Raw genomic sequence first — 71459 nt, forward strand, 5'->3', positions numbered from 1 at the left:
TCTCTTGAAAGCTTTCCAGGAAGACAAGTGTTTTTTTATGATATCTCAAGTTTAAATGTAGCTTTCTCATGTGAAGAATCAAGATAGAACATCAAGAAGTTTGGGCCGAAGTATCATACTTCTCAAAAACTTTTGTAGAAGAACAATTCTTTTCTGATACCTCGAGTTTTCATGAAGCCTTCTCATGAGAAGAAACAGCATCTAAATTTGAAGAAAAAACGTACCTTTGGAAAGCTTTTATAGAGGACGACTGCTTTTCCAGCCTCTCCCATGGAACCTCTTCAGCAAGCTCAGCAGCTATGGAGACGTGTGAAACATCAGATAAAACACGTTCTTGAGTGAAATCTCTAGTTTCTTCATCATAGTCGTCCACAACAACATCACCACAAGCTCTCAGAGCCGTCGAAGAAATCTTGTTCCATAGAATCTCTTCGTTAGGATCTAAGGCAGTGGCTATGGCGACATGAGAAGCATCAGAACAACCATTTACTGCAGCGAAATCCCTGTATGTTCCTTCAACATCATCATCATCATCATCATCATCAATGACGTCGTCCTCGTCATCATCGAAGGCTAAATCAATGGATATGTCTGGATCCCTCGGGCGTTTCTGCAAATTCCGAGGAGAGTTGTGGGAAGTGAGGATCAGGGGCCGTCCAGCTCGGAAAAGGGGTCGACGGTCGAGCTCTGAGCAGATAGAGAAAGAATTGCAGGGCCTTATCCTCGAAGAAGAAGAAGAAGAAGAAGAAGAAGAAGAAGAAGGAAGAGGAGAAGGAGGAGGAAGCGAAGGTTGCCATGAAAGCCGAGAAAGCATGGCCACGGAAGAAAGAAAGAAAGAAAGAAAAGCGCTGCCTGACTGCCTTTGTCTTCCTTGCATTAGTGTTAGTTGTTATTCCATACATACATACTCATTAGCAATGGGCCCGTTTTTAGCCCGAACCGAACCGTTATATCATGGCTTAACGGTTTATAGGTTCGAAGATAAATAAACAGTTTGGTTTGGTTTCAAATGTTACTAATCGGTTCGGTTTTGAATTTCATGCTTTATCGATATCAGTTTATGTGGTGCGGTTTAACAATTTATAGGTTAAAAAATACTCCTAAATTTTACTCATACATACCATGCCATACATAGAATGTTATGGTGAGATTTGGGGTTTTGGGTTTAGATAAGGAGATAAATACATACGTACCATACATATAGAGTGCAAGTGAGAGGGTATTCGATGTGTCTAACTACTACCAAATATTAAAGAGCACAAGTGAGGGAATTGTGGGCGTAGACGGCACATGCGATCTGCATCGTCCAATGTGGATAATAATAATAAAAGTGTGCACTCAAATTTTCACTTTAGGGGGAGGCCAAGGAGCCCGACCATTGAAATTGCAGGAGCTTGACAAGCCCAGCTCACATGACGTAGGAGCCCGAGGAGCCCGACTCTAACTCGTATATATAATTTGTGGTCCAAGAACTAGACATTTTCTTGAGTTGTTTCAATGGCTATTTGGATGAAGAAGTATTGGCAACTAGACGTCCCCAAAATCTAATTTATAGGCGGAAGCTTCAAACTTCTTGTCAATTTTGATGTGGAGCCAAATTTCTCTTGATTAAGCTCTTTTTCATTAGTTATTTCAGGAGGAAATTTTTGATCTTTCAAGATGCTTAGGTTGGATGTGTGATTATTAACATTGAGGTGTTGAGCACATTGGTCAATTGTAAAGATGTAAATTCTTTTATTCACAATATTGAGTGTCCCTCTGGTTGAGGATGGGCTTGTATATTAATAACTCTTACAATTTGTTATTTAACATAATACCATGTAGCAATTTGTTTTACAAATCAATCATATTTTGTTGTCAATGTTTTCATTTTAATATGACGGCGAATCAATATTATCCAGATGACATGTCGATTTGTTCAACATCATCATTCGTAGGTGAAGAGATACATGATCTAATGCCATTCTTATTTACCTTCTCTCATAGGATCATATTAGAAACTTTCTTGAACGTTTCCACCTATTTAGGGCAGCTTGTCTTGCTACAACATTTTAAAGATTGTCAATTCCAAGCACAATATCATAGTCTTCAAGTTTGTATTGGTGTTTTTATCATGTGGAATATGTATAACTTATAACACTTAGGAACTAGTGGTAAGTTATAACTATATTTGCTTCCTCGGAATTGCAAATCTTTGGCTATAGTAACATGTCATCAGGAGACCATTCTTTGACCTGTATTTCCACAAATCAATTAGTGTTTACTTCCAATATTGTTTTCAGCTACAAAATCGCTTTCCACGCAAAGTCATGGATATGTGTATTCAAGCTATTTTGAACTATACAAGCATTAAATAAATAACTCTTTTGAATTTCTATAAATACATGTTTGGTTGTATCATGTTGCCAAAATAGTTCAAGAGCATTCCACCTAAAATTCTCGCATGCATTCTTGGTTAAGAAATCAATGATAGAAAATTTGATTGCACTATCGTAGCAATCCATGTATAGGGCACTTTACAAATTTCCAATACATCAACTTTTCATCTTTTCAAGTTCTCAACTTGCTTTATATTTGGCGGGAATATTGCACATTAGAGGATGCCTAAGTTGGAGAACAATCTTATTTGGAATGTCATGACTCATAAGTAAATTATGAAAAGAAGCATTTTAGGAGTTAATGAAAAACAAATGTTCAATCTGGAAACTAAAGCAAAAAGTTTGTGTGTGTGTATGTTCCATCACTTGTCTGCCACTCAGAATGTACTAGCAAGGCGAGGGAAGCGCTTGTCTCACACATTTCCCATGGACTCTTTTTCAACAACAACCTCTATACTCTGTTTGGCTTCCTTCGATTTTTGTTTGCATGTGCATTACACTCTCCCTTGTTTGTGCTTACATCGCCTTAGGTTTGTTTGCCACTTTGGACAAGAGAACGAAGTTCGCGTCTCTCCCTCACAAATCCATCTTTCCTAGGGTTGTATTGTCGTTGTTCCCCTAGTTTTTTGTGTAACTCATACTCATGCCATTCACCCACAAATCCATCTTTTTCACTTGATGCATCATTGAATGAGATGACTTACTATAAACAATGATATTGTTTATAATAAGCACCCACTCTTAATGGATATACTCTTAAACATGAATCAATTAAATGTATTAGAGTCGTGCTCCATGTAGTTTTTTTTCATACTAAATCGATGGTACATTTATTTGAACACATGTAACTTATATCTAGCATATGGATTCTTTTCCATTGGCTCATGGTTAGAAGTTATACTCTGTTTTGAGACTTCATTTTTAAGAGGACATGATTCAACTTTGCAAGATCATTGCCAGTGCCTTGGTACAAACAATAACAACTTGAAGTAGTTGGGCAATGGTAACAATTAGCAATGGTTTGATTCAAGTTCAAGTTTTTTCAAACGGTTTGGTTTGGTTTCAACAAATAGAAATCACGGTTAATGGTTTAATGGTATTTTTTTAAATTAATTAATTTTGTATTACTTAAAAAAAAAAAAACAATATTTTCATTTAAAAGCCTTGTTCTCACACTTTATGAAAATCTTTAAAATTTTGAAAAATTAAAGTTTAAAATAATGAAATTTTCAAATTTTTAAATTTGAATTTTGATCTAAGTTGAAAACCGAAACCAAACCACGAAACCGCGGTTTTTACGATTTTGATTTTTTTAAACGGTTCAATTTTTTGTGGTTAAGTTCGGTTTAGTTCAAGTTTCAAAATTTTTAAACGGTTTGGATTTGACACTCTCAAACCGAACCAAATTGTTGTCGATTGTTAGGCCATGGATATATTTCTATTTACAATATAAATATTTCAAAAGTAACTAGATATATTGTTAGGATGGTGTATCGAGTGGGAAATGTTGTTAAATTATGACATTCCAAGTGAGAGTTACTAGCATGTGGTTCGCAAAAATTTGTATGAAACAAACTCAATCTAGATTAATGGGTTAGAAGAAGAAGATGGACATATGGCCAACTCAACAAATCATTGCTAGCAATACGATATTGGTTGGTTTGAATTGTGTTGACTATGTGCATTTGGGCCTTGAAGAATGGATGGTTGTGAATATATAGATCATAGATTGACACATGCGTGATATTCGTGATATTCTCCATGCGCAACATTCTTAATATTCGAGAATACAAAATGGCCCCAAGAATATTAAAAAACCATTCGTTTTGTAAAATAAATATAAAAATTTATTTATTTATTTAAATAAATGTATTTCAACAAAAAAAACAATTATTCATTAATAGATTATAGTGTCAAGAGAGTTTATGAAACTTATTTTAATTAACTAAATTTTTTTAAACGAATATTTTTATATTTATTATACAAATATGATTAGTATGAACTTTGAAGATATGATTAGTTTGAAGTACCATTTTTAATGTCAAGATAAAAATATCCATAAATTTTGAGGAAATAAAAAGTGAGAAATTAATGAGCCTTTATTTTATTTTATTTATTTATTAAAAATAAAACGACTACACGTTTATTATAAAAATTTAGTAGTGTCAAGTCCCCAAAGTCCCTCTTTTATTATCCCTATTTATTGTTAAGTTCCTTTTTTCTATCTTAGGGATTTTTTTTTAAAAAAGTTTTTTTTTTGGGGGGGGAGGTAAAACGAATACTTGACTACCCATTCGTATTCGTATTCGTTTTCATTCGAATGGGAAACCCCACGAATGCGAATATGTCAATCTATGATATAGATTATAATGCATAAGAAATACAACTCTTCCATATAGCTAGCATGTAGGTGAATCGCACAATTTGGATGATTATATTATTTGATCGATGGATTGTTATTGTTAGCAATTTGATATCATGAATAAATGATCAAAAGCGTGTGTTGTCTAACATGAGATGATATTACTTGTAAGGTAATTGTGATGAAAGATGGAATTAAAGATGAGTTGATGTGATTTCCCATTTGATTAATAATAAGCCATGTAAAAATACTTTGTAAAATATCGTCCTTCAAGAATGATGTACCCTACTCACCTCTTGCCTTGCATTAATCAATTTCCATGGTTGTTTTTCTCCTTTCCTAGAAAATTGTAATGATGTTTTTAAAGGAATGTGCTGACTCACATAAGCAAGCAAGCTTGAATTAACCCCATGCAAATGTTATTAATAATTCAATGCAATTAAGTGCATCATTCAAAATAGTATACCAATTAGGTGTGGAGATATTTCAGGGATCAAAAACATGTTTTGGGTATGGTTGTTCCTATATTAGTCATTCCATGATAATTAGTGTAAAATTAAACATTCATACATACATATGTCAAGAGTTGTTATTAATGATAGAGTCGACGTTGTTGGACAATGAAGATCTAGTTAAATTAGTTTATTGCTCCTCTTCTACTTTTAAACAAAACAAAATAAAATTCTCCTTTAACTAAACCTAGGGAAAATACAATCATGCCTTACTCGTTAATTACTAATGTATAAACTTTATGCTTGCATTCAAATAATCATTTGAAAAGTACCCCAAACATCCGTGAAGTAATGCCCCTTAAGTATATGGCATAGCCCCTTCACTCTTACAATTCAATATGTTATTGTGCTAGAAGTGAAATGAATAAAACTTCACACACACCTCCTAGTCCCAAACAATCAAAACAAATATATTTATGATTGCACAATGTGAACAAGTTGCATTTGGTATTGTGTGTGAAATACGTTCCACATCAACATTGATTATATTTGAAACTTTATTAGTTATAAATTCATAAAGTACCTTGCCAATTGTCTTAAATGTAGGTGTATCAACATGTTGGCCTAGTGTGCCAAAAGCACGTGCTTTGCAACCTCAAGGTCATGCGAAGTAATGAATCTGATATTTAGTTCATAATAAAAAGGTCTTCATGTTTGTTGCATCATATAATATTCATGCTTGTCGCATTGAGAGCAAGACCTCTACAATAATGTAATGTCAAATGTCTTTATGTATGTGATGCCGAATACTTCCCATTTCTTTGGTCACTGTACATTGATCATGGTATACCCTCACAAATAATCATTGAATGGTTGTTATTTCATGATGCATGACACATGTCTATGTTTTCCTTTGACAACGAACCGAGGTAACTATTTTGTTATTTCAGTATCAATTACAGAATCAAAACATTATCAAGAACCTTACTCATGTCTAAGAATATTCCAACTCTTGCAGCTCAAAAGCACTGGAATAAGTGGGGTGTATCAAGCAGTCATTTGAAGGCTTATTGGAAATGGATTTGGTCTTTTAGGGGACCAACAAAATACACTCTATTCATATCATATGGCTTTTGCTACATGCAACACTACCGATAGGTCAATCTTTGAAAGGAAATGTGGCACCCGTTCTTAGACAGTGTAGTTATTGTGGTGACTTGCAGGAAACTACCAAGCATGCTCTCTGGTCCTATTCACTAGCTCAACAGGTTTGGAATAAAGTTCTTTCCTTATTCCTGACAATTAGTGTAGGTTGCCTATTCTCATGGGGATTAGCGGTATGGGGGGTTCTCCATTCCAGTCTATTATTGTATGAGGCAGGTGATGCTCTAGAGGCTAAGACTGTCATCAACAGGCATCTAATATCTGTCTCGCCTTTTCAGCAGCCTCGAAAGCAAATGCGTGCAGCCCAAGTATGGAAAACAATATCCACAATTACATTATGGACCTTATGGAAGTATCGATGTAAAAGATGATTCCATAGTACCCCTTCTCTCAATTATATTGCTATAATTATGGGACAACTTATTGGTAGTAGTGCGTGGGCAGTATGACAATATGTCGGGCCCTTCGGAGGTTGTTCTTAAGAAAAGGAAAAGATTACTACAATTATGGAGGAAGTTGCCTCTATTCACGATCTCCTCTCAAGGACCAATCTGGAAGTATCATCATCCCTGGCCCTTCCCCTGATTATCCTTTTTGTATATAATACTCTCTAAATTGTACAGTTTGTAGCCTTATGGCGTTTTTTCTTAATACTAATGAAGGAAATCTTTTTGGAAAAAAAAAAAAAAAAAACTAAAAACCAAAACATTATCATCATTAAAGTATGGGCTATAGTTCTAACTTTTGATGATTAAAAGTCAAATGTTTCAAGAAGACATACATTGGAAATTTTACCATAATTAGTGGCATCGAGTCTCCTAATGCTACGACCCACATCCTTAGTCGTATGATACATATTTACGTAACCTCGACACAAAACGTTAAAATATTCCATGTATTTCCTTGTGGGCCAATCACTCCATGTAACCATTTCCCGGTGAATGGTAGAACAAAGGGTTGTTTTATTTGAAAATCCGATAAATTTTTTATATGTAGTTCATGAGGTACTATGAGATCTATCGAGTTATCCTCCTCCACCTTATTGCTTTCACATGCTTGCTTATAGGAAAGATTAAATCAGCTCCCACTTTGTCTAACCATTTTAGCACTTAAGAAACTTAACCAGACTGACATATTGTCTTAAAAGTATCATGAAATCAAATATTCCATTTCGGGTGCATCTTTCTTTTGAGGATTCATTATGCTCTATATATAAAGACATATACTTTTTCTCAATTTACATGGACCCTTGTTCTTATTTGATAAAGTTTTAACTTCACTTCAAACTTTTTTGAGTTGGCACGGGCAACTCATGGCATATCAAAATTCTCTTTACAAAAATCATTGACAGCTTGCAATTATTCCTTATGTAATGGTACTGCAATGGACACTAAACCTTGTAGCATTATGCTTCAGATTATTATTTGGGTTTATCTTTAAACTCGTTTCACAAGCCACAATGTGCACTCCTACTTTTGCACCAAGAACCATGTTGTATTTGCCTTGCTAGTAAAGTAGGTGAGAAACAAACTCTTGAAGATACTAACATTTCATTATTGTCAAATCGTGTTAATGGTTTAACTAGTTAATATTATCACGTTGAAGGGTGTATTGAACAATTAATATTGCCAATTTCAAATCACACTAACAATATTAACTACGTACTTGCTTAGATTGACATTTGTATATATTCAAAAGAAAAAGGGAAACATAAGTTCCCACTTTACATTGAGAATTTTCTTTACACCTCAGAATTGCCAAAAACTACACAACATAATGCCATTGCATTGTCAACATTTGAAAATTGACAAAAACACTCAAATACAACACTTTTATGCACAAGATAATCAACATGAGACTAAATTGGACTACATGCCATTGTAGTGCCAACGAAATGCTTTCAATGATATATTTTTTATATGAGACCATTACATGTAAAATATGAACATCAAGAGGAATATTGAATATCATATGAATCAGCTATAGGAGTGGCCCAAGGATGCCCATTAGTGTACACCCTATTTGGAAATTATGTAGATGAGCTCTTACACACATGGGTGGAAAAGTGGATGGATCTATTCTAATGAGAGAGATGACCGATTTCTATAATGCCTATTGTCAGTGATGTTGTGACTCATTTTTCACCTTTTAGAAAAGCTCCAAAAGCACTTAAGAGTTCTTGGTGTTTATTGCAAAAATAGAGTTCTTGTGATGAATAATGGGAAAAACTAAAGTCATTGTGCAGAAGACCTCAATAGCCTTGGACAGAAAAGCACGATGAGACGTGTTTGACATTATGTCTCTTTTGAAATTATGCTCAAACGACCAAAGTTCTGTAGTCAAGTGATGTTAAAATCTTGGTTGACACAAGCATATCCGGTTTTGGGGGTACTCAAGCATACTATGCACAAATTTGTGGGTTGCAAACTAGATTGTGGCTTTTTACACCATTGTCATGCCCACACTTGTATATAGGTAAAAAACGTGGAAGCGACGACTCTACCATACTTATATATAACCAATCTTAGAAGGAAAGGATTTGTTTCATATTGTTCTATTTAGTTCAATTAGAGCATGTGAGGCGCATATGGGTTCAACTAAGGATGCTACTTTAGATAGGATTGTCGAACTCGAGGCTCACAAATGCCCAACCCTCTCCTTGAATGGTAAGCTTCATCATTGGGAAGCATCAAAAGCTTGTATCCAACTCACGCACGAAAGTACAATTGGCGCGAGGTAGGTCGCAATGTTTACATAACCAACATTACGTTTTTATTGTATTATTGCAAACCCATTTTTAGGATCAAATTGTTAACGTGATATCTACGAACTAAGCAAATCTCAATGTATGCAAATGCTAAAGAATGCGAACCATACAGTTACCCCAAAATCGGGGTGGCCTTTTCACACGAGAGCTCTTACTCCTTAACACAAGTTTGAAAAGCACATTGCCACCTATTAATGGGTAGTTCTTTTTACATGAAAAGCACATTGCCACCTATTAATGGGTAGTTTCCCACGAATGACAATATGACTATGTTCCTTGTATAATTTTGGTCAACGACTAATATTGTAGATTGGAAACATGAAGCCTCTTGGTGTTGTTAAAACGAAGGAATATGATATTATTTCCCTTAATAGTGGACATTAATAATCTACCTATCTATCTTGTTATTGCCAATAAAACTTCCAACCAGTGCATGGTTGAATTATAGAATAGAAAGGCATACTTTTAAAGACTAAACATTGGAAATCATTATATGATCTGACTATAAAATAAAAGCATAATTTATTCTAAAACTGAAACTGTCCATATGTCTTGACTCCTAAGTCCTAACTTATGTTGAAGTTCATTGAATAAAATATGTTCACATGGGGTGTAGTAATGGTTAGGACATGACAATATGGAATATTTCGGGGGAAGATTACTAAAATATGCTCATATGTATATATATATATATGTATATATATGTATATAAGAAAGCAATAAAGAGTGCTTGCTTTATTCCAAACGGATCAACAAAACTTTGGTGTAGAAATACCTACATTCATTGCCTTAACAAAGTAATGGTTGGTGAATTGGTGCAATCTTGGATGATACGATAGGAACTACGAGTTGTGACTCCTAAATATAAATTTTTAAGATGATGTCTCCTGGTATTTAGAGAATTCACTTAAACAACCTAATAATCAATATCAAGGATGGCTTGTTATCCAGGTTTTCCTAAAAATCTTGATGGACATAGCTCTTAGTGAAAACAATTAATTGTCAAATTGTGCGTATAATGAAAAGGCTGATTAGAAAATTTAGTGTCGAAATCTCTCAAATATGACACACTAAAATTATAATTAATAGCAAACTAAGCCTATGATTTCAATTTGAGGACTCCAAAATGTGATCAGTAATCAAATATTGCAATTAAAAATTTTCAAATTGCAAATCAAAGTCAAAATTCACAACCTCATATATATAAACATGTGTACACAATAAACATATGTACATACATATATGCATTATAGAACATGCATATATATATATATATATACAGGAACCATTCGGTTAAGTGCATGCCCACCTAAGTGCACCATTCTATTAAGTGCGTTTTTTTTTATATAGGTCAAAATCTAGATAAAAAAATTTACATTGTTCATGATGAAATTACATCAAACGAAATTAAAACTATGCTCCGAACATTCAAAAAACAATAAAAGAAAGGAGTTTTTAACAAAAAATAATAATTTAAAGAATTTGTTACTTGATGGTGGGTGGGGTCTCCTGGAAATGCACAAAGAGAAATGCAAGGAAAAAAGAACCAAATTTCAGAATCGGTCTCTCTAGTCGTAGCGTCTATGTGTGTGTGTGTGTTTATGCGAGTCGGTAATTTTGATTCTCGTTAAAGAAAATAAACTTTCCTATTTAACCCAATTATCCACTTCCATTTCCGTATTCATTCATTCTTAATTTTATTTATTTCTTTCTCTCCCTCCCTCACTTTCTTTCTTTCTCTCCATCTCTCCTCCCGCCGCCGCCGCCTTCGTTCATTCTTAATTTTCTCCTTCTTTCTTTCTCTCCCTCCCTCCCTCCTCCCTCTCTTTCTCTTTCTGTGCATCTCATTTATTTTCTTTCTGTTCCAGCTTATGCTTTCTCCGTTGCTCCTCCTCTCTCTTTTCCGGTCTCCTCCATCTCCATCTATACTACGATTCCTCAAACCTCCCGCCACAGGGAAGAGAATGCAAGGGAAAATCTCATCATATCCAAGGAAGTTCATTCAGGAAAAGGCAAAAACTCAAGGTAATATGGAATCGGGAAAAAGTGATATCCAACAAGAGTATGCTGAAACCATAAGCATTTCAGGTCAATTATATCACATTAATCGATCACTTTTCTAATGAAGGAAACATATGGTACGAACACAGAAGGGAATTTTTTCAAGAAACCCCCAAAAAAATTCAACTCCTAAATGCGCAACTCGGTTAAGTGCGAACTTAACCGAATGGTTACTGTATATATACATACATACATACATACATACATATATATATATATATATATATATATGCATATTAGAGATATTGAGTTGCAAATCCTGCAAATTTACAATTTGGTGTAAAGAGCAAAAACGTGGGAAGACGAAGGGAAAAAAGTGAGGGGCATTGAATTGTCGTCGTTACATGGAAGGTTTACACGCAACACGTCAAAAGAAGCATGGTTTTAGGACATCACAAGTGTTCTCCCATTCCATCCCATTGGTGCAAGGTAGGCTAGCAAACAAACCTTGACATATATATTCATTTCACAACGGAAGCCCATGGGGCAGTTGTAATAAAGGGTCAACGAGATACTTAATGGAAGCCTGAGTCCAAGGAAGGGTAGGTAGAATGACGGAAACATGACCGAGACAAGTGTCCGCAGCCGATAGGTCAGGATGATGGAAACTCATTGGGTCGCCATCCCCAGTTTACTAAGAAGTCTTTAGAGAGAGAGAGAGAGAGAGAGAGAGAGAGAGAGAGAGAGAGTTTTCAAGTAGCACCAACTTCAGCTTCAGCTTCCTTTGCTTTTTTTTGTATGTAAAAGCACCAACTTCCTTTGCTTTTTAGACAGACATATTCACATACATACATATATGTATACGTATACATATACGTATACGTATACATACGAATAAACGTATACCTTCTCATCAGGAAAGAGAGCAGACGAATATATGGAGGTGCAGAAGAACAGAGCTCTCTCTTTCTCTGTCTTTCTTTCTTTCTTTCTGGAGAAGAATGTGAAAACAAGAAAGACAGAGAAGGAAGAAGAAGAAACAGACAGACGCCTGTGAAGGACGAAGGAAGATCTACGAAGCAGAAGAAGCAGAAGCAGAAGCAGAAGAAGCAGAAGAAGCAGAAGGAAGCAGTAAGGAGAAGGAAAGATGACAGTTGCTAACGACGTCTCCAAGCTCGTTACCTCCACCGGTGGCCATCTCTCCAAGAGAGATGTCTCCTCTGCTGTCCAATCGTACGCCTCCTCCCTCTGTCTGTCTTCGCCACAGTGCTGTTCTTCTTCTGTTTCTTTCTCCTCCTTCCCAGAGAGAATCTCTGTCTTCTAAGAGTTTTTCATTCGTCTCCTTCTCTTTCTCTTCCATGTCTCCTCAAAAATGTTCATACATCATACATCTCTCCTCTCAAAGACGTTTTTCTCCTCCATCACCATCACCATCACCATCACCATCACCATCACCATCACCATGTCCATGTCCATGGCTTCTGATTCTTTTCAGCCTACCACATTTCCTCACACTCGCCGTTTTCTTCTTGTACAGAATTTTTCATGTTCATTCAAACCCCGTTCTTTCTTCCTTTTTTTATCCTTATAGAGTTTGATATGAACTCTCACGCTTCACTTTGTATGCAAATTCCTTCATAAAAAGATCTTGCCATGACATTCATTCCATATTATTTCTTTACAAAATCTGGCACGGTTCCTGTGCACGATTCCATGCAGTCAATCTGTACAACATTCCTTTCTTTCATTCGCTCTAGAAGAATTGGCACGATCTTTTGTGCTCTTTTTTATGTCAGTTAGCCCTTGTCACTCTTGTTTATTCCTTCTCGCATGATCTCTGTATTGGTTATATGTACTTTTCCACAGTCTTTTTAGAACAGATTCCATAATATCTTCTGTCTAGTTTCAGAGGTTTTGAATGATTTCGAACTTCTCCAATGACATTTTAATATAGTGCTTTCATTAGGTAGGACATATTTTTATTGATTGTGAATGTGATGCACCTTCTCTCAGATCTAATCTGCTTCTGTTATTTTACTAGATAGAGATTATCTTCGCATGGCAAAATGCTGATGCATTCCTTCAGATCTAATGTACCATTCTTCTTCTTTTGAGCGAGCATCTCATGGTCTTTCGGTTTTGCAGTTATGAGAATTATCATTCATACTATGGTGGCGACGAAGATAAACGCAAGTCAAATTATGCAGACATGGTCAAAATTCATTTAAATAATCGCATTATCCATGAATGAAATTCCGTTTGTTGTGAGAGATCAATGCTATAATCTCTACTCTATATACAGGTGAATAAGTACTATGATCTTGCAACTAGTTTCTATGAGTATGGATGGGGTCAGTCCTTCCATTTTGCTCACAGGTAATTTGAAAGTACATATCAAGTATTTTTAAGAAATTCAAGACTCTTTGATTTATCGCAGCTTTTGAAATTCTTTAGTTTAACATAATGTTGCAACTCTTCTGTCAACAGGCTGAAGTATGAGTCCTTGCAAGAGAGCATAAAAAGGCATGAGCATTACCTTGCACTTCGTCTCCAATTAAAACCAGGAATGAAGGTCTCATATTCTCTAAGACACTTTTGCATACCTTTGTCATGATGGGAAGTCAGTATATTGTATGTCTCTTGCATGACAAACAAATATACATTTTGTGTGTGTATATGAAGATTTCCTTTCTATTTTTGCAGAATAACCCTACATTGTGGTGGTATGAGTAGATTTCACACCGTGGACATTTGTAGGATAACATACTCTTGTAGGACTAATGTACACTATCAAGGTTCAATCTATAAGGAGGCATTGTATTACCAAGTGGCATTGTGATACATGTTCCTCCTTTATTCAATTTGATCGTGCCTGTCTATTCTTTTCCAATTTGGTCACATCCAAGAATATCAGAATGGGGGTGGTACATTTATACTTATGGCATGTGATTGGGAACCATTCTAGCATTTCAGCATACCTACAATGAGTATCCCCTCTATTGCCAACCATTTAGGTAGCCTAAGTGTCAATCTGGAGTATCTTTGCTTTGGAGTATGTGTCACTGTTGGGGTAGCCAAATGATTATTTCATATGGCACTGGTGATTTTCCTATCATGGCAATCATCTAGACTAAAATGCATCCCCAAATCTCCCCAGTTCTATGCCCTGAGAAAGCATGTTCTCCTTGTTTCTTCTCCATTGAGAAGATTCAGTATTAAAAGTGAATTAGACAACCACTATTCTGTTTGTTGTTCATGGAATCGTTGTGTATATGAACATTTTCATTTGAAGGCATGAAGGTCTACATATCCACAAGAAATTGGAGCACAGGCTGCCCTTTACAGGGAGTACTGACGCCTTGTGTATGCCTAGGTATTAGTAGTATCGTGTGTGCCACATTTTTCACGCTGAATGAGAACTTTGCAACTGATCTTGCTGCCCCTATGCTTGAATGATGTCATAACACCATCAGCTTAGTAATAATTACATGTTCAAATTGACGTTAAAGGATCAAAACGTCTTTGTAGTCCCTTGCAAGAGTTGTAAACGACCCGATCTCTTAAGTAGATGCCTCATTTATGTAAAGACTGAAGAGAGTAGGTGGAAATGTGCATCCTTGTTTTATATCAATCATGCTATCCATTATCTTTGAGAACCCATTAGGATTCCTTGTCATATTGGTAACAGAATATAAGATCTACTGATCTGAAGTATTTGCTTTGTATCCACAAGAAATTGGAGCACAGGCTGCCCTTTACAGGGAGTACTGACACCTTGTGTATGCCTGGGTATTAGTAGTATCATGTGTGCCACATTTTCCGCGCTCAATGAGAACTTTGCGTCTGATCTTGCTGCCCCTATGCTGGAATGATGTCATAACACCATCAGCTTAGTAATAATTACATGTTCAAATTGACGTTAAAGCATCGAAACGTCTTTGTAATTCCTTGCAAGAGTTGTAAACGACCCGATCTTCTAAGTAGATGCCTCATTTATGTAAAGACTGAAGAGAGTAGGTGGAAATGTGCATCCTTGTTTTATATCAATCATGCTATCCATTATCTTTGAGAACCCATTAGGATTCCTTGTCATTTTCATAACAGAATATAAGATCTACTGATCTGAAGTGTTTGCTTTGTATTCAGGTTTTAGATGTTGGTTGTGGTATTGGTGGGCCTTTGCGAGAGATTGCTGCCTTCAGGTTTAATAAACACATCCCGTGTTTCAAATAAAAGAAGCATAAATTTCATTGCTTATGCTTAATTGTGCGAATGTGTAATATCTAATAGCTGATGTGTTCATAGTGGATAATAATGTTTGTATGACCATGCACTAGGTTTTTCGTAGATTAATTTGCTCAATAATATACTTGAGAGAGCAAAAGAGAAAAATTGAAGTAACATCCTAACTTGATCTGAAATCCTATTTGTTCATATGTAGTGGTGCTTCTATAACTGGGCTGAACAACAATGCCTACCAGATATCCCGAGGAATTGTATGCTGCCAATACCATTTCTAAATTAAATGATTATATTATGTTTATCTGTTGTATTTAGTAAGATCTTTCTAAATACCTTCATGTAACTCTTATAGGAGTTGAATAAAGCATGGGGTCTGGACAAGACTTGCAATTTCATCAAAGTAAGCATTTTAATGAGTATGCAGTTTCTTCTCTGTTAGGATCATTGAAATATCACAGTGATGGACTGCAAGTCTTGAGGAGGACTCTAATTTTTTTGTTTTGTTCTTCAGGCTGATTTTATGCAGATGCCAGTGGCTGATGAGAGCTATGATGCAGTATATACTATTGAAGCTTCGTGCCATGCTCCAGATCCTGTAAGTGTCATTACTTTTCACTGTTCAGTTAACTTATATGACCTCATTAGTTTTATATTTTTGTAATAAACAGTTTGAAAAATGCATGAAGTCATACTCCTTTGTTTCAGGTTGCCTGCTACAAAGAGATTAAGAGGGTCCTCAAGCCTGGCCAACTTTTTGCTGGGTATGAGTGGTGTATGACTGCTGCTTATGATCCTAAGAACCCAGAACACAATGGCATTAAGGTGTGTGGGATGAATCAAGATGTTTTTATAGTGGAAAAACTTTGAAATGCCCCTCAGTTTTTCTATATTTTTTCTGTTAAGAAAATTGATGGCAGTATGCGTGTAACTTAACTATATCACGGTGTTAAATAATGCGAATCAATTCGCTAATGATGTTTGAATGGTTGTAGGCAGAGATCGAACTTGGCAATGGATTGCCAGATGTTCGCACAACAAGTGAGTGTCTTGAGGCTCTGAAGGCTGCAGGATTTGAGGTATATGCTCAAACAATTTTTAGTTATAGCTAACCTATAGTTCATTTATCTGTACTCATGCAATCGCACTTGCATGTGCACGCGCACACACTCACAGTGTTCTTTTCCATGACCTAATGGTTAGAAGTCATTCTTACTCTAAATTTGAGTCTTCATTTTTAAGCGGACACGACCTCAATTTTTTCTCTATAAAATTCTTTAGGTTATCATGGAAAAAGACTTGGCAAGTTCTTCGCCGCTGCCTTGGTACCTCCCTTTGGATACAAGTCGAGTGTCCATTAGCAACTTCCGTCTAACAAAAATGGGGAGGTTTCTCACACATAATCTGGTAAAACAAAAATACCATAGAAGTATGTCCAAAACACCAAGAGTACGCCTAACACTTTGGATGTTTCCAGGATACCCCTAAGTTTGCAAAATGTACCAGAACACCCTATCCTCTGTAGTAGACAGATGTCCTACAGAAGGGTGTATTGGTAAAAGTGTGAAACTGGGGGGGTATTTTCAAGTTAGGCGTATTTTGATGTTGTTATGTTAGAAGCAGTGGTAACCGAAGTCTGAAACCCAGTTTATAAATTCAGGTAAAATTATTGGAAACTGTGCGCATTGCTCCTGAAGGTAGTGTGCGTGTCAGCAACTTTCTGGAAAAGGCTGCTGATGGGCTTGTTGCTGGTGGCAGGTAAATAATTTTTATATTCTTTCTTTCTGAATGTTTTACATCTGAAACATCTGGCTTTTGCTTAAGGGTGACATACTCTAAAATGCCCCTGATTTTCCCTTTACTTCCTAAATGCTCTGAGTTGTTATTTCCCAAACGTCCATGGTCACACCCCTGAAAGAGAAAAAGGGAAAGAACTCATCCACTGCATAATTGCTCAATTCATCATGTAATTTTGCTCAGATAGCACGTAATTTATCCACATCATAATTTTGCTTTATTTGTCACATAATTTTTTGCTGTTTCATGGTTGACGAACCTTAAATAATAAAAAACTTAAGAGCATTTTGGGATGAAAACAAAACTCAGTGGTGTTTCAGAAAATTTCATGTTAATTACTCATAAAAGTGGTAGGTATGTACTGTGGCAACATAAAAATACTCTCAGACCAGTCCATATTTACTGTAATGCCCCTAAGTTTTGTAAGAGTATATGAAGATATCTCTGTTGTAGTAACTGTTTATATGGGTGATTTGGGTAATGTCAATAACACCTGAGAATTCTGGTAAATGATGTTTCAAGCTGTATAATTTATATGTAGCACACTTCTACTTCTAGGATCTGGAGGTAGATTTGACCTTGCAACAAAACGACCAAGTGATTTTATCTATTTTTTCATAAACAAAATAATATATTATTCTATTTGTTTTTTCTCCAAGAGGTAATTTAAAACTACTAAATTGTTTTTTCAGGATGGATATTTTTACACCCATGTATTTCTTCCTTGTGCGGAAGCCTGCTGAAGCTTGTTAAGGGTCTGGAGATCAATAAACTTTTATTCCGATTCTTATCTCCATATGAATCGAGTGATAAACCAGATTATCTTATTTTGTAGTGTTATGCTAGAAAAAAGATGCTTTATAACACTATCACTACCATCATCACCAATATTTATTATTAATATAGTTGTAGCGTTTTTCTCTTAAAATTGAATTTACAGTCCCTCTTTTCTTGTTATTGACTTTAGAGAGCTACTCATTTCTTTGTTTTGATTGCTAACTGAACCTTTGAGTTATTTTTCCTTTTGTTGCACGTCCTTTCAAAATTTGTGTTTCTGCACATTCGTCTTTGCGGTTCTGTTCTGTCAACCTTATCCAAAGTGATCAAGTTGATAAAAATTCAATTGACAAAGATCCACATGATTAGTGCAAGCATAACACAATGGGCAAGGACCCACATATAAAGTGCAAGCATAATACAACTGGCAAAACATGAGCTCATCATGCCAGAACATGAAATGCCACCTTTAAAGAGCATTTTGCAGGAAATAACCATAAATGTCTTCATACTGATAACAAAAAAGAAACTATCTTTGATCTTTTGATGTATAACCAAGCTACACAACTGATAGGACAAAAGTGTGATAGTTGCCAGTTTCACATTCTCAATCTGGTATTTGTGGTGTTTGAACTTTCCCTATTATAGCTGTCCCTATTGATTGTAGACAATGCAAAGTGTACAATAATAGAAAGAAAGAAAGAAAGATATATTAACGTCTTCTAAGGCCAAATTTGACCCATGAGACAATTGGTTTACAACAAAATGAGTATTTATCCAGTCATCATAACTAAAATAAAATAAAGTAAACATAGAACTTAAGCTAAAAGAGTTCTAGTAGTGTACAATACGTGGTATACTTGATAAAGGAAGTGACTTTACACTAATCCTAATTTTATTTCCACCCAAGCCTCTCGAAAAGAAGTGGGGGGTCAAAGGGTTTTGATGTGGGTGTGACCTGTGGTTCCAATGTAGAGAGTGCCCTAGCCATGGCTTCTAGGCGGTGTAGCTCACGTTCCCTTATTTTCATTATTGCTTCCACACCACGTCGAGTTGCTTTGAAACCCGGCACCCGAGGATGTCTGGTTCTTCTTTGGTTTTCTGCCTCATCAAGGAAAAGGCCGAGTGGTGCAAGTGTGTCGACATTTGTTGGCTCCCCCTGTTCCTGAAAAACTTCATTTGTTACATGTTGGTGAACATTAGCAACATTTTGTAACTTATTCTCTCTGTGTTATTTTAGCTCTAGAATGTATTTGCCTAATTTCTTTATATCTAGAGTATCTAATAGCTATCGATTTAAACCCTAAACCCTACTATCGATTTGCTTCGGAGTTGGCGTGATAACATCATCACCAATGGTCTCTCTAATTTAGAAAACAAAAGAAAAGGGAGCCCACGACATGTAAAGAAACTATTCCTCAAATCATAAAAAAAACATGACGCCCTCGTAAAGCGAAATAAATGATCTCACCTCCAACTGATGATGCAAGAAAACTTAAAACGGATAATATATGAGAAATCAACAAGACAGCGACGACTGGCCCATGCAGGTCTCGAACCTGCGACCTTCGCGTTATTAGCACGACGCTCTAACCAACTGAGCTAATGGGCCTTTTGATGTATTTGTATCTACAATCGGATATATGATGTCATAAATATTTGATCGACCAACATGACAAGAACATCTTTGCAGGAGAAACCTTAAATATCCCAATGTCCATTCACACTATAAATTCAGTAGAAATCAATGTTAAATTCTGCTGAAGTAAATATTAAATATACTAATGGGATTTCATTCCTACATAACTTCAAGATAAACAATGCAAGCTTGACAATAAACATTTAACATTGCACACTGAATCATTTGGCCAAGTGGAAAAATAAAAATGGAAGTTCCATATAGTTCTTCAATTAACTTCTTAAAAGTCACTCATCCTAATGCAAGAGGTCTTGGTACAAACATAATTAAAATAGTATGGTTTTTTTAATTGAAGATGTTGTAAATACATGGTTCAAGAAATTCAATGAGCCGCATCCTTTGTTGTTAACAACCTCACAGATGCTTTGGACATTTAGTTAAACATCTATGCCTATTCCAGATTATGAAGATTAGTGTTTGATACACTTGCAACTGCAGATGGCAGTCAGGTAAAAGAAGATTGCATTTTATTTCACATCCTATCATATCTCAATTGCTTGTTTACATGGAAGCTCAAATCATTCTCTCTTCGTCTGGAGAGGTACTAATGAACAATCAAAACAGAAGAGCGCCATTTTTAACTACGCTCTTCAGAGTGAGAGATAATATTCTTCACTTCATGCTCCCTTTGATTATGATTATTATCGCGTTGCCGGACAATTGTTAACCTCTTATTTAGCTCGATATTCGACCTTTTCTCTGCTTCCAGTGCCAATTCAAGCTAAGCACAGAAAATTTACATGGTAATTTGGTCACAATTACTAAAATAATTTGAGACTTACCCAACAATACAAGGTTTTTTAGGCTTAAATGTTCAAACTGAAGCACAGAAAATACTAGGGATTAGAATTTGTTACTTTGGCTGTTCGAGCACTCCACTCGCCTAGCATGGACCGTAACCGCTCATTCTCCTCAACATACTATAAGAAATTATGCGTATATATTAGCACTAGCTATTATTTTTCGTTCACTTCAAAATACTAAGAGATACGTTTGTAATATTTTCAGCATAACGTTAGGTCTGAATTGGATCCACAAAATCACAATTCAGACCTAACGGATCCAATTTGGCCTTTCTTCTCATGAAATCAATAATTATCATTTCACATTCTATTCATCATACTAAGACATGTGTATTTATTATGAGTGTAAGGTCTGCAATCACATCAGAATGTATATATTCATGCTAAATGCACTCACTCTATCATTAGTTGTCCGTATTTGTATCATGTTGGAGTCTCTCTCTGCAATCAAACCTCTTGCGAGTCGTAGTTCAGATTGAAGCTGATCCCTCTGTGCATAACGTAATACATCCAATCAGTTTGTTATTCCTTGGATTTATAAACATTAAGCATTCTGTTGGATGCTGTTAACAAATGAGGAAAAACCTCTGCCGTCATTGCTCGCAATTCTTGCTCACGGGCTGCGAGAATGTGAACTACGTCTACCTGTTATGCAAACGTAATACAATCATTTATCTTGACGAAAAAATTTATTTAATGCAAGGTTAATGCTTTGAAAATAAGCATTGAATATGTAAATTTATGACCTGTGAGGCACCATCTCCTGATCTTTCATATTTGCTCAAACTTTCTTGTAAACGAAAAATCTGTTTCAAAATACATAATTGTCATTTAGGAAGTTCCTGTTAGCTGCTATATTTAAGATTTTTTATTCAGTACCTCACCTCCTCATGTAGGTATCTCAGATTATCTTGCTGATACCGTAGAAGAAGTGCTTGTTGTTCGGCCAATTTTCCTCCATCTAGATGTCTGATGAGAATGAATGCTTAAAACTCTCCTTAAACGTGTTCAATTTTTTATGCTCATCTATTGATTGTTTCATACCCTTCACATGAAATTACACTCATCTTTTGATGGTTCATATCTTCCACATCAAATTACATTCATCAATTGGTTGATTCATACCCCTCTCAATAGCAAGGTACATTCATCAATTGGTTGATTCATACCCCTCTCAATAGTAAGGTACATTCATCAATTGGTTGATTTATAGCCCTCAATAACAAGGTATATTCATCAATTGGTTGTTTCATACCCCTCAATAACAAGGTAAGTTCATCAATTGGTTGTTTAATCCCCTCAATAACAAAGTACATTCATCTTACCCTAACATCAATTCATTAATTGATCATTTCATACCCCTCCACATCAAGATACATCCATATATTTGATTGTTTCATTCCCTGAACATCAATTCATCTATTGATTGTTTTATACATCAATTCCGTATTGATTGTTCCAGAACCTCAATATCAAGGTACATAACAGAAGTATTCACATATCAAGTAGATACTAGGAGACCATAAAAACAAATGTTCAGTGGACAGGGAAACATATTTGTTTGGATTCAAATTCCTCAAATTCAATACAGCTTCCCTCTCCCATTACATCAGCTTTAGCATAGTTTTGATTGAAATGAAAAACCATAGATTCGCTAGAAAAAATCTTCAAAAGATGGTATGTTATCAACTCACCTCAACTCATCTAGAAAGGTGGGTGGTTGTATAGCCGAGTGAAGAGAGTAGATAACATCAGGCTGCAGATGTGATAAATTATGATATCGGATCCTCCCTATAGACAAACTTAAACATTTCAGCTACAAGGTGCAAAAATAGATAGCTTTGCACCCAGAATTACTTATGTTCATGATTGAGGAACATTGTCTTCAAAACAATAAGAAATCTCCTTTTTACTAAATAAATCTGTGGAAAAGAAAACATTGATTCCTTGCTTTCCTGCGCAAGCTGGAGTTCTACCTTGGTCTCATATCATTCCATGGAGAGATCCCAAAATACTACTATATGGACCATTCCGTATGATGTAGAGACCCAGAGTTTCAGGCTGCAGATGTGATAAATTATGATATCAGCTCCTCGCTATAGACAGGTATGAACATTTCAGTTACTCAGTGCATAAACAGACAGTTTCGTACCTAGTATCTACTCTTGTCAATGAGAGGAACATTCTCTTACAAAGCATTCAGATATTGAGTTTTTACTAGAAAATCTGAGTGATACAGAATGGAATAATTCCTTGGTTTCCAACAAGCTACCAGGAGTTCTACTTTCTCTCACATCCTCCAATTCAGAGATCCCAAAATACGACAATGACACAGTTAGATTTGTTCCAAGCAGAGATCTCCCAAAATGCTACCGTATGACTATGCAGTATTATGCAAGTCTCAGAAGCAAACAATCCATCATCACACGAAATGGCTTATTAAGGGTTAGACCCTTAATAAGCCATTCATGTTAGCTCATTCATCTAGCTGTGACACTTTTCCACTATCAAGAAGGAGATTGTATCCATAACAGAGAAATGAGGATAAAACCAGTTCCCTGTTCCATTACTCTTAAGAACAAGAAAAATACAGTATTGATTTAACATACATAAATACAGGGCAATAATTGCTGCCGTCCATAGAATCTCGAATAATATAACCAACCTGTAAATATGCCGCTAAATTAGTTACAAAACAAATCACAAAGAAAAAAAGGCTTGAGCCTAAAGCTAATAAAGATGCTTTGGAAGAACTTTCAGCTTTAACATGCTTTATGATGCCCGTATTTTATATGACGGTATTAATATCTATCCTATTTATACCCATATAAGACATTATTTATCTGTAAGTATCTAGTATAGAAATGTTGGTAGAATACCATTAAGACATGGAGAGGCAGGTAGGATGAAGACCTATTTGGAAGTGAAAAAGAGAAAAGACGATTAAAATAACCACCATGGGAGGTTGAAATCAGCTATTGAATGATGGAACCAAATTCCATAATATCTAGGAGCTCAATTTGCAGAATATGATTGCACTGGTAAATTAGATGTTTTGACATTGCCCACACATGCAATCTTAAACTATTGACACCTTTATTTGTTTATCCATTGAATTATTATCATTTTGAAGGGGAAAATTACCGCAAAATAAGCCACACAGGAACTCGAATATATCTTAGCTGAGTAGACCATATGATGATTAGCAGTATTACTGAAGTTCCTGCAGGGAAAGAAACCAAAATAAATATATTTTATGATTATAATACAGTTAATAGAACATGAAAAAAACAACAAAAAGTGTACCAACAATGGAAAACGATGGAGTTTACGTAAGAAATAAAAATAAACATTGAGAAATATATTCATGGCAGCTCCATTTCTGACCAGACAGATTATGCAAAACAAATCAATTTTTCTGGTCCAGTAGCATGGACAAGAACAGTATTGAGAGCTTGATTGAAAATTAACTGCACTTTATCAATGTTTTATTGCTACAATATGCTACATATTCGTTGAGTAATGTAATTATTATTTGAAGCAAGCATCTTACGCTTGAGAAACACATGCATATAATATGACTGTCACATGATCTTTACACAAGTAAAACTAGCATTCTTTAATTTACTAAATCATCCTGATTGGACCATCATTAAGATGCTGAAGAGATTAACTTACCATATGACAGAACAACAAAGGGAATACGAGTGAGTGGCCGTATTTTATCTGAGAATTTAAGAAAGCCCTGAATTCACATGAACATTGTTACAATAGTAAGCGTCCACACAAATAAAACATAAGCTAAAATACAAAGGCACACTGTTCAAACCAATATTAAGCATTACTAATATGAGTCGATGAAATAGATAAGTGCCCTGAGAGAAGTTTGAATCATACGGAAATCTTGTGAAAGGTGTAACAAGAGGAACAGATAGTGAGCCATCATTGTAACAAATAACACCTAAGGGATCTCATAGTTGCATGAAATCACAGTTCATACTGAGCAACTGGAAAACAGTTTCAAGAAGAGTGTAAAGCAGAAACAAATTATATTTGATTTTTTCAAGAAAGGAAAACTCAATGTTCTGGGGGGTTTACATTGCACTACTTTCACAGAAATGCATGCAACCTTCTCTGTTCTTTGCAGACCTTCATCAGGTTGACCTTTTGGTCATCTAACTTTTCTCATCGCTGAACCATATCGTCCAAACAGATTTCTTGATCTTCTCCAGGATACTCTTGGTGTTCTTCAAGCTTTTGATATGGCTTTGCTACGTCGTATTGTTGCTTGGTAAAACAGGGTGATGCAGGATTTAGTTTTCAGGAGTATGAATGAATTCAAAAAAGAAGAAGAGAAAAAGAAGAAGTCAGGTACTTAGAAAAAAGGGCATCGCTCCTTTGTGCAAAATGGGTGCACCAGCATCTACGGAAAACTAAAGCATGAACTCTACATAAAGAGTAAAATGGAGCACATTGGTGGGGACTTAGGTTAATCTGCATACGAAGTAGTTGGATCAAGCTTGTTTATATCTTTATCTCTTGGAAATCCCTACAGTGATTGTTTACTATAGTGATCTGTGGTTTTAGAATCTGACTCCCATACAATCTCTTCCTAGTAATTTGAGAGTATTCCCCTTTTCCTATTCATCACTGCAATTTCCCTGCCATTAATATATATAATCGCGCAGCTAGCATTCTATACCTCTTGTGGCTCATGTTCATTTTTCTGAAGTGGTTACCTCTATATCTTGAGTCCAGACAAATTATAGGCTTTATTTTCAGGCCTTATTCAGCCTTGACTACCCCTTAGATATACACACATGCTCTAGAAAATCAGGCTTGTCAAACAATTTTGCCACAAAGTGGAATTAGAAGACACTCATCTAGGTAATTACATTACATTAGGGGAAGAAGTGGTTCTCTTCAAAGGTAAACAGATATCATTACCTCCTACATTGTGGTTAAAGGCATCTCCCCCTGAATAATGCAACATAAACAAGAATTATTTTTAGGCAATTCCCAATAGAGGTAATGCAAAATGATACATTACCTCCTGCATTGTGGTTTAAGGTCATCTCCCACTGAAGCAGTACAGAGGCTTCTCGAAGAGCATTGTGTCAAGCACATAGACCACAGCCCTACAAATATTTCATCATAAAAATCAAGGCCATCATTGTTTGACTCAAAGCCACTTTCCTGGTGTTGGAGACATCAATCTTGGACAATCCTACATAGATATTTTCAGAAGACAAACAATTTCCAGTTCCACTGCACCTATGTTGCTCTTCTAGTTATTTTATAAACAACTGAGTACTCGAGTACAGGTTTTAGTTTACTTGTTTTATTCCATTTCTTTCATATTTCCATGGACAAGCTGATAAGTTCAGTTATAAACTTTTGTCACATCTCTTTGGCCTTCGTCTTTGTCCCTTCAGTGTAATCCATATTTCTGTTGCATGCATATTATTAACAGCATGTACTTGGAACCAATCTTCCAGTTCTGCTGCATGCATATTATTAATTATGTGTCAACTTGTTCTGTTACCTAATGAATAATGCAAGGGCCAATCTTAGTCAATGATGTCTAGGTATTCAACCTTAGTCAACTTGTTCTATACAAATGACTATTGAGGTTGCTCATGTGGTTATCAATAAAGAATTTGTGAAGGTCAATTTGTGGGATCGATTCATAACATTTAAACTTGCACTAATATGTGGCAATCCTAGAGTTATTCAAAGTTTTTGGTTTGACACTAACATTATCTAAAACTATTCTTATTGTTATGGTAGAGAGGAAAATGCCATACCAAGAGCCACTCGTCAAGAAAGACCCAAAAAGTCCAGAAAACAAGTCATTAGAGAGGGGTGTCCATAAAAACACTAATGCATGTCTGGCAAACAATCACTCTAGCAGTCTACACGACCACAAAATACAAAAGTCAGAGATCAACCCAACCCTCTCTTTCTCCCCCCCCCCCCCACTGAGTATGAATATAGCAGCGTTCTCTAATGGAACAATTTAATCAACTGTTTTCTCCATGTCTATAGCATCTCACTATTCATGAAACATACAAGCTGTCCAAAAGCGAAAAAGTACTGATCATAATATTTCAGAGCGGGAATTCTGAGACCATGTAAAATGGATAACAAGACCCCTGCAGACAGTTCAATTGGAAAGGATGGAAGCATGCAAAGGCCAGGAAATATTTTTTAACAAATATCAAGTTGTGTTGATCTGCGCAAGTTCACAATTGACACAAAAATTAACTTCAGCTCACTAAAATATAACTGTTCTCAAATACAATTACATTCAAAGCCAGAAAAGTATTATTGATTTCATCTGTTTCATCTATACCTGTCTTCTTTCTTTCTTTACTTGCTTTGACAAGTGCTTTTGAAGCAACCCTACATATCACAGAGTTAAGAAGTCCTTTAGCTATAAAAACAGAAAAAGAGCAGGAAATAGCAAAGAAATAAATAAAAAAGAACAAAGAATTTTCCATAACAGCCACATACATCTTGCACTCATCCCATTCTCATCCTTGGTTTTGCTCTCAAAGAAATCATTGTGGATATCTAAAAGTACAAAATAATCTCCCAACATCAAGGTACATAATGATGTCCTCGAATAATAGACTTAAAATAAAGTTGAGCACATTCATGAATCTTCTAAAATAGATCCCAAGGTTGAGACTCTAAAGGGTCGAGCTCCTTAACAAGAGGGGTGGGTATTTCTGGTCCAAATTATGTTTCTTCTGCAACTTATCATTCATAGCCCAGCCTTCCATTGCCTTCTTAAGGTTCATCAAAACTGTCATATTCGCTGATAGAATAGATGTTTTATCATCCATGAGATGGCCAATTTTTATTTATGGCACCAAATCAGCATATGATCTTGTTTGTGACTCCTTCCTAAGTAGGGGGAGTGACTAAATTTCAGTAAAAGTTTCTACATGAAAACAATGTACCCATATGTGCTCACCCATTTGAATATGACACTTACATTATCACGCTCATCTAACAAGTCATCATATTTCTCACGCATAACCTTGTACGTTGGACCTGCGATAAGTCATATTCATCCTCCACTAGGTTTTCATTGCATACCTTGCATATCTTCATATTTGGGTGATGATGACATGATGCTATGTGGAGGATTATCTTATGCACGCATAACATAGGTAGAGGGTAGGTCAGGAAGAGTTACAAAACATAAGTGAAAGCGATGATCACTAATGTTAGAAAAGGACTAATGTGATTCGATAGAAGGAATGATAGGTGCATCCACTATCATGATCCTGACAACCAATGAATGGAGAGGCTTTCAAAAGAAGTATAAATATGGGACCTAGCTACCCTCGTAAAAGACATTATGTCGAAAGGCTGAAGTCTTGAGACACCAGTGGTGCGGGCTAGGCTTTCATCGCAACAATCGTGTTACCTCTTCCAAGGTACTAGTCATCCTAATACCCGTCGGCATGGGATGTCAGTGGTAGATTGGCTATGTCTTAATCGTAGCTCATGGGTTGTCAGGAGAATCAGGTTCTTCCATTTAATCCATTCACATTTGTTTTACTTTTAACCTTAGCACCTAACTTGTGTGGGCGAGTTTGAAGAAGTGTCAAGGCCGAGAACCAAGGCTAATCGGGATACTGAGATGCAATGTGATACATTCACGCATTTTACCTAGTAGTGGAGCAAACCTTGGGGGTTAATATTTGCTGTGTAAGATTCCAATTTTGACATTTTAGCATCTTGCAACTTCATCCTTTGTGCCTCTAGTAATCTACCATCAGTGACCACATACTTCATAGAACCAACAGAGAACTCCAATAGATCATTTACTCTCCATCTTTTAAACCATTTCATATTGTGAAGCTACCATGCCGATGAGAGGATTTAGTTTGTATTAGTTTTTAGTACTATGCATCCTATGTTCCAAGCTTGTTTGGCAATCTATGATCTGCCATATTCTTGACTTTTGTGATATACTTGTACACTCTTTGCATGGCTAGTACCTCTTTGGACTGAGCAACTATTTCTCATAGCATGACATGATATGGTGTTGAGGATTTTACTCTCAATTTTCTAAATAAGAACACTCTAGTTCATTCCATGCACTAAATGAGATAGTGCAACCCCACACTTCCACCCCATAATTTTCTTTAGTTCATTCCATTCATTAAATGAGATAGTGCCACCCCACACTTCCACTCCATAAAGTATCACTATGGTTACATTCATTCTCAAAAACATAATAGCTATTCCAATCCATGAAGTATAGACTTATCGCATACATTCCACCTATTCGTCGATGAGACATTAATACCAAGTTATTTTAAGCTTTGCATCATTTGTATTGGTTCTCCCCTTGTACGTAAAAATGGTTCAATGTCTCGACTGTATTGCCTTTATTGCCATCACGTAAAAGTGGTTCAATGCCTCGACTGTATTGCCTTTATTGCCATCAATTTTGTTTTGTCCCCATTAATAGTTAACCCACTGATTTAACAGAATGTGTCCAATACACCAAGTAATTGTTGCATATCATCTAAATATATGAGGTTAAAACAATTGACTTACGTCCATAATAACTCTTCGTGTAACAAATGATTGATAATTGAAATTTTGGTCTAATACATGCTTGACCAAGTGCTTGTTTGTGATGATGTTTGGCCATGACCTAATCTTTTGTTCCACAATAAAAAGTGAATAATGAATCTTGTTATCGGTACATGTAAGATTCTCAAGTCAGATATACATAATTTTTGTCATAGAAAGATCCCTGCCATAGATCGATCCAGAATGGGGAGGCCTCTGAAGTGAGGGAAGCACCTATGATGGCAAGAATAATGGCCTTTATATGTCAATGGCGAGGATGGTGAAATCGTGAACCATGAGGCTAAGACCTACGTGTACAACAAATTGCTATTGCCTGATCTATTGTAACCCCTTTGCATGTCCTAGTCAAGAGACCATTTCTGTAGCCCTTGATTGACATCAACAATGAGTAGGAGTGATAGGGCTAGAAAGAAAGAAAGATATATTAACGTCTTTTAAGAGGCCAAAATGGCCTATAAGACCGAATAAGAGATTACATCTTAATGTTTTCTCGTCTTTGAGAACAAATCAAAATAAAGTAAATATTACACAGTAACTATAAAAGTAAATAAGATGAAAAGAAAAGAGACGAGAGAATCTGGTTTTTGGCACATGCAAGATTCTCAAGTTAGGTATATTGTAGCTTTTGTCTCCGAAAGATCTCTATCATAGGTCGATCCAGAATGGAAATGTCTCCGAAGCGAGGGAAGCACCTATGATGGCGGGAGATAATGGATTTTATTTGTCGATGACAAGGGTGTCGAGGTCGTGGTCCATGGGGCCAGGGCCTATGTGCACGGCAAATTGCCATTGCCCGATCAATCGTAACCCCTTTGTTATATCCTGGTCTGGATCCCATTTCTGTATCCTGGGGTTAACTTCTAGCATTAGGAGTGATGGAGCTAAAGAAAGTTGTGATTATTCTTTGTGGATGAGCTTGTGTGGCTGTATTCTTCAACAACTTTTCCTGATGTCTCTTGAGCTCAAGCAAGAAAAGTCCTAGGCATCCTTGGTCCTCATATTCCACTACCTTGCGTAGTGGGCCAAAGCCTTGTTTAAAGAGGCAATGGTATCTCCCTCTGATTTCATAAAAGACACTACAATGACAAACATAGTGTTCTTCAGATTCCACTCCTTGATGACACAATTGGCAAATTCTCTCTTCTAGAGGTAGTCATGTATATCTGCCCACCTCAATTTGTAGCTGATGTGATGAGGTTCGCAGCTGCCCTATCACACTACGCAGCGCATAGGATAGATGTATGTCCATATAAGGTGGCCTTATGACAAATCCATCCTCCGATGTATGTAAGAAGTGTGTCTTATAGTGGGCCATCTTTGTACCAAGTGGTATTTTGGGGCTGATCCATGTTATCTTGTTTTCTAAGTTAATAATATCCGTTCGGATCACTATATTCTTTTCCACTTTGGTCATATTGAGATGGGGATAGTCCAAGCTATATTGGAACGGGGGTAGTGCATTTATACTCACGCCATGTGACTCGAACCATTGCTGCATTTCAGCATACCAACAATGAGTGTCTCCATTTTGTGCTAGTTGTCTTGATGACATAAATGCCAACCTTGGGTACCTTCGTTTAGGGAGCTCCCAAAGACGTTGGATAAATGTCATTGATCGGAACAATGCCTCGGTTATTATAGGTGCTGCTCCCATCTCTGCCCGGATTATATCGTGGGGCACCGATGCTTTGCTCCTTATCATGCGAGCAATCATTGACACTAAAGGTCTCTCTAAATCTTTCCAATGATTTGCCTTGTTAAGACTCGGTCCCCATGTCTCTACTCCATAGAGAAGAGTTGGTGTGACAAGTGTATCAAATAACCATTGCTTAGTCCGTGGAACTGCAAATGTGCACATTGTCTTTCGAGAGCACCAAGGGTTGCATATCCACGAGAAAGTCGGGCACAAGCAGCCTCCTGTAAGGAGAACCTAGGTCCTGTAAATGTTACTCCTAGGTATGTGTAGGAGCGTGTGTATTCCACCTTTTCCTCTCCCAAGAAGAATTCTGGTTCTGATCTTGTTACCCATGCTTGGGTGGTGTTAAACACCATCACTTTAGTTTTATTCATGTTGATTGACAAACCTTTGTCCGTACAAAATAGCTTTAAGGCATTTAGATGTCTTTGTAGTCCCTCCGGAGAGTCAGAAATCAGCACATTATCATCAGCATATAGTAATATCTGTATAGCTATACCTGCTAGGTGTGCTCCGGAACCACCAAATCTCTCTATGTACTGTGATACCTCATCTATATAGAGACCAAAGAGTGTGGGGGATAGTGGGCATCCTTGCTTCACGCCAATTGTGCTAGCCACCGCCTCTGACAAGCCCTTAGGAGACCGAACTTTTCCTGAAACAGATTCATAGAGTGCATAGATTCCCCATTGCATATCTATAGGAACACCAATGGCCTCTAGCCGTTGCATAAGCCGAGCACGTGGCACAATGTCAAAGGCTTTTCGAAAATCCACAAAGCAGCAATAAATCCTCTTATTGTGGGCTCTGCCCTCCTCAATAAGGGCCCAGAGGGTGAATATGTGATCCAAAGTTGCGAAACCCTTCCGAAAGCCTACTTGTCCAATTGAACGACAGCCATTTTGCTCAGCCCATATACTCAATTCTGATTCCAGAATCGAGCCATATAGTTTAGCCAAGTAATGGCCAATCATGATTGTCCTATAGTTGCTTGGCATCATGGGGTCTCCACTCTTGAGGATTGGCACAATGGTATGCTGAGTCCATCTAGTAGGAAAACCTTCACACATGGCTCTATTAAAGATGTGTGCTAGCAATGGGAGCAAGGTGTCACGGGCATAGATAAAGTGTTCACCCACCAATCCATCATGATCTTGGGCCTTCCCGAATTGTAGCCTATCAATGGCATTTCTTACATTTTGTGGTGTAAAGAAGGTTGATTCATGTGGGCGTGAGGCATTCGGGTGGGGAAGAGGAGGTTGCCCCAAGGTATCATATAGGACCTTTGCATATTCGTGCCACACCCGAGGTGAGGTTAGTTGTGTGGTGGGTTGCCTCTCATTAAACATTTTCCATGCTCTTTTACTCTCTCGTCCTAGAAACAAGCGATACAAATTATCTTCAAATTTAGCCAAATACAATCTCTTCTTCCTCCTTACGAGGCGTTGGAAGGTTGCTCTCGCTTGGTTGTGTGTATAAATGCCCCGAGTTACATCACATTGCAAGCATCTCCTTGTATCATGACATTCATCATCATACCAACTATTTTGTATTACTCTACAGAGTTTGGGGGGGTTAGCCGTTGTGTGAGGGAAGGCTTTTGTGGCTGCTTTATGCAATGATTTGGATAAACCTTGGGTAAGTTCTTCAAGGGGTGCGAAAGGATCCAAATCTAGCATGCCATTGTATACACCACGACTATAGACATCAATTGTCTCGCGAGTGAATAGATACCTAGCCAGCCCACTCTCCTTAGTATATACATCCTTTGTGCATCCATCCTTTACCTCAAAGTGTAGATATGCATGATCAGCTGCCAAGCCAATAGGTCTTCCCGATATAGTGAACACTTTTATTTCAGGTATAAGAGATGGAGATCCCATTAGATAATCGACTGTGCTTGCACCCCTTTTTGGGTTCCAACATGTCAAAGCATCTGATCCAGGCCATTGTGACAAGCCATTATATATCACAAGTCCATGCGCGCTTCCCAAGGCTAGAAAGTGTTTTCCATATTCAATTATAGCACTCATATCTTGAGCTTTTCTCTTTAGACCAACCTCTTCTGCCATAACTTCTCCATAGACAGCCTCGTCGGTGTTAAATATAGTTGTTTGTTCATCCTTGGTTCGTGCATTAAAATCTCCTAATAGTATTATATCCCCCATAGTAGCAAATCTTATGATATCATCATATAGTGGTAGATATGGTGATTCACCTAGAGGTGCAAACCTTGAATAGGCAGGTGGAAAGTAGCAAATTGCAATATATAGCTCCCTAAGATCCCCTCTTTTTATGCATATCCACATGAAGCGTGCATCCACATCCTTATGTACAACATGCACTCTACCATGGAGCTCCTCTTTGTATAGCATAGCCACTCCTCCCGAACCTCTAGTGCTTCCTCGTGTCCGAGGTTGGGGGCGACATATTGACTCCCATTTGTATCCTTGTACCTCGGGGAGTTTGCTAGCCATACATTGGTGAGTCTCTGTATACATAGCAATATCTGTGTTTTTCAATGTATCTTCAAAATATCCGACATCTGTCCGTAGAGAGCCATTGCAATTCCATATGGTCATGCGTAGGGTCTCATAGGCCATATATCGTCATGCGGTTCTCTTCTCTGTAATAATGACCTTGCCGTCTCTATATACGGCCCATTTACCTTCCTTTCTTGCATCAAGCACTCGTGGCATGTTTTCTTTGCGGTGTGCCACTTGGGTTGGAGTGAGATCGTCATCTAAGTATATCTTTCCACCCTTGAGTGCCTTTCTTTTAGAGAGGAAAGCTTTTTTCTTGTCAATATCCATGAAGCGGATGATAAGGGCTTTAGCTCTAGACTCATCTCTTCCCACTCTCCACGCCGAAGCAAATGGAATATCTGATGCTCCAATCTTTGTTGCGAGATTCTTGGCATCTTCTTGTGGACTTCCCTTTTCGGCCCAACCAACCACTCATACATGCAACACACAAGCTTTCCTCTTGGCTTCTTCTTCTAAAGTAGCATTCATCATTGCCATCCTATCCATGGATGTTCCTTTTTGCTTTTTTACTACCTCTATCCAAGGAGCATTTGCTTTAATTTTGTTTTGAGCGTGCTCGGCTTGAGCTTTGGCATCTTTGGCGATGTCTGCCCATGTTTGCATTTCCTTCGTGACATTGGCTTTCACTGTAGAGATGCATCTTTCCACTGCTTCTTGTCCTTTTTCGAAATCCACTTTTATAGCTCCTAACTCAACCTTACTTGAGGATATTTCATCCTTAAGGTATTGTGTCATGTCATCCTTGAGCTCTAAGTGTGATTTCTCCACATGGCTTATTATATCTTTCCGCATCTCTTCTAATAACTCAGCCTTGATAGAGGCGTACAATTCTGATTTCTGTTTCTCTATCTCCTTTTTCATTTATTCCTTTAGTGCTATTTCGATATCTTCTCTAATAAGGTTGATCTCTTGCGCAATTAAATGGCGTAAAAGATCATGTTTCCCATTTTCGACATCGAATGGAATGTCGGATGGGGCCTACGTTCTAGGTTCCTTATGCGCCCTTCTGACGCTATTCAGGTCTCGTCCTTTTCGTCTATGATATCTTCTTGTGGTCTTCAATAGATCTGGACCCTCGTCATGCGTGTTAAGATCCATCTTTTCAATGCCTGTCCCTTCGGACTCCATGGTGTCAGATGTTGAGGGCAGAAAGAATAGAAATTACTACAGGGCAGAAAGAATACAGGAACAGAGTTGGCAGAAGATACAGGAAATCAGATTTGGAAGAGAACGCACAGGATCAGGCATTGTAGAAAACACAGAGGACAGACATTTCAGAAAAGACAGACAGAGCCAAAACCCTAAACGCAGAGATTACTCGAAAACTATATTAATCAACTAAAGAGAGAGAGAGATACCATTTCGAAGGTTCTCTTGTTTCAAAATCGGTATTGTCAAAAGCATGTAAAGGAATATTGCCTTTATTCAACTGTATGCTTTGCCAAGTCAACCCCTCCTTTTCCAGAAGTTCTACTAGATTTTGTGAAGCATAGCACCTCTTCCTCCTGGTTCACAGAATCCGTAAAGGAATATTGCCTTTATTCAACTGTATGCTTTGCCAAGTCAACCCCTCCTATTCCAGAAGTTCTACTAGATTTTGTGAAGCATAGCACTCTTCCTCCTGGTTCACAGAATCCAATGATTATTCTTTGTTGATGAGCTTGTTTGGTTGTACAATTGTCCTTCATCAACGTTTCCCAATGCCTCTTCAGTTCTAGCAAAAAAAGCCAAACACACCATTGGTCCTCATATTCCATTACCTTGCACAGTGAGCCAAAGCTCCGCATCGAGAGACAATGTGAGTTGTGACATACCACCAGAATATATCAACGATTGATCAACATATTGAATATTTTCGTATGTCAACTTAGAGACCTCCCAAATCCAAGACGAGAAAGAAAGATATATTAAGGTCTACTAGAGACCAGAATCCTTTTGTGGCAAATCATGATAACAAAAAATTTAATCTCTAGGTTTCATGAAGATCCGTGATAATGACATTAATACATGTGGTGGAATGATTCTAGAGATGGTTTCCAACCATGACGTCTATTATAAATATGGATGGGGTTGAATTGTGGCTAAGGGACATGGTACTCAAGGTTGCTTAATGCGGTGGAGTGAGGCTAAGATAAAGTTTTTGACCACATCCATCTGGGTGTCCCCAGAGATGGAGAGCAACAAGCTCCATGATCTAGTGATGGTATGGCAAATGTGTCTAAAATCTCTATGCTAGAGGTCTTTGTTGTTATCAGCATTCTTTGACGCACTCTATCGTAACTCTTCAGCATGTTGTCAAGGAGGAAAATACAGTTTCTAAAGTTCTTTAGCTATTTCTGACCTTAGATCCAGCAAAAGGGCAATTCCAACAACTATACATGAGCTAAAGGTTTTGACAATATCCAACAATGCGCAATCTGAGGAGAACTTCAAACACTATCTTGCTTTCATGTGAGTGAACTCTGTAGTGACTCATCACTCTATTGTCAGATGAACCTAAATGCATATCAATGTCTCTTTCTGGATTTAGAGCATTAACAGTCAGCAAAACCAACCTGTCAGAGAGAGCAGTAACACATTGCAGCTGCACAAAATTGCAGGATAATATTGAGAGATTGATGCAAGTAACCATGGAGCCAGAATAACACCAACGCCATAGAGTACCTACACATTGATCGCATATGGAGACATGAGATAGAAGGAAACGCAATATTTCAGCCAAAAATTATTATTCTGAATTAAGTAGAACTTACCAAAAGAAAAAAATATAAAGCTGCCCCAACTGAAGTAGTTTTCTGCCTTTGTCCTAACAGTGGTAGCTCCAATGCACTATCAGTGAACCTGGATACAGAATTATATCAAGAGTACAAAGAAAATGTATAGAGAGATCGGAAGTATCTGTATGAAAAGCGAGATATTTAAAGTTCATGAAGAAACAGAAAAAGGAAAACAAATATGCACAAAGAAAACAGGACTCTTATGCATAAAAACACAAATGTCACAAACACGACATTATATGCAATGCATAGCGTTATACATTGGCTTACATCAACGAATTAACATTAGAGAGAAAAAAAACTGAAAACGAACTACAGATGTACATGAGGACTACAAGTAAGATAGACCAACCAAATTGGTAGGCTTTCAAAAATAAATGTTGCTTCTTAGAGAATGTGCATTAACCCCCTGTGCAGTTAGCCTACTTACACTCTAGCATTCTACAATAAAGCTTTGGTTAACATACTTACACTCTATAGAGCATACTACATTAAGACTTTTCTAACGTTTTAAACCTTTGGAACCTTAGAAGTTTGGCTACATAAAATTAGAAGCATATGACATACGTTTACTAGTTTGTTAAAACTTCTAGGTGTCTTTATATTTGTTTGTTAGCTCACTTATGAAAAGTGGAACTATATATATAGGTCAATATTGAGGAATTCTAAGTCAATTCATCCCCTGTTAACTATTTTCAAGGGCCCTTTTGGGGAAGAAATGGGGCATTCTGGAGTTTTCCTCACTGTAGTACTAATTATCACTTAGCAATCTAGTTATCTCTTGGTATTCTCCCCTGATTAATATCAGAAAGGAAAATAAGAGGCAATGCTAATAAAAAAGCATATGACATGCATAGAAGAAAGAAAAATAGATTGAAAAAACAATGCACTTACTGATCATTTTCAACAGATGTTTCATCGATAGCATGATCAGAGTCTTGATGTGTCTCTGTTCCCGACAACCATCTGATCATGGACATGGCTCTTGCTATCTATAACTATGGAATTTTGGACATCGCTTCTCCTGAACCCTGAATCTTGTACAATAAATTTAGGGTTTGTTAAGGAAAACACACACAAAGACAGAGGATACCTCCTGCAGAATCACAACATGTAGATAAATTACAATAATTCCTTGAAACAGATTTTATTGGGGTTTCCCTCTGGTAAATGCATTTTCAGGAAATGCCATTCAGCCACTTAAACATAGATCCTCTCTTGTAAAATCAGTTCTTAAAATTTCCTTCGGAATAGATAAATTACAATTACGTCTCAGGACCATTAACACTACTAGAAACCCACAAAAGAACGAGATTTTCTGTTGCTGAAATGTTGTTAAGACAAAAGAAATAACTTTTCTAACATTTGTTTGCTTGCACAAAATTCTAGTTCAATCAGAATGTATTAAGACTATTCGAACGCACAGAGAAAAGAAACAGATTTTTCTCTTGCCAAATCAGTTCACAAATTTTTATTTTAGACTGTTTGAAGCACATGAAGAAAAAGAATAAAAGAAATTCCTTGTTGCGAAAGAAATTCACCCCAGAAAACGAAAGGGAAAGAAGCTTATCTGTTTTTAAGTATTTCTGTGATGATTAACAAAAAGGATTATGAATTGTCTACATGAAAACATGTCGAAAAAATGCAGAATTTGAGTTTTCTTTTACTCTTCTTACGCAAATCAGATGGTGTTTTAGACTGCAAGAAACTCGCAGAAAAACCAATATATGCATATTAACACACGGAAAAGAAAACAGGCTTCAATTTTCTATCACCAAAACCTATTCTCGAATTAAATACATAATGTACGCATGTATGCATCGGTAAATATCAATACACAGAAAAGGAAGCAGATTATTCTCTTGTGAGCACAGCAGGAAACGGATGAAAGAAGCAAAAATAATTAAAAGGAAAGGGAGTTTAGCTGAGGACACCTGAAGAAGACGAAGGGAAGTCGATCTGTTTCTGAGGTTCGTCAATGATTGAGGTTTCCGCGATGGAGAGTATGGCCAGGAAGCAGTAAGGCGGAGTAGACGAGAGGAGACGCAGATGAGAGGCAGAGGGAAACGAACGCAGAAGTTTAAATACAGAAGTACGTATGGAAAAATCTCGATTAATAAGTAATGAAGGAAAGACAGAAAAGTACCAAAAGAATTAATGGCTAATGATCTCTAACCCTAACCCTAACCCCCATTTCTAAATGCTTTACTTCTTTACAAATGAGTGTTACCGAAGTTGCTCGCTAAAAATTACGATCGATTATTACTACACTGAGAAGTTGAATCCTATGGATATGCCTTTCAAAGCTTAATCGCTTATCGAAATTACTTGGTATTAAAACTAAGCCAGCACATACATACATATATCCTTCCTCTTTCGTATGTATGTCTACTAGAAGTTCATTGATAATCCAAAAACATACACACTAATACCCCTCTTGTGTGTCTAAGTTCTCATGCTGCCTTGAGGGGGAGGGGGTGAACTTCTCGCATGTGTTACATGTCCAGCGTGTAAAGAACTAGAGAATATTGCTCTATATGGATCATTAGAATGGATTTGACAATATGTGTGCTCTATGTTCTGTGGTGTGTGTTATGTGCTATGTGCTATGTGCTATGTGCTATGTGCTATGTGTTATGTGTTATGTGTTATGTGTTATGTATCTGTTAAACACCAAAGAGAACGAACTATATTCAACAAGATGGGGGAAGGTTATAATTAAGATAGAACAATACTAAAAGTTAATTAACTATAATTAATCATGTAAATTAACACATTATACAAATCGAGGGTTCAGGGGTGTCACTTTGTGGTTGCAAAGACCACATAAAACTACTTCCTTCTCCACCCCCACCCCCCCATGCAACAAGCCCCAATGTCTTCTTAACACAAAACTAATCAAATGGATAATTTGTGGATAACAAAAACATGCAGTGTCTCAATTAAATACACATTTGCTAAGTTCAAAATGTATATGTATCAATTAATTAGTGCACAAAAGCTACATGGAGGAAAGTAATTCTTAATGGATGCAAAGGGAGAGGATGAGGAAAAAAATGTAACTGACACTTTCGGGCACCTAAAAGTGAAAGTGTATCTCAGGACCACCAATTTCTTGGCATGATGGGACTCATGTCAAACCCAAGAGGTCAAGTGACTAGTGTCACCTATAGATTGTGATGCCTAGCATTGTCATTTGCGCACCCCACCCGTCCCCGATGACAGTGTCTTGCCCTTTTTACAAGTTGGACATCCTAAAGGTTCATATTAACATCACAAGCCTATTGTTAACCTTTGCCACCTAACAAAGGTTACCTCCCTAGATTTTACAATATAAGCATGCTCTTTGTATATATTGGCCTATGACCAATATTTTAGATTGAAAATAGTTCACATCATCAAGATATTAAAACTAAGGAATATGACATTATTTCCCTTACTGCTAAATGATAATCATGTCTACTTAAGCTACACGAAATGTTTTGTTGTTACGAGAATCGAGTAAGGGTAATACCTTATTGTTGGTGACAATGACAAGAAAAGGTGTCAGCCACTCTTGAGTAAATGGACGTAGTGAACTAGCTCGCGTGACAAATCATCATCTCATAACAATTGTAACATTGTGCTTAACTAATTGATTGTGTTTAGAAAAAGACTTGATAGATGCTCTAGACAAATTATTTACTTAATTAATGATGACGCAACAAATAATTATCATAGCACAATCATCCATTAATCTAAACCAATGAAGCTTGATACAAAAGGGAGCTTGTGAATACCTAAGATAGAAACTTAAGGTTTCAACTCTTCCTTGGGACAAGGGTCAAACCTTGATAAAGAGAGAGATAGAAAAGGGGAGGGTAGAGACAGACAAACATAGATTGTCCTTAATTCTGAAAAGGATATCAAATGTGCAGAGCCTTTAATAGTTAATCATTTGTTGCCATCTAAGCAAAGTATGTTGGATTTTGTGCAATGGCATCCTCCACAAGAAAGGGGATGTGCCAATTCATTACAAATCAAGGTTTTGGCAACATCAAGGTTGTTGAGGTGAGAAGGTAAACAACTTCTTAACCTCTTAATTTAATCAAATTGCTAGGTTGGGTTTGGTAACAATCAAGGGTGCTATGTTGGTGTCATAAAGAAGATTAATGGAATTTTGAACAACAAGATCAACATTTTGTATTCGAAGATGTTATACCTTTATTTGGGATAAGTTGCAAGAATTACTATCCTCGTACGAGCCAATTCTTGATTTAGATGGGGATCTCAAGAGCTTGATTGGACATTTGTTGCAAATAGGAGATTGAATATGATCTCAACAAACAATGTTTATCACAAGTTGATTGACAACCATAAGTGGATGGAAAAAGGCTTATAAAGTTATGACATTTTCATAAGCCCATTACTTGGTGGTTTCATGTGATCAAGGTAGGTTGGTGTTCTTGATTTATGCTACGAGCTAAGGTATTCATTTAGAGAGTTATGGTTGGAGCTTTATCATTTGGGGATGCATTAAAAAAAAAGAAACATTGCTAGAGAAATGTGTTTCTTTTGTTTGGTGGAATTAGAACATAGTAGGCATCAATTTCTTTCATGCCCGATTGCTAGGATGGTTTGGAGGTGTATTAATTAAGTATGGATGTCACTCACCGGAGGAAGCCTACCTTGCTTTAGTTGGAATTTTGCATATATAGAGAACAATGAATTGGTGTCTCATTTCAAAATTATTTTTGAGTTCTTGAGGTATTGGGGGCTATGGCTCAATTGGATTATGCAGAATGCCTTCACTTTTGATTCGCAAGTTGGGGTGAGAAAATATTTTGTAAAGTTAAAAGAACGTCTTTTCTGGCAATTGATAGGGCTAGAGAAGTCACAAAATCTCAACCATGAAGAGAGAGAACTTTGCAAGGTCACATATCATCATATTTGCTATTTGAATTGGTGTGTAGTGTGGCATTGAGTTTGTTGTCGTAGTAGTATTTAGATCCCTAGAAGGATTCTATACTTTGTACTGAGTTAGTCATGGTGGTGTTATTTTTGTTTCGTAATGAAAGCCATTATTTACGAAAAAGAAGAAGAGAGAGAATGTGTGTGATAATTAATGGAAGGAGAAGTGCATATGAAGGTTGGTGACGAATGTTAAAATAGTTCAATTGAGAATGTAAGGGCATAAATGGTCATGGGTATGGCATGGATGGATGCATAATATCTCTTGAGAAAATTGTATGATTAGGATAAGTCAATGTTGCACATGGGATGGAAGAGTATGGCATGGATGGATCATGCATGAATTAGGCCCTAGGGAGAGAAAACGAAAGTTGAGGACAATGAGAGTCATCATACAAAGGGTGATGGGTTTTGATTGAGATGTTTTTAATGTGGAACAAGATGCATGTAGTTACATCCATGAGTTGCCATGACACATGCTAACATTGACCTATATTAGACAGTCACAACAATTGTTAATCACCATGATTGCAATGACCTTTAATCCAACCTCTTTCATCTCAAATTTAAGAAGGTGGTGTTACAAGGTATAACTTTAGAGTAATGAAGGTTGGTGACAACGTGGAGATCACGCTAGCCATGAGGACAATGTTTGAAACTCATATTGCAACCTCTAATCTAGTCACACACTATGCTTTTATTGCTTTTGTCATAATCTTTTTTTTCCTAATCCGTTATTTTGTAAGTTCTTTTAAAACCTTACATTTTATTTATTTGCATGGTAGTATTTAATCATGAAACAATATTACAATGTTTGGTTAACAATCAATCTTATTTCATGTGAAACTCATGGGAAGGAAATAATGTGATTTTTGGTGATACACTATTGCTTGATTGTTGTAACAAAAAAATGTGATCAAAGAGGATTGTGATTGCTACTCTCCACTCCATCTTCTATTAGATGTTATGTTTGATGCTAGGAAAACTTCTAGGACTTTAGTGAGAATGGTAAACCATCGAATATTGACACTTTAAAAATCCATCTCCTTGGTTGAGTGCAACCAACAATATGGTGCAAGTTTAGTATTTAGGCCAAGGAATTTGTTATTTTTCAAGCTAATCATAAACAATATGCCTTATAAAGACATGTGTTACCAATTCAATAGAAACGAAAACAATCATAATTGACTAATTCTATAAGTTGAACAATATTTGAGGACTATTTTGTTTTTATACTCTCATCAATCGATATCTTGTTAGGATGTAACAAAGTTATAATGTTTGGGCGATGGTCTTCTTGGTTGTTGCTCACTGTGGATAAAGCTCTTACAAAAGAAGAGTCTAAACACGATAGAGATTTTCTTACATAAGGAGTGTCATTGCATTCTTTTTCAAGAACCAAATATATCACAATTCAAAATGTTGATATACGGGGCCATTGAAAATGTGAACAACGATGAATATATTGTTGACGACTCTGAAAATAGCTAGGACGCGTGCTTGGAGCATGACATTGATTGGTAAAATATTTTTCGTCCTTTATAAACTCTTTTAAGTTATTGTAAAACATTTGTTTCAATGGTCCTCTTGGGCTCTTCCTGAAACAACCATACGTCTCCAATCGTCTATAGATAGGAGGCCTGTTTGTGCCAGCTTTCCCCATGCTAGGCCCTTAAGTTGCCCTAGCATCGTGTCGTCACTTGTTCGCACGTGAGGATTCCAGAATAGTGGTTGTCTAGTCCATTTGGTCAATGTCTCCGGGGTGTGTTTGACCAAATGCTGTCGTAGATGGCACCATGCCCGCAAGATGAGTTCGCGACCTTGTCCTCCGGATGGCAAGCTAGATTGGGTGGGACTCCGCTCGTGCAGCACCAATTCAAGGAGTCGGGCCAAGGCCTACCATACTTGGGAGTTCCTGCTTGCAGCCTGTTGCGAAGAAGTACCTTCCAGCACCCCTTACCTGGCAGGAGGCAGCGAACCACCATTTTAGCCATCAATGAACGACTTTGCATTAAGGGGTCTATGAGGCCAAGCCCCCCTTTGGCCCGTAGTTGCGTTAACCAACACCATGACACTCTGGAAGCAGCCCTTGGGTTGTCCTTACTTGACCATATAAACCCCCTGATGGCAGCCTTAATCGTGTGCAGACCTGCAGGGTCCATAATCCAGCAGGAGACTGAGTGCCACATGGTAGCGAGCAACACTTGGTTCGCAACAAGGACCCTACCAGCGAAGGATAGTTTAGATCTACTCCATTGGGTCAACTTCCTGTTTATTTTGGCTTGTACGTGGGCCAATTGCGCTCCCTTGGGGATTGACCTCACCATCATAAATCCAAGGTACTTGAATGTCGTCCCATTAGGGACCCACATAAAATCGGCATGGGGTTGCCATCTTGGTTTCTCTTGTTCGTTGAACCATAGGCCCGGGTTTTATTCCAATTGATCTTGGCACCAGCCGCCTGGCAAAAGTCCTCGACAAGATGTTTAGCCCGTTGCAGATTCTCCTCATCACCTTGCAAGAAAAGAACCGTATCGTTGGCATATTCAGATAACAACAAATCTTCAGTCGCATTGGGGATGGGTAATCCCCGCAGCCCGCTGGTTGGTGCTTGTAAGTAGGCGGAGAAAGCCTCGGTTACAAAGAGATAGAGATATGGGGCTAGGGGACAACCTTGCCTCACTGAGCGTTGTAGTTGGAAGGCGGGTCCCCTAGAACCAGCCAACAACACGCTACTCGTAGTTGTCCGGTAGAGTGCAGAAGTGCAATTCCTCCATTTTTGAGGTAGGCCCAAAGCTTGCATCACATTTTCCAAAAAGGGCCATAACACCCGGTCGTAGGCCTTCTCGAAGTCTAACATCAAAATAGCCGAGCTCGATACGGAGCAGCCGGCCAATGCCATAACTTCCCAAAGAAGCACCACATTATCAAAGATACACCTGTTCTTGACAAATCCAGTTTGATTGTCATGTATGATGTCCGGTAAGAAGCTTGCTACCTGCTAAGCTAGGACTTTAGCGAGTATCTTGTATGCCGTGTTGAGGATCGTGATTGGACGCCCCTCAAGGGAGCTACGAAAATGCGGAGACTGATAGCTGAGGCAGTTGATAGGGTTCCGATGGGGGAGGCGAGAGAACCTGCATGGTTCGGTCTCTTTGATGAGGTTGGAATGGTCAAGTCGCTAAAGGGTGTGAGTGGATCGGGGAGAGATACAGTTTTTGGGGATAGTCAGAGCAGGGGCTCTTGGCACCCAATCCGAGTGGTGGCATAAGTTTACAACATCTGGAAGACAGACCCGGATGTTGCTAAGGTGGAGCCCCATTGGAGGTTAAGGGTATATGGTTGTCGCCCCCTTGTCGATCTGGATTGGGACCCAGGGGATTTCAGATGGAAACATGATGATAGACTCCATCACTTCTTCGATTACACCACTAAATTGGGTCGGACTTTGCAACTGCAGCTGGGCAGCCCCCTTCGCAATGGCTAGCGAACATTGGGCATCCCTGATGAGGCGCTCATTACCTTTTGGAAAGGTCTCTGGCGCCTCCACATGCCTGAAAAGATCAAGCTCTTTTGGTGGCAGATCGATCATAATGTGGTGCCCGTTGGTGAATGGCTAGGTAAACGCTAGGCTGCCCACTGTGCTCTCGACCTATCGAGACTCTGAGACATTGTCTGTGGGATTGCCCTCAAGCTCAAAAGATCTGGGATAGAGTGACTCGCCTCCTTGCGGCATGTGAAGTTGAAGGAACAGCCTCGTGGAGCGCTGCGGCATGGATTGGTCACTCGGTCGAAGGGTGGACAGACATCGTCAATGCGGATAGTTGGTGCTATGTATGCACGAGAGGCAAAATCGTCAAGATCCGTTTCGAAAGAGGCTTGCAGCCCGCATCCCCTAGGTTTCCAGAAATCTGGATGCTGATTGCAGGTTTCACCTTGTGGTACATATGGAAAGCACGTTGCCTCAAGGTTTTCCAAGGTACGGTACGACCCCCGGAGGAAGTGATCATGGACATATGGTTCGCGATTATCAGCTGCCTACGAGGGCAAATGGAAGAGATTTGCAGCCACTCCAATGACGTGATCTCTGCCCAGTTGCGCTTTTGGCAGAAATGGAGGAACACACCTATGGTGATGCAAGGCGAGAGTGGCCCGAGGTGGAATTACCAGCCCCCACGCTAGTTGTTTCCTAGTCACCTGCCACCCTCTCTTCGTTGTAGGCCCCAAGAGCTGACTCGTACTAGGCAACATTGAAGGCCATCGCCTTAGATATAAGTAGCTTCTTACATTAAGTTAGGCCGCAAGGCATTGTAAGTAGGCTGATCTTCTTTTACTTGATCGGAGGTAGACTCCCCGATGTGTGTATAAGTCTCCTTGTAGACTCTCTATGTAATAATCATTCCTAACTAATGGGAAAGTAGCTTCATTTTGGGGGGAAAAAAAAAAAAACATTTGTTTCAATGGATATTCCATTTTTTCCATTATGGTTCAAATTGAATATAGGCCGATTTTTAATGCAAGAATGTTGAAACCTATTGGAACTTTTTTTTGTGTGGTCAAAACTGCCCAACTCTTTGACACTACCAAATGTGCTAATATAGTGTCAGAATTTCCAACACTACTCACGCATTTGGAAATGTTGAAAGTTCCAACAATTCTCACATATTTACAAATGTTCTAGAAACTAGAAGTGCAAATTTCTAGAATTTCAGAGAAGTGTTAAAAATCAAGAAAAAAGGCTCTATTCATTGTCACACTTTTTGGGCTTGAACATCTTTTCTAAGTTTCAACCGGATACCAAATGGAACAATACCAACTCATCTTGTAGTAATTAATATATACTTGGAGTTGAAGGTGCAATTGTGAGTACTCTCCGACTATGTGTTCCACATGTATATGTAGTGTGCACACTTTCAAAAGTTCCACTATTCATCATTTGGTAAGAGTGCTTGACTAGTTTTTGTAGTACTCTACTCCTCTATGTGAATTGGTGACATCAATACATGTAAAGGTTGGAAGGAAACTACTTGTTTCTTTCAATGGTGAACAATAATAGGTTTTTGTGAATGTGCCTCTTCAAAGATTTTTTCTGTCTCGTGGATGCATTGTAAATCATGGATAATGGATATTTTTAAAAAAAGGTGATAATGCAAATCATGGATAATGGATATTTTAAAAAAAAGGTGACTTATCAGTTGCCTTTTGGTTTCCATCTTAAACTCCAAGAGAAATGATCTATTATCTTATGTTGAAAAGCTTGCATCTAAGGCTTCATATCCATAAAACCTTTAAATTTTTGTTTTGTAGAACAATTTGTTTCTTTATTGCATTCATAAATTAAATGACATCATTTTCGCTATTTCTGTTTTTACTTCCACATTGCTAGAGGACAACAATCCACACAAAGCCAACATCCTCAATTGGGTTTGGACTGGCACATGTAAACATCTCAGTGGATTGAGAAATAATGTTTGGGCCAAAGAATCTTGCATGTGGGGGCTTTCAATCATGACCCCGAACAATGCATATTGATGTAAACTAGTTGATCGTTTATGTGTTGCTATGAAAATTATTTAAGCTGGGATAATTACAAGAGTGCCCTACGCATCAATAACTTTGTTGACGAATCTTGAAGTTGACACGCAATAGAATGATTGAATGGATCAATGAGAACTTTTGATGTTTAACAAATCACTTGTCAAACATGTGCAACTAACGTCAATTGGGCAGTAATGTCACCTATGCAAACGAACTATATGTATTGTTCCAAATCATTTCCAAACGAGGACTACATTTCCAAATTGTTCTCATTTGTCAAACATGAGCAATTGCCGTCAATTAGGTAGTAATGTCACTTAAGCAAAAGAAATGCATATATTTCTTGTTGATGTCAATGTTTCTAAATTGTTCTCATAATTCCCTTCGTCACAAGGGGAACTACATGCGTGATTGTTTTTCCCTCTAAAATGTAAACTGACATGTGTTTACATATCCACATGCATGTCATGGTTATGACGTGATTGTTTTTCCATTAAAATGTAAACATACCTGTGTTTACATATCAACATGCATGTCATGGTTATGGCCCATACTAACAAATTTCAATATATGCATGGATTAGTAAAAAAGCACCTGCATTATGTCAAATAGTACAATTATAAAATGTATTTATAGACATATATGTACATGTGTTTACGTTGTCTCACAATTTGTAGAGAAAGCAAAACTCTTCAACGTATGTAGCTTAAAGGTATTCCTTATTTCAACACTTAACATCTACACCAAACATATGTTTATTAAGAATATGAGAGGGTCCTTTACATACATTTCATAAATTAACTATTGAAGCAAGTGGATTATTCTTGCATGTAAATGTGGCCATCATTAGATCAATCAAATACAAAGAATGATTATCTTATGGAAGACAACTTATTTTTAGATTTCAGTTAATGTGGCTCTTCAGGTTATTTCTGAATTGTTTGTTGCCACGTCTTCAACTCTACCAAGGAATAACAGTTTTTCTCGGGCTTCTATATCGAGTTCAATAAGTTTCATGCAATTGACACTCATGCATGTATGATGTGCACATTATTCAAGATTTATAAACATCCATATCATGTATGCCCCATGCCTATTTAAAAATACAATGTAGAAATGCATCCATTATGTAACCATGAAATATATGGACAAAAAAACGTTTCTTTTATTTTGAGATGCTCCCTTGAGCCATCCCTTTAAACATCGTGGTAGCCATCGTCAGAACTCATTGTCAATTTATTATCCTCTTTCATGGAACAAAGAATAGCACTCCTTTTCTTTTTTGTTGTCCATGGATTTTTCTTCATGCACGATTCGTTGTAAGTTTTGCATACAACATAGTCTAGCTCATGCTTTTATGTAAGGAGATGTGGGCCCAACATCCAATATGTGGAATTGTAAAAAATGCTTGTAATCTAATCCAACCTTGAGCTTGAGCTTGAGGTGAAGAATCTTAACTATGTTTGTCGTCAATGACATTAGTCAAAATCATAGGCCTCACTTTTTGCAAAAGAATTTGCAATGAGGGAAATGCAAAAAGTATCCTTAAGGTGTTGCTTGTTGTAATCTTGTGATATTATTGACAATTAATGATTTTTTCCTGTCTTACTTCTTTGAACTTTACATGATTCGTTGTTTTCGCTATTTCGATGAAGATGATAGATAACATTCCTTATTCTATCTCTTCCTATCATTATGGGTGCACTTACACATTAGGTTTATTTTCATGTCACACATTGAATCCATTGAGAAATTTAACAAATTGGCCTTCAATATAAATGTTAGATGGAAGAATCTTTCAAAACAACGTGTACGCCAAATTATTTGCAAAGTAATGCAATTCAAATAATTATGTAGCACACTTGGAATCATACGATACATACAATGCGTCTAGAGTTGTGTGGCACAAAACAAACTACAAGGTTAACTAAAGTTTGACTATTTTTGTAGATCCTAATTTCAACTTTGGCTAGGCATATTTGTTGACAAACTCACAACATTGACAACTCAAAATAAGAGTCCTAGTTTTGTAATATATCACAAGGTGCATTAAATTCTTGTTGACTTGTGATATATTAACTGTTTACTAATACATGCTCAACTTTTAATCACTTCCCGAGACTCTTAACAATTTTGTTTGTTTAAGTCATTTAAAAATTTGCGAAGTGTTTAGAGTGCATCATCATTAGTAGTAAAAAACTATGTGAAGCTCAATTGAAATGTGCCAAGTTTTCAAAGTTGGCACCCTCTACTTCAAATCACATAGTTGAAGTCTTATCTACGTTGCGTAGATGGAGATATGCTCCGTGATCTTGACGCAAAAGACATAACACAACAATACATGGATGGAAATAGTAGCACTAAAATAGAGAGACATTATTAAATAAACCTACAGGGAGGTGGGTGGTGTTGGTGGGACAATACGAGAGAAAGAGAGGGCACAAGATTTGCCAAATGTTACTTTGGGTGGCTAGGGATCAACAAAGGTTTGCATTTTAGTTGAACATTTGACATTAGAAGGCTTGAGCTCATTGCTTGTGTGCATGTACACATGTGGAAACCGAGAAGGAGTTTTAGAAAATGTTTGATTTTTGAAGCATACTGATAAGGTGGTGGGGTGGGTCCACAAAGTTTTTCTTTCCCATGTTGCTGACGAGGATAAGGTGGGTGGGGCATGAGAGTTTTTCTTCCAGGTGACAAGGATATGGTGGGTGGGTCTGAGGGTTTTGCCAACGTGATGACGATAAGGTGATGATGAGGGCACTAAGGTTTTTCTTCTTCTTGGGGGGGGGGGGGGGGGGGGGAGTTGCAAGCTTGAAAGTCTGAGCTAGAAGAGGAAGGAGTGTTCGTGCGTGCGTGTTCAAAAGATGCACCTTAGCTATTGAGCAATGCTGGCCTTTTTCTCAAAGAAAGACGAAGAGAGGCGTGTCTTATATGACCTCCTCATATGGTAGCACAATACTTTGATTGGGCGTTATCCTTACGAGTGTGAGCGTATATAAACAACAAAAGGTCGTGTCGTTTTTTTCCTTCCTTTTGAATAACAAATTGCTTATTTTTCTTTCAATTATTGCATTGAGCTCTCTCTCTCTCTCTCTCTCTCTCTCTCTCTCTCTCTCTCTCTCTCCCTCGCACACACACATTGTCTTGACTCATAAGCATATTTTTGGGAGCCCATTTGTTAAGACATATATAGTTGGTGTTGTTACTTACACCCTTGTGGTGTCATTGGCCCTTGCTGCCGACAATCCTCTAGCATTCGTGAGGTGGGCGGCACATGGGGTGTTATTGTGTCAACAAAAGTTGAATGAGATTCTTCATCGGGCTCAGGTTCGAGGCCTCCTTCTCGAGCAAGCATGTATTATTCCCCCGCCCCCCCTCCATATTCTCGTGTATATAGTAGAGTGTATATTGTGGCCTTTATTTAGTAGTTGAGGATGGCTTCTTGTTTCTAATGTCTAGTAGAGTAGAGTGTATTTGCATTATACACACACACACACACACACACACACACACAAAATACATATGTATACATATATAGACTTACTACTTTTAAAAGTAAAATTTGGGGTTTTTTTCAATGATTTGTGAACAATCTTAAATTGATTGATTTATATTGTATTCAAATATAGTATTCTCTTATGTTGTCTCTCCTGCATGAAAACAAACAAATCCACACAGTGTCTACAGTCATAGAGGGAAGGAGAAGAAAACACAGAGAGAGATGAGAGATGAGAGATGAGAGCTTTGTCTCAGGTAGTAGATTTCTTCTCTGTGCTTCTATTTATATAAGGCGCAGAAAAAGCAGCGACCCATTCTTTCCTTTTCCTCCTTCCAAATTCCAATCATCGTAATATAGTTCCTAATTTCTCGTCCATCATCATTGCAAATCATCATCAGCATAAACAGAGCAATCAAATCAAAACCAATCCTCTGTTTCTTCTTTGTTTTTTTTTTTTGGCCCTCTTTGAATCCTTCCCTTCTTCTTCTTCTTCTTCTTCTTCTTCTGATACATAAGAATTTTTAGATCATCATCATCCATTCATTCATTTGTCAAGTGTTTATTTACATATTTGATTTGCTTTTTTGCTTTTTGTTTTAATTGTCTCTCTTGCTCATAGAAGAAGAACAGAGAGACAGAGAGAGAAAGAGAGCATGTATTTACTGTGGCAAATCCCCTGTTTCGCATAGACAGACAGAGAGAGAGAGAGAGAGAGCAAACAGAGCAAAAGTAAAGAAAAATGTGGATGAAGCCTGTTTCTGGAAACTCAGCTTAGTCTTTCAAATTTCTGCCTTCCCCTAATTCCTTGCGTTTCAACAGGAGCATCAAGAAACTTCAGCCTTCCATTTTGGGATGTAAATTCGCACCACTTTGTGCCCCCTTCATTTCAAACCATCACACAGAAAACTTTCCCTTTTTTTTTTAGGGTTCTTCATTGATCTATAGGCAAGTTTCCATGCAATTTCGCAGTTTCTTTCAGAATCATCTGATTATATACAATGAGTAATTCTTCTTCTTCATCATCATCCTTCTCACCTATCCCTCCTTCGACCGATCCCGCCTCGAATGACAGCAGCAACAACAGTGATGATTTCGGTGGCGGGGGCAGCAGCAGCAGCAGCAGCGCCTCGACCCCGAATTTCGATACCAGCACGCAATTCAGCCCTTCCATGGCCATCATATTGGTGGTGCTCTTGAGCGCCTTCTTCTTCATGGGCTTCTTCTCCATCTACGTGAAGCGGTGCACAGGGGACGAGGACACATTCAACCAATCGAGAGGAGGTGGGCGAGGATCGGGACGAGGAGGCACGGGCCCGGGCACCCGTCTCCCGGCCGCACCCCCGGGCCTCGACCCCACCATTCTCCAACACCTCCCCCTCGTGGCCTTCTCGGCCTCCTCGAAGAAGAAGCCTGGGACCGGGACCGCCCACAACGTGGAGTGCGTCGTGTGCCTCACCGACTTTGAGGAGAACGAGCCCCTCCGCCAGCTCCCCAAGTGCAAGCATGTCTTCCACCAGGATTGCATCGACATGTGGCTCTACTCGCACATCACGTGCCCACTCTGCCGTCGCCCTGTGGTGTCGGACGCCCCCGGGGCCCGCTCCTTCCGATGGGCCGGCTCGGCCTCGAGCCTCCATCTTTTCGGGTCAAGGCGGTCGGTGGGTAACACTCCTACTCCGGACCAAGGCGCCCCCAATGCCGGCCAAGGCCAAAGTGTAGCGATAGATGTTCCCGAGGAAGATGCAGATGGATTAGGAGTAGGAGGATGGAGAGGAGGAGGAACTTCATCGTTACATCGGTCCCACTCGACCGGGCACTCGCTCCTCATGCGGGCGTTGAGCCACACTAGGCTTAGAGGGACCCCGCCCCTCGCCACGTTTGTCGACATGGTAGGCGAAGAAGGAGAGATAGATTTACAAAGGTCCCGGAGCGAGGCCGAGGGCAGGAGAGGTGGAAGGGGACAACATGAGAGGATGTCAACATCCACACCATCTACTGTAGTAGTCGGGGTCGGGGCAGGGGCAGCTCCCTCCTTTGGTTGCCTTTAAATTCTACCACCCCTTGTGTAAGCTTGTAAGTTTATGTTTAATATTAGTATCAATACTTTTAAGAAAGAAGATTATTGTCTAACATGGTCATGGTATAAAAGAAACCACCCCAACAAGAAAGAGGGAAATCCTTGGGTCCAACCTTTCCTCGTCATTATTTTTTCAAGGACTCATATGCATCGAGAAAACAAAGCGAAACAATGAACCCGAAACAAAACAGAAAACACTTCGTCTTTCATCGTTTATGTCCTTGTAAAAGCATCATTTTGTGTCCTTGTCATGTACTTACCTCTTTGCTCCTCCCCTTGGATCCACCACAAGTGTGGGTCCTTTGCTTCCACCACATTGTTGGTTTGTGGCATTATACTCAATCAGACGTCCTTGCTTGGTATGCCAACGTTCATTCATTGTGCCATTTGTGACTTTTAATGTGATCATGCTTTGCTTGATTCCCTGCGGGTTCTAGTGTGGTCACATGACAAATTGCTGAATGCATTGATGCTCCATTGTCCCCCTTTTTTACTTGCAACGTGACATGGCTTAGCTTGGTGGTGTTCTGTTTGGTTACTTCCTTTGTGGCATTATGTGTGATTATGTTTCATGGGCCCCTAGTGGTCTGTTGAGGATGTTCCATTGCCTCTTTCCATTTCACTAATGTCTAATGGCAATGCCCCACATCTCAACTAAATTGTCCTTGTCTCATCACACATATGATTGTATTTTTAGGTTGGTTGGTTGGATTCAGGGGCTAAAGAATGTGTTAAAAGACAAAGTGTGGAATAAATGATCATGGTCTGAGGTTGTTTGGATTCATTGGCAAGAAGGTTGTATTGAAAAACAAAGTGGCACAAGATAGGCACATGGCTTAGAAACCTCCTTTTATTATATTTTCTATCTCAAAGAGTCTCACCATTGTTTATCAAGGGATATCGTCGATACGAAAACGACATGTCTACTTGAATGCTAGAAGAAACCATTTGATTTTTCATGCTTTTCATACATTTACTTTCCATATCCACCACTTTTAATGCCCTTTATGCAGTCCTATATTGTCAACAAACCTTCTAGATCAGCTTTTATGCTCCTCATACATTCATGTCGATATGGAGTAGGTTTTCTACGTATTGGTGAGTCATTATGTATCAAACACCAACTTCTGTGTGTGTACACATTCCGATTGCTTTTAGAACATTAAAGTTTGATCGAGTGATTTGATAACTTGTCGATATGATCTTATTTGTATATGATTGATGTGGTGCAGTGCAACGATCATGGTTCAATTGTAACATTATTGTCAAAACTCTAATACATGTTCAATTTCTTGACATTGTGAATTCTGAAAAGTGCATTATTTTGTGAGATCTTTCGATGTTGGAAGAGTTTTAATGATTTGATATGACAATAGAAAATGAACTTTCATTTATGCTTATGGTTGTGATAACGTTATAATCGGTGAGAAAACTAATCACTTTATAGTTTCATATAATTATATAAGCCACGTACTTTGTAGACACATTTGCATCACAAATTGATAATAAATATGTTTTGATAAGCTAATATTGCACAAGATTGCACCATAGATTTTCTTATTGCCTATATGAAACTCATTTTGTGTTTGTATCGAGCAGATTTATATATTATCTTAAGAATGGTCTCACCATGTTATTATCTCAAGGTCTCACCATGATTGCGATAATCTTAAAAGACTTGTCTCACCATGTGTCATTGCAATTTTGACTGGTATCAATTTTAACATTGCTTTTTCTCATAGTCCAATAGAGAATCTTAATGTCAATGTCCATCTTATGATTTGTTCATGGTTCACCAATTGCAAGTAACTCAAAAGGTCCCCTGAAGGATTCATTTACCCACACCAACATTAAATGGACGGTGAACCATGAACTAGCTATCAAATTATCTTCACTTGAAATAACAAAGCTTGTATGGTAGGTGACATTATCGTGTAAAGGGACAAATTGGACATTATATAGGAATCCTTGTTGAACGGATTGGATCATCATTTTATTTAGCTAAATAAAATGGTAACTAGACTTTACTCCAAAATATTAGGAAACCTAAGCTTCTATAGTTTACATTGAAAATACTCTCCTCGAGTACTTGAATTTCTAGCAAACAATATGTTCAAATGTGCATTTGTAATTGAAAATATATTGAGCTTATGTAGACAAAAAGAGAGCAGTGGACAAAGATTATTAACCTCTAGTGAGAAAGTGGGAGACAAAGTGGGCAAATGGGTATGGGTCGTTACAAGTAGCTCTTGACTTTTAAAGCACTATTAATACAACTAGGTCTTGACTTTTAAAATGCTATTGATACCTATGTATAGAGTATGGCAAACTTTCTAATTAAGAGCGAAATATTACGAGTCCATTGAGGTTGAGATTGTGCACACATTTACTAGCATTGTGTTGTCTCTCTCATTGGGGGTGGTTGTAAAGCTTATACTATTGGAGTTTTCAATTCTTTCTTTGTCATATCACCTTCCTTGTCCATGTGTGTTTCAATGCATTGATTAAAATATGTTTGTGCATTATATTGATGATGAATAACAACTCAGTTTTTTCTCATACAAGAAGAAGTAGAATTTCCAAGCAATTGAAACCATATGGAGAGCAATTCAAATGAGGTGTGGTTGGGACCCTAGAGAATACATAGAGTTTCTCCCTATAGACAAGGCATTCTATTGGTGTGGAGTGGTGGTTTCACAAAAACAACATGAAGTTACTTTGGTTTGCCAGATTCAAATGAGATGTGGTTGGGACCCGAGAGAATAGACGAGTTTCTCCCTATAGACAAGGCATTCTATTGGTGTGGAGTGGTGGTGTTGCCAAAACAACATGAAGTTACTTTAGTTTTGGCAAACTTACATGTTAAACAAGCTTGTTACGGGATTACGAGATGAGTTACTCAACATAACCAACAATAGAATCATTATCCAAGTATTTCATAGTCACAACAAGGGCACATCAATGTTGATAGGGATTATTTCAGTCAACGAAGTGTACTTTTTGTCTTTTCGAATGATGATAATCATAAAGTTCAGAGACAACTCAAATTGTATAATATGTACCCTCTTACCTTTCAAGTAAATAATTGTTTTGCCCGTGTTGCTGAAATCTCATGTTTTTGACTTGGAATTGATCGTTGCAACCTAATTTGAAGAAAGAATCCAACTTGGTAGATGTAGAACAAGAAGATCAAGTGCAACTCACATTCACCCTAACGTGTTTTCTATGAATTTCCGAAGTTCCTATAGAGAGAACTTGAAACAAGTATCATAGAAAATGTGTGGGGCGCTAAACATTGCAAGTAAAAGTGACCAAATAATTGCATGCACTTTGTTAATGTATGGTGATTATGGGCAATCATTCCACGTATGATTCACATAACCGTTATGCACACAAATATTAACTAGTGTGGGTACATGTCCCTTATTATAATCACATAACCATGGTAGGGTGCACCTCTATCCATGCAAATAGAATACGGTGAGTGTTCTTTAACATTGAGCAAATTTGACATGACATAACCCCACTTGAAACTTTCTCATTTCTTTTAGTATTATGCAACGTGCAATGGTCTTGTGTTTCTAGTGTATTATATGCTTATGAGGGGTTTACCCCTGCAGTCAAACCATCATACCATAACTAATGCATCCAAAATTGAATGTTAACTATGGGAAGATGACAAAGTATGGAACAAAAAACAATGAATATATACAAAATATGGTTTGAGAATCTATTAGATAAGATACATCACCATAATCATCTTTTGAAGGTGGTATTGTACTCTAAATTTGGCAATAAACATTGTAGAATGCTTTTAATGTCAAATAATACAGATGTGATCTTATGAATTGTATCCAAGCACTCATTTGATGTACTTCTCAACCTATATTTCATTAGTATATATTTATTTCATCCAATTTGTGGGTTGTTATATGAAACTATTACCAATCAGGCCTATTAGCTCAGTTGGTTAGAGCGTCGTGCTAATAACGCGAAGGTCGCAGGTTCGAGACCTGCATGGGCCACGGCTGCTTTGCATTTATATGTAGTAGTATATCCAAAGTTTTGTTTTGAAAGAAAACTTGACATTTTACAAACATTCATCACATGTTCTATTTGATATAATAATATTAACCTATTTTTTGTGGTGAGTTTTGCCTAAAATGCCTAACATCAACTTGCCAAGTAGAGCTCGCATGTGTCCCATTGTACCAATCCGCGTTGATAACCTCATATTGGTTGTTCACACATCAAAGTTGGGCAAATCTGTGACTTCCATTCATATTCTTTCTAGTAGTATCAAGCACTTTTTAAACTTTCTTTTAAAAGGCCTATTCAGGTCTTCATGTATTGAAATGGCAACTTACAAACACAAGAATATGTGTATATGAAATGAGCATAAAATATGAGAGTAATAAGTGTATGTATTAACACATCACAAATCTCAACCTAGAGAATAATATTTGGCATATGAAGATTATTTTTATCATCACTGAGACTCACAAAAAAAGAGCTAAATAACTCCCTAATTTCATTCATAGAAACACAAAGAGCAATAAATAGTGTCACAACTTTTTGTATTTAAATTTGTTTTGAAATCCTCCTTACAAAGAGCAATACACAGTATCACAACTAAAAGTTCCCCCAAAACGATGTGTTTTTGGTCATGGAATAGTAATCACAAACCTTTTGCAATTTTTGTATCAAGTTCATTTTTCTGCTGACTATAACACAACCACCATCTTTAAAAATAAAGACTCCCAGAAAATATTCAGACAAAATAACGTTTCATGCGGCCATTAAATGGTGATACTAAGTTTTTGGCCTGATTTTTTGATTGAAATCTTTACTTTCCTTCCAGCCAAAGCATTAGAATAATCTTAAAAAAACACACTTCATGAATATTAAAAAGAAAATGATAATTTTTTGGAGCCATCGAATAATGGGGCATTATTTTTGCAATTTTTTCAATTGGAATCTTTTGCTTTTCTGTAAATCACAACACAAATATCACTTTCAAAAAAATAAAACAACGAAAGATTTGTTTTTTTCCGTTGGTGTGGCATGAAATTGCAATACTAATGGTTTTGTGATTTTTTGATCGAAATCTTTACTTTTCTCTCAACCACAACACAACAATCCGCAAAACAAAACTCCAAAAGGGAAAAGAAAATAGAAATGTATTTCCTAATATTGTTATCAATGTTTTGGGTGTCACTTTGATGCTGAATAAATAATTATGCATCAAACCCTGAATATACACCTTGGTCTCGAAGTAGTCTTTTCTCTTCTTCAACATAATTCTTGCCTCGGCTTGATTGACCAAGATCACGTTTCCGTTTCTCCTTTTGAGAGAAGGAGAGGGCTCTTGCTTCTGCTGCTGCTTCACGTCGCTGCCTCTTTGCATAGTTATGTTCAGCAATCGCTTGAGCTGCTGCCTGAGAACACAGACAAACACTAAGTATATTCAACAGATAATATATCTATCTATCTATATATCAAAAAAAATGTGTTGGAGATATATTGGCATCATATATAACTAGCACTGAATGCTGAACAATCATTATGGACACAAAGCACAATGTGTTGACTGAAAATAGATCACAAAATAAGTACTGTACGGTTTATTGTGCGCACTAACACAGTTTTGAAGATTAATTATCTACAACAAAATGCATTGAATATAGGCAAATCAACTATAGAAGAAAACTCGTTGGTGATTAATGGTATTTACATACAAAACATTGTCAAAAATAGATTTTGATTATACAAAACACGAAGTATTGAAGAAAGATTATATAGAGAATGTCTCAAAGATGGGCAGTAAATGTATTAAAGCTACCCTATACAGAAACACGAAGTGAACATATAGGTTGTATATACAAATATAAAGTATCGACGATAGGTTGTATTAACAAACAAATTGCTTCCATTTCTCCTTTTCTGGAACCTTGGCCACGTATGGATGTTAGTCATTGTATAGATGTTAATCAACACCTTCATATTTTTGTTCCAGATGGTTTTTAATACTAACCTTCAAGGAAAACGATGTCAGAAGACAGGAATCCTAATAATAGCCAAATCACTTTGACTATTTATAAAATGCTTGTAGGTAATGCTCAAGAGACAAACCTCACAATAGGCTCCAGAGTGAAACACAATCAACTGTAGTACTGAATATTGCTGTATATTTGGTTTTGTATCAATACCATGCATTCAACTTGAATGGTTTTAGCTTCAATCAGTCTTTGGCTGACAACCAAGTTTATGTTATTAACGCCTGGAATTGTGACCCCAAGAGGGCACGCTACACTCAGAAACTTGGGCTCAGTTCCAACTGCAGACTGCAACTTGCCTGGGGTGTGTCCCCTCACCTGCAAACCCGACTGAGTGTTTTGAGTTACTTAAGCTGGTACATACAAGTCAGATGCCAATTCTGACCTTCTGATCAAGGGTCAGGTCTGAACTGAACCTGGTTCGACGGTTGTTTCAACCTGGCCACTTTAAAGTCGATGAATCCACCAGCAAATCAGTAGCTTATTAGAAAAGCTAGTTAGCAACTAAGCAGACGGGGAGCGTGGAGATTCCCAGCTCTCCTAATGTTAGGCTGTAACTGTTCAGTAACTTCTGGTAGCCCTAGGTGTAATTGCAGAGTAATTCCTCTAAAACTCACCATGGGCTGCTTCTTGCTGAACCAGGTCACACAAAAGTTCCCGACCATGAAGTGGTTGCCATTGAGTGCTGAGTGAGACACAGGTGTTGTAGCAAACCTCTATCAATGAAGGTAGATAGATAGAGTTGATGAGCATATTGTCATTGCAGCCAAACCTGCACATTATCTCCATGAGTTTGAGTTAGTTGATCACATTCAATTATGGCATTTGGAGCTTCTGGTTGTTGCTGTGTCCTTTGAAGGATAGACAAAATATTCAAAGACATCAGATGGTCTCCTTCAAAGGATAGACCCAAGTGTGTCACGCAGCATCATCAAAATGCCAGAAAATAGAAATCTCCAATAGACAGTGTCCTCATTGAACTCATAAATCACTATGGACACATTGAAGCTATCACATTGTCAAAACAGTTGCATCTTTAGGAAATGCAAATTTGTGCATATATCTTAGAATACAATTCTTACACATGATTAGATGTGTACATGAATAGAAGAGAAATTGCATACCATATCATGCATATTAAGCTGTGCAAGCTGCTGATATTTAAGTGGCTAAACCAGGGATGCCAAAGCTCCGTATTACAGAATGATTGAGCATCCACAGGTAATGTACCAATATAAGAAAAGAAATATGCAATTATTGAAGAAAGACTAATCAGGAAAAGCAAATTGCTAAAAAGTTGAAATTAGAATATTACATGTACCCAGTACAAGGCCAGAAAAACAAGAACATGTTCAACGACATCTTACCACCCCCATGGACCTCAGCTCACCTGCAGATCTTACCCTTCTTCAAACTCACTTGCACAAGTTGGGCATTTAGGTAGCATCATGGCATCAGAAAACAGTTTACAGGATATGCAATGAAGACACAGTTAAGGAATAATCTCACTTACTTCTCATATGCTTAGCAATAAGGTGATTAGTGAAAATGATGAGGATTTGTTAACTGGAAGTGATAACTTGGGTGCCGTACTCAATGCACTGCCTCAAAGATTCAGCACATGCACACAAACATTATTTTCTAATGGGATTTTTTACTAAAAAGTAGCAATCCCCCTTTTCAGAAAAGAGACATACACAATGTGTGTAATTATTCCGGTTTCATAGGTCAAATTTGGCCTACTTGGGAACAGTAAAAACTCTAATTTTTGGCCATTAAATTTCTGATATATGTCAACCCTAACTGCACAACAACTGAAGCAACCAGTTTTCAGCACAACACAATAACTCTTCTCTATTTCTTCCAGCTCATTGCTTACTATTCTTCAATATTGCACTGATTTAGTACATTTTGGTGAACAAAACGACCAAGTTTTGCAATACTCATATATATTTCTGGCAGTAATAATTTTTGGCATGCTTAATGCTAAAGACAGGTTGGATGGTACTAACTATCCTATGTGGGCATACATGATGAGGCATGTATTGGTTGCAATGCAGCTATGAGATATTGACATTGACTCTAATGAACACCCAACTTCAAGTACTTCTCCAAACTCTCCTTCCCTTTAGGAATAGCTCAAGCTCCATTCCTCAACAACCCACCTCTTCACAACTTAAGTGGGATGGTAAGGATGCTCAAGTCCATGCTCTCATTGCATTGTCAGTCAAGCATCACATCGTTCCACATATCTGATCATGCATCACCTCCAAAAGTGCTTGTGATGTGTTAAAGAACCTATATGTTCAAAGGAACGAAGCAAGAGTTGTTATTTTCAAGCAACAACTTGAAGAGACAAAGGTGTAAGAAGGTGATTCCATGGATGTATTCTTGAAAAAGATCAAAGACTTACAGAAATAATTACTCAACATTGATGAAGTGATTTCTGACAAGCAATTAGTTTCTAAAGTTCTTGCAACTCTTCCAAACTCATATCAAGGCTTTGCCACGACAATAAGGCTGCTTACAAGAGGTAAAGAGAGCTTTAGCTTTGATTTTCTCTTATAGGAATCTCAATCTTGAGAAAATCGGGATGATCATAGTGGTGATCAAGCTTTTGTTACCTCCTCCTGCTTACAAGAGGTAAAGAGAGCTTTAGCTTTGATGAGCTAATCCCCTTTCTCTTATAGGAATCTCAATCTCGGGAAAATCGGGATGATCATAATGGTGATCAAGCTTTTGTTACCTCCTCCAAGTTCAAAATCCAACAAAAATGAAAACAAAATAACCCTCCTTCTAAAGGCAATGATGCCTCCACTTTCCGTGTTGAGAAGAAGAAGAAAAGGTGAAATTACTGTTGTAAGCTAGCTCATGACATTACCAAATGTTGAAAGAGGAAAGCTAGTGAAGAGAAGAATAAACAATAGTGTTAGCATCTCTATTAGTAAGAAGGAAGAAACACACATTACTCGACATGAGTGGGCATCTTCCATATACACGGTGTATGATCCCTCAGAGGATGGCACATATTTATCAGTAAGAGAGTCTAAGGATGCTTGGTATTTTGATAGCGTAGCTAAGCACATAAGCACTTGTAAAAATTCTCTGTCATAAGGCGGGCATAATTACTTGTGCAACATTGCTTCTTACATCATCAAAGACATTAGTTGAGTTCATATTACAGCCATCAATGTGGTAGTAGTCATCTTGAACAATGTTCTCTATGTCCTTGGCAAATGAAAAACTATCTTTCGGTTTCAGCCATTGCTATGCATGGATATCCTCTACGATAAATGTGCAATACATGATTGTAGAAAGGGCAATATCATTGTCAGACGATGTATCTTATTCAACAACCTTTAGATGCTTGACATATATCAGAACTTTGATGACCAAAATGCATCAGCAGTGGTTGCCCAAACACAAAGCAATTCTGAACTATGACATGCTCGGGTCGGCCATTTCGATTTCAGCAGCCTTGCACAGCTTAGTAAGCATGATATGGTATGCAATCTTCCTTCTATTCATGTACCATCTAATCACGTTTATGAGGGCTGTATTCTAGGAAAGGTGCACAGATTTTCATCTCCAAAAGATGTAATGTTTTGGCGACACACAAGCTTCAGCTAGTACATAGTGATGTATGTGGCTGAATGAGAATATTAATTTGAGGTTATTTTTATTTTCTTACATTCATTGATGATGCTACCTGACACACTTGGTACATCCTTTGAAGAAGAAATCCAACGTCTTTTCATGCTTCAAAGAATTTACATCTTGCTGAAAATCTCAGCAATCATAAAGTTGTTACTCTTTGCACCAACTCCATGTCCCAAGAGTTCAATGCTTTCTTTATGGACAGAGGTATTATCCATCAATGCATGAATCCATACACACCACAACAAAACAGTTTGGTGTAAGAAAGAAAAGATCTCTGATGGAGATGGCAAGATGCATGCTCGATGGTAAGAACGTACCTCACAGTTTTTTGTTGGAAGCTGTAATCTGTGCAAACTATGCTCCAAAATGTTGTGGTTGAAGGTGATCGACTAACCCAACCTCATGGAAGTAATGTGCAGGTTTTGCATCAGCAACAGAATGCTCTAAATAGAGATGTAGAGCAGCCAAACAATGCTCAAATGGATCTCTTGCAACAGTTCCAATGTGGTTGAAAATGAGCAACAAAACATTGCTGATAGTAATGTTGATTTACAGGTCATTAATCAACCTGATGTTGACATGGAATTGGAGGAAGAATAAGCCTATTCTAAGAAAACAAGAAAAAACAGTCCCTAAATTGCTGATTAACACCCTTATGGGCAGCAAACTCACATTTCCTCTTCAAGGTGAAATCCAGTCAGCCAATCAGCAAGCTAAACTGCAGCATGTGCATCATGCTCTTATCGCTGAAATTTGTGATGAGGAGCCACTCTCGCACTTTAGGAAAAATCAATAGACAAGGAAAACGAGCTTGTGATTACAATGATGTAGAATGGTGTAGAACTACATGTAGCTGGAAACCAAACAATAACCTAACAAGGTCCACACCATTCTAACTATGTTCACACCAAAGCTTTTATAGGATGGATACACATTAAGTGTAACATGAATGACATAAGAAGCATTAATGACTCAGGTACTTGTGCACCATTTATAGGAGCATCCTCAAGACTAACAAAGAAATTCCTGCAAGAGGTCATTTGCATCACCACCAAAATACCAAACATTATTAGACTCACTTACCAATAAGCATGTGTCATGCTATGAAGGATCACACACAATGTAAATGAAGAGTGCCTACTTATGTTGAACAATGGATGATTCTTTCTTTAGACCAGTAGACGTGGTAACACAAAACTTGGTTTGTTTTTTCTGCTCTTCTCTTATTTTCCTCTTTTGACATTCACAAATGTCATGTCGTCATTTATAACAATAGTTGAATTGTTTCTCCTTCTTGCCATGCATAGTTAAGGCATCCTTGCTTTTGATTGAAAAATTGTTATGCTTTTGTCCATGTTTGGCTTTGAATTTGAAGTGAAAATCAAAGCTTGATCACCACTTATGAGAACATCTTGTTTTGCATGAGAGGATTACTGTAAGGAATGGGAGACTAGCTCATCAAAGTTGTAACTATCTTTTACTCTTTTAAGGAACCTTATTATAGTGGAAAATCATTGATATGAATAAGGATGAGCTGCAAGAACCTTGGAAAACAATTGCTTGCCTAAAATAACTTCAAATGATATTGACTAGTTGTTTCTTGAGGTCTTTGATCTTCGACAACAATGCATCCATGGTATCACCTTCTTGCATCTTTGTATAATCATGTTTCCACTAAAGCATGATAACTCTGGCTTCACTCTGTTGAGCATAGAGATTTTTTAATATACCCCATGCACCTTTCAAAGTGGCACACGATAAGATATGTAGAGCAACATGTTGCTTTACTAACAATGCAATGAGAGTGTGAGCTAAAGCATCCTTGACATCCCACTTAAGCTGTGAAAGAGTGGCTCTATGCAAATGTAACTTTGTATTCAGGTGAGAAATTAATCTACTTGCTATAGATGTTGAAAACGAAAATTGCCAATGCTTTGGCTGCTCTAAATCTGTCTGCCTATGTGCTTCAGTAATTAAGATTTTGCAAGAATGCTCAAAGCACCAGTTTGTAAGAATGAGTTCTAAAAGACTACTCGGCTATTTTAAAAACTGGTTATTATTTAATTAATGGTTGGCTACCATAACCAAGACACCATGAAGTGGGAAGACCAACAATTATAGCCAAGAAATCATGAAATGGAAGACCAATTGTTACAGCCAAAAAATCATTGAGTGGTGTTAAGGACATAGCCTTATGAACAAACAAAGATACTCCCCAGTGAGATCCAAAGGTTAAAAACGGAACATTTTCCATATGACATATAAATAGACACATTTAAGATACTATAGTAATGTATTTAAAACATAGTATCACAATTTGAAATGCCAATAAACAAACATACAAAACAACTTTTTGATGACAAGAATACAAAAGGAAAAACCTGAATGGCTCCTTCATTAGCTCTTTGTTGGGTTATTTCTCGTTCTTCAATACTTTCAGACACATCCTTCTCTTCTTTTCTTTTACCACAAGACCACGACCAGTCTTGATCTCCATCAGATTCCTTTGGAGGTGGTACATAAAGCACAGAAGGACCCCCCGAATACCCATGTTTGCTTAAAGCCACAAAATCCAAGGAATGTTTCTTCTTTATCTCCACTGGAAAAATAAATCATAAAAGTAAAAATCTGAATTAAAGTAGAATAATGAAAGAAAAGCCAGGACTAGTTAAGTTAATTGCATATATATCCAAAAACAGAAAGGAAGGAGAAAAACATGAATAAGAGTAAGATATAAAGGTAAAAAGAAAATATATAGTTAGCTTAAGTTGATTATATATATATCCAAAAATCTTAAATGAAAATTAAACAAACATAAAAAAAGGGAAGATAAAAAAGAAAATTTAGAGTTAATTTAAGTTAGTTATGCCTTTGCTCTGAGAATTTCTGGTATGATTTCTTCTTGTGATGGATTGGTATACAGTATACACAAAATTAGGACTAGCTGCATATTAAACTAAAGGTTAAAAAAACTTGAATGGAAGTAAGTAAAAAGAATTAGAAATAGTTAAGCTGATTACATGCATACAGAAAAGGAAGAAAAAGAAACTAGTCAACAAAAAATTAGGGTTAGTTAAGTTAGTTAAAATATATCTCAAAAATGGAAGGACAAGAAACTACTAAACAATTTAGGATCAGAATTTACGCTAGGCATACCTTTGTTCTGAGATTTTCTGGTTATAGTTTCATCTTGGGATGGATCCGGATCATCATCATCTTCTTCTTTTCCTTTTTCTTCTTCGTCCTCTGAAGAAGAGGAATCCGAATTTGAATGAACAGAGAGAGGATCCATCATACTCCATGGCCCCGTCATGACTCCGCTTTTCTTTTTTTCTGCGCAAAGGGTGTCCTAAATTTATCTTTCTTCTAAATTCATGCAGTTGTTCATTAAAGAAGAAGAAGAAGAAGAAGAAGAAGAAGGAACAGAGTATATTATAGATAATTTATTGGCGTCTCTAAAGAAGCCAAGCTTGGCTTAAGCCTTAGCCCATGAAGAATACCAAACCAATAGACTCCATATCGCCGGCCTGGGCTCTTCTATTTGCCTGTCCGGTTGTTCGAGAACATGAAAATTAATGTACACAAAATAGAGATTAAAAAAACGGGGAAGATTAGTCTTGATCATACTTTCGTGCCATGTTGCTTGCAGCGTCTCATAGCCCTAAGTTATCTAACTCTCTCAAACAGAATCCCTTTAGTTCGCCTTTATTCACCTCTCGTGCACTCTGGTTAGGCTTCACTCTAGTATGTGGCAGAGGCACATTAGTGTCAATGCTCTTACACCCTTCTAATGGGTGTGGGAGTACCCTATATTTCAATATAATTGATCCCTGCCTATATAGATGCCATGCAAGTTGACCCAAGTACTTACATTTGCATATAAACATTCTTTATGATTGATTTTTGTTAGTCACATCAGGAAGTGAGAGAAAATTGTGTGTACTTATCGTGTGGAAAATTGTAGCACAATGTATCTACAGAAGTGATTGTTTGGAATTGAGCTTCGACTACCATGGGTGTTGCCCCGAAATTTTCCTAGATGATCTCAGGTGGCATTGATGGCGTTGCTCATATAATTCATGATATTAACATTGGCCTAATATTATACTTCAATTTTTTATGTATTTCCTTAATAAGTGCCTAACAGGGTTTCCTTTATTTCCTTACATGCCCTTGGCCCTCCTCGCGTAAGTTTGTCATTCAAGAAATGATAAGGTATGAACATCCACTTTTTCTCTACCAAGGGTTGATTGGGGAAATTTGAGGAAATCATATGAACTCAAGGTTATTTGGGGAAATGAGAAAAAACTAAGAAGTATTTCAAGTCTTTCACTATTGAGTAGTAGGGAAACATGGGTGAACAAACCAAAGAGAAGATTTATTTTCTTCTTCTACGAAGATTACTTCATAATATTCTAATGGGATTCATGTAAACTTTTGTTCTTGTTTTGTAGCGTCGAGTTATAGATCTTGATAGGAGGGTCTCAAGCAAACACTACTCACTTCGCCAAAGGTAGTTTGAATTTCATACCACCTCTCAAATTTATAAGGAGTAGTGTACATCTTAGTTCTTCTTTCCCTAAGAGCATGAAAGAGTTCTTTTTATTAAAGAAACTTAAAGTTGGATCTCTTTCTAGCTCATGCAACATACCCATCCTCTCATTATCATCATCGTCGTTGCTATATCCATCACTTGTTGTAATCATTCATTGCGTTGTGTTGCAAGTTGGTGTTGTTGCTCTTGTTACTTAATCTACAAGTCAAGTTGGTGGACATTGCCTATACCTCATTTCATCTTCATGGTGTTGTTATGGTTAAACGTGGATGATACCTTGGCCCTTATAATTCAATAATGGGAATGTTCATGAGTTGCCTAATGAGGGTAAGAGGCCTTCATGATTCATATGATGAGGCCAAAGAAGAGATTATTGAATGGACCTTTGAGAAGATGTGGACAACATTCTAAGATAGGCTACGAGACGAATTTCAAGTTGTCAACGTGGTGTATGGGAAAGCCATAAGTTGAGAATTTGAACATGGGTTTGATTTGTTTTTCCATAATATTTGTTTGTGTACTTTAAGACAATATCAAAGACAAATGACAATTAGTACAATGGCACAAAAGGCCTTCTATTCTCAAGCATGATGTATTGAGATCTTGAACTGCTCTTTTATTTTCTTACTCTTGCTTCTTTATTGTTTCCTTTCATCTTCTATTCAAGTTGTTGTCATAAAAGTGAGAGAACCAAAGTTCGATCCTTGCCATAGGCTAGGCCCTCTCTCATAGATTGCAATAGGTTACCCATGGATGTTAAAAAGATATTTATCTATCTATCCAACTCATGCTTCAACTCCATGATGTGTATTCATGTTCCCAACCTTTTTTGGGACACTTGTAGTTTGGATGTACATATATGACACAACAATACATGTGCAAGTGAGATTAGGCTAGTTATCAAAGGACCACTCCTATAGGGGTATTTTAGAGGTGACTTATTATCCATGGGCCCCTACATGTCTGTCTATTTGGTGGGCACATGCATAGAGACAATTTATATATTTAAATGTCAATTGATGAAAACAAGCCATATTCCACCCTATGGACAAATGGGCAACAAAGGTCACTATACTTGGGCATAGAAACCTTCGTTCCTAGACTTCGAAATTAGTTTCAAGGTTGATGTTGACAATGTCGTTATATTTCCTTAATATAGATAGGCGTGTTCGCACCCTACATTAAGACCCCAAGCTCTTGGTTTACCTACATGTTTTCCCAATCCTTGTTTCAATTTTCAAAGCTTTTCCAAAAGACTCTTCATAATTTCTTAATTACGACATGTTTATCTTAATCACTTCAATTAATGATTTCTGGACAAATATTTAATGTATGGTTTCTTAAAGCTTCTTATTTGAAGTGGTGCAAGGACCATTTTCTATAGATATTCAATATTCCAATAAACCATATAGGCATAATGGATTGATGACCTTAGATTTTGACTAATATGCAATGCCTTAACACGCATGAGTTTCCTCGTAGAAAACTTGGATTTTCATATGAATTAATATTGCAATATGAAAACCGCTAGTAACTCTACTCTGCATGCCAAGAAGCTCAAATGGCAAAAGAATATATTGCCTTGCTTAACAAGTTAGAACAAAAATCTAGGTCCTACTTTAATCAACATTTGGGGATGACTAAACTAGAAGATCCCATGTTTAGAAAAGTTAAGGATTCTTTGCATCCTAGATTTATGTTAGAGGGAGATCATACGAGACGGTTCAAATGAGCTAAAGAATAGAATCATCACTCCACAAGCAAAGTTATTTTTGTAAGCCTAAAAGAGATTGTGCAACTAAACATACATGTGTTCTTTATTCTAGTTTGATGCGTAATGGACAAACATTTGTCTTACATATGTCAAAGGTGATCAATGCTTGAAAGGTATAGCCTTTGCTCCTTTATAACTGTGAATGCATAACCCAAACCCATTGCAACATAATGGCATGTGCGAGTGTCAACCATTATGGTATCATGGCAATGTATCAAGTGGTGGACTTGGGAAATAAGTCGAGAATTCAACCGAAAACCTTAATTTATGAATTAAAGCACTCAACATAAGGAAACATGAACTTTTATAGCTAGAAATGCATAAATTTCTAAAGGCAATATAGTTTTTGTGAAATTCAATATCTAACCAAATGTTTGTGTTTACAATAATGATTGTCGTGAACAAGAGCTTTTGATTTGGAAATGGATTTGTGTTTTAGGGGACCAACAAAATACACTCTCTTCACATGGCTTTTGTTACATGCAACACTGCCGGTAGGTCAAGCTTTGAAAGGAAACGTGGCACCCGTTCTTAGACAATGTAGTTATTGTGGTGACTTGCAGGAAACTACCAAGCATGCTCTCTAGTCCTGTTCACTAGCTCAACAGGTATGGAATAAAGTTCTTTCTTTATTCCTGACAATTAATGTAGGTTGCCTATTCTCCTGGGGATCAACGGTATGGGGGGTTCTCCATTCCAGTCTATTATTGTATGAGGCAAATGATGCTCTAGAGGCTAAGACTGTCATCAACATGCATCTAATATCTGTCTCGCCTTTTCAGCTGCCTCGAAAGCAAATGCGTGCAGCCCAAGTATGGAAAACAGTACCCACGGTTACATTATGGACCTTATGGAAGTATCGATGTAAAAGACGATATGATTCCATAGTACCCCTTCTCTCAGATATATTGCTAGAATTATGGGACAACTTACTGGCAGTAGTGCGTGGGCAGTATGATAATATGTCGGGCCCTTCGGAGGTTGTTCTTAAGAAAAGGAAAAAATTACTACAATTATGGAGGAAGTTGCCTCTATTCACGATCTCCTCTCAAGGGCCAATCTAGAAGTATCATCATCCTTGACCCTTCCCTTGATTATCCTTTTTTGTATATAATACTCTCTAAATTGTACAGTTTGTTGCCTTATGGCGTTTTTTTTTCTTAATACTGATGAAGGAAATCTTTTTGGAAAAAAAAAAAAACAAGAGCTTTTGATTATCTTCATAACATTTGGTGATAAACAAGAGACTAGTATTCATCTTCATAAAGTTTGGTGAACTAAAATTTCGTTTTCTTTACTAGTTATCATTGCTTATACACCATGTGAGAAATGCGCTACATCATCCTTAGGTATTCATCATGAAAATACATGTATATTATGATTGGATACATTGTACATAAACTAGACCTACTTATAGTAGGTCATATTTTCATCTGAGAGCCAAGAATGGTTTTCAAATATAATACTCAACATGCGAAAATTATCCATGTTGCTTAAGGTTGACAAAGATGTTGTTACCAATATCATAAGCTTGATATATATCTTACAAAAGCATGTTTGTGTACATGGATTAAATATGACAACCAACTATCAAATAGATTGAAGTTGTAATTCAAATTAAAATGATTTACCATCTGTAGGGATTAGGTCTTCACAATTCGAATTATCATTGCAGATCGTGCAAACTTCCTGTAGCAATTAACGCAAATTAGAGAACGGTGCATGAGAAACATAGAATACTAGTAGTGTGTACTTGTGCACTGGTATTTATTGATAACAACACTTACTCCCATGGCGTGTCTCCTACAAGCATCCAATTTCCATCTCTAGCCTTGTAAGTGAGGAAGTAAGAGATGCCACGAAATTTCACAAAATGTGGAGATCTTCCCTGTCTTGATGGTAATGTCGACAAGTTGAGCAACATTCGACCTACATTTAAATCCAAATGACAAATAAACAATTGGCATAAAGCTACAAACCTCTATGCAAAGTTAATGCGAGTTAGTTTTATTGAAGTGCCGATGCTTACGCTTGTAGAACTTCATGAAGAGTTTGTGGATCGCGATAGATAGATGATGGTATCCTTGCATATTGTTTAGATCCAACTTTCGGACAATGGGGGCATCATCCATGCTAACCTTGATCCTTATATATTTGGACCTTCTACAACATCGAGGATTGCGTTTATGTTCTGAGGCACTCAATGTGTCATACTTCTCAATGTTATCATCATCATGATTGTGATATTGTTTAGCATGCTCATTGACATTGTTTTGGTTGTGATTATCGTAAAAGACATCATCATAATTGGGATCATGATTATCGTTGTGTGGCACATGTTCTATGTGTTCGACAAGTCTGCATGAATTGGAGAGTGTGTTCGTGGTTGTCTTGCGATGCGAGGTTATCGGAGGCCAACCCACATTGCCCCTACATTTACAATATTAGTCACACAAAGAGTTTGAATGAGTGTCAATCATTAGTGTGAATTTAAAAAAGTATCACTGATTTAATGGAGTAGGATGATGGAACAGAAATTCACTCATTGGAAACATTAATTCATGAAGCTAAACATTTGATCAAATGCTAGACTCGTTGGGGGTTAAGTTAATTAGGTTTACATTGGGGGTTCAAATCTCGGTTCCTTTCGATATTCGGATTCATCATCCGGGGGAATAACCAGTTAGCATGAATAATCACTTTGAAGAATGAAGCGTTTTGAATTGCCGGGGATTAATCTACTTAGTTAATTAAAATTTTGAATCATCCGTGATTAGCGAAGGATGCCATTAACTATCGAAGTAATTAGGAAGCACAACTTGTTAGCAGATGCTTCAAGACAAATATTAAGAACATTGAGGGAAATTTTAGAAAATAAATAGATTAAGAAGAATTAAAATTTAAAGTAAGAAAAAAGAAAAAGATTCATACTCTTGGCGCTGGAATACTGGGTTTTTCCCACAGGTATCGTGAGGAGGAGGATCATTATCAGAAGATGATGGAAAAGAAGAAGAGCCGAGGGAAGAAATCCTCTTAAATACAGGACATGAATTAAATCTCAAGATATGCGTCTCTTTTAAAGGATTGGAGTTCGAAATGAAGACATTAGAATTGGGATTAGGGTTAGAATCAGAGCTAGAATATAAGAATTCAGGGTTAGGGTTAGGGTTAGGGTTAGGGCTAGAATCTAAGGTAGGGTAGGAGAAATTAAGGATAGGGCTAGGGTTAGGGTCAGGGTGAGGGTTAGAATCAATGATATGGTTGGAG

General features: G+C 37.4%; 6 protein-coding genes, 1 long non-coding RNA gene and 2 other non-coding genes across 10 annotated transcripts in view; 4 read left to right on the forward strand and 5 right to left on the reverse strand.

The window, feature by feature from the left end:
* The window catches only part of LOC147867991 (tRNA (guanine(37)-N(1))-methyltransferase 1-like), a 12750-nt gene extending 11905 nt beyond the window's left edge, over positions 1-845 (reverse strand). Inside the window, exon 1 of the mRNA XM_087315918.1 lies at positions 225-845. Within this exon, the coding sequence (XP_087172044.1) occupies positions 225-814 (590 nt within the window). The 5' untranslated portion in view covers positions 815-845. The remainder of the gene's footprint in view (positions 1-224) is intronic.
* Positions 846-12133: 11288 nt separating this feature from the next.
* SMT1 (sterol methyltransferase 1) lies at positions 12134-18121 on the forward strand. Its single transcript, XM_087315919.1, has 13 exons — positions 12134-12357; positions 13270-13336; positions 13427-13500; positions 13612-13696; positions 15271-15326; positions 15566-15620; positions 15719-15766; positions 15878-15961; positions 16072-16188; positions 16359-16442; positions 16645-16770; positions 17024-17121; positions 17853-18121. Exons 1-13 carry the CDS (start codon positions 12272-12274, stop codon positions 17911-17913), a joined length of 1041 nt encoding a protein of 346 aa, XP_087172045.1. The 5' UTR covers positions 12134-12271; the 3' UTR covers positions 17914-18121.
* Positions 18122-19475: 1354 nt separating this feature from the next.
* TRNAI-AAU (transfer RNA isoleucine (anticodon AAU)) lies at positions 19476-19549 on the reverse strand. The gene has a single exon. It is a non-coding gene; the product is annotated as a tRNA-Ile (tRNA).
* Positions 19550-20008: 459 nt separating this feature from the next.
* Positions 20009-38164, reverse strand: LOC147867994 (protein FIP1-like). Of its 2 annotated transcripts, none has more exons than XM_087315921.1 (15): positions 38015-38164; positions 36975-37117; positions 36057-36144; positions 35859-35967; positions 26795-26844; positions 24118-24184; positions 23584-23662; positions 23049-23104; positions 22134-22230; positions 21324-21408; positions 21186-21245; positions 21025-21084; positions 20837-20929; positions 20494-20556; positions 20009-20357 (listed from the first exon to the last, which is right to left on the reverse strand). In XM_087315921.1, the coding sequence occupies exons 2-15, from the start codon at positions 37058-37060 to the stop codon at positions 20214-20216; spliced, it is 1137 nt and encodes a 378-aa protein (XP_087172047.1). In that variant the 5' UTR covers positions 37061-37117; positions 38015-38164; the 3' UTR covers positions 20009-20213. The 2 variants fall into 2 exon arrangements, with proteins under 2 accessions (XP_087172047.1, XP_087172046.1); XM_087315920.1 differs by having other exon boundaries at positions 20010-20357; positions 36975-37111.
* On the forward strand, positions 21403-22069 carry LOC147867995 (uncharacterized). The gene is made up of 2 exons (XR_015529405.1): positions 21403-21580; positions 21667-22069. It is a non-coding gene; the product is annotated as an uncharacterized LOC147867995 (long non-coding RNA).
* Positions 38165-50624: 12460 nt separating the features above from the next.
* On the forward strand, positions 50625-52187 carry LOC147867996 (E3 ubiquitin-protein ligase ATL6-like). Its single transcript, XM_087315923.1, has one exon. It carries the CDS (start codon positions 51069-51071, stop codon positions 52116-52118), a length of 1050 nt encoding a protein of 349 aa, XP_087172049.1. The 5' UTR covers positions 50625-51068; the 3' UTR covers positions 52119-52187.
* A 3911-nt stretch (positions 52188-56098) lies between these two features.
* TRNAI-AAU (transfer RNA isoleucine (anticodon AAU)) lies at positions 56099-56172 on the forward strand. The gene has a single exon. It is a non-coding gene; the product is annotated as a tRNA-Ile (tRNA).
* Positions 56173-57309: 1137 nt separating this feature from the next.
* Positions 57310-65284, reverse strand: LOC147867998 (uncharacterized). The gene is made up of 3 exons (XM_087315924.1): positions 65020-65284; positions 64245-64462; positions 57310-57585 (listed from the first exon to the last, which is right to left on the reverse strand). The coding sequence occupies exons 1-3, from the start codon at positions 65174-65176 to the stop codon at positions 57385-57387; spliced, it is 576 nt and encodes a 191-aa protein (XP_087172050.1). The 5' UTR covers positions 65177-65284; the 3' UTR covers positions 57310-57384.
* Positions 65285-69664: 4380 nt separating this feature from the next.
* The window catches only part of LOC147867999 (uncharacterized), a 1890-nt gene continuing 95 nt past the window's right edge, over positions 69665-71459 (reverse strand). Inside the window, exons 1-4 of the mRNA XM_087315926.1 lie at positions 71124-71459; positions 70222-70622; positions 69980-70121; positions 69665-69881 (exon numbers count right to left, since the gene is read on the reverse strand). The exon at positions 71124-71459 is cut by the window's right edge and continues 95 nt beyond it. Of these exons, the coding sequence (XP_087172052.1) occupies positions 69836-69881; positions 69980-70121; positions 70222-70622; positions 71124-71459 (925 nt within the window). The 3' untranslated portion in view covers positions 69665-69835. The remainder of the gene's footprint in view (positions 69882-69979; positions 70122-70221; positions 70623-71123) is intronic.

Source organism: Azolla caroliniana, unplaced genomic scaffold (assembly GCF_043228905.1).
Source record: "Azolla caroliniana isolate FFs.n. ecotype wild unplaced genomic scaffold, voAzoCaro1.0.p SCAF_2, whole genome shotgun sequence".
NCBI classification, from domain to species: Eukaryota; Viridiplantae; Streptophyta; class Polypodiopsida; order Salviniales; family Salviniaceae; genus Azolla; species Azolla caroliniana.

What these genes read in the sequence shown, in the direction of transcription:
- LOC147867996 (XM_087315923.1), top strand. Translation starts at nt 51,069, where the DNA reads ATGAGTAATTCTTCTTCTTCATCATCATCCTTCTCACCTATCCCTCCT.
- LOC147867998 (XM_087315924.1), bottom strand. Translation starts at nt 65,176, where the DNA reads ATGACGGGGCCATGGAGTATGATGGATCCTCTCTCTGTTCATTCAAAT. An exon ending in CAGAAAATCTCAGAACAAAG is followed by an intron (nt 64,463 to 65,019) that starts GTATGCCTAGCG and finishes TTATTTTTCCAG; the next exon opens with TGGAGATAAAGAAGAAACAT. An exon ending in CTAATGAAGGAGCCATTCAG is followed by an intron (nt 57,586 to 64,244) that starts GTTTTTCCTTTT and finishes CTGTGTTCTCAG; the next exon opens with GCAGCAGCTCAAGCGATTGC.
- LOC147867994 (XM_087315921.1), bottom strand. Translation starts at nt 37,060, where the DNA reads ATGTCCATGATCAGATGGTTGTCGGGAACAGAGACACATCAAGACTCT. An exon ending in CTTTGTTGTTCTGTCATATG is followed by an intron (nt 23,663 to 24,117) that starts GTAAGTTAATCT and finishes CTTTCCCTGCAG; the next exon opens with GAACTTCAGTAATACTGCTA. An exon ending in CAGGAGATGGTGCCTCACAG is followed by an intron (nt 21,085 to 21,185) that starts GTCATAAATTTA and finishes TTTGCATAACAG; the next exon opens with GTAGACGTAGTTCACATTCT.
- SMT1 (XM_087315919.1), top strand. Translation starts at nt 12,272, where the DNA reads ATGACAGTTGCTAACGACGTCTCCAAGCTCGTTACCTCCACCGGTGGC. An exon ending in CGTGCCATGCTCCAGATCCT is followed by an intron (nt 15,962 to 16,071) that starts GTAAGTGTCATT and finishes CCTTTGTTTCAG; the next exon opens with GTTGCCTGCTACAAAGAGAT. An exon ending in GGGCTTGTTGCTGGTGGCAG is followed by an intron (nt 17,122 to 17,852) that starts GTAAATAATTTT and finishes TTGTTTTTTCAG; the next exon opens with GATGGATATTTTTACACCCA.